A 72,089-nucleotide genomic window follows, 5' to 3' on the forward strand; every position below is an offset into this window, starting at 1 on the left:
AAGTGTAGTAGCATTGGATTGGTGAAGGTATAGGTTATTGAGTGAGTTTCCATACTAATCAATTCCTGTCAAATCCTGTCCATGAAGGGAAGTGATCAAGCACACACTTTGGGAGAAAGGAGAGATGAAGATTGAGGTATGTAGACTGACCCAAACTTAAGGAAAGCTTTGACTATGTCCAGACTCAGTGAGCATAGCCTTGCTATTGAGAAAGGCTGCCGTAGGCAGACCTCAAATGAAATGAAATTGTTTTAGTTTCAAGCCCCTAACTAATAATGTAGTTAAAACAAATATGGATAAGAAGTAATTAAAGAGCAACAGTAAAATAACAATAGCAGGACTATATACAGGTCAGTACCTGGCTCTCCAGAGAAGATAGGCTATGTGCACACAACCCACAAAATTAGGTGGAAACTGAGATGCACTTCCTAACCTCCTGCCAAATGTATGACCAGTTAATTCATACTGTATGTTGTAGTTTGTCCAAGAGGGGAATCACACAGACTGATCTCAGTTAATTCATACTGTATGTTGTAGCCTGTCCAAGAGGGGAATCACACAGACTGATCTCAGTTAATTCATACTGTATGTTGTAGTCTGTCTAATAATTAAATCACACAAGACTGACAGCCTGTAATTTTATTAAAAACATTCAGTTGATTACATGGCAGTTTAGAGAGCAACATCAAAACAATAATCTACTTCATAATCAATAATCAATATCATAACATTTATAATCAATAACATTATCGCTATACTACTAACAACATAACACTAATCTACATAATAATCAATATCATAACGTTTATAATCAATAACATCATGAGAGGTAAACAACAACAACAAACCCCTTTATTAAATTTTTTTTTTAAATACAAAGAATGAACAGATGATTATAATAATACCTGGACTAATAATGGAGACACTTCCAGATAAAGAATCTAAGAGACACTAAATAAGATAAAGAATCTAAGAGACTAAATAAGATAAAGAATCTAAGAGACAATAAATAAGATAAAGAATCTAAGAGACAGTAAATAAGATAAAGAATCTAAGAGACACTAAATAAGATAAAGAATCTAAGAGACAATAAATAAGATAAAGAATCTAAGAGACAGTAAATAAGATAAAGAATCTAAGAGACACTAAATAAGATAAAGAATCTAAGAGACAATAAATAAGATAAAGAATCTAAGAGACAATAAATAAGATAAAGAATCTAAGAGACACTAAATAAGATAAAGAATCTAAGAGACTAAATAAGACAAAGACAAAATCAATATATTCTGGAACACAAAACAGACGTAATTGAGCTAAAATAATTAAAACCACTTTTTTTACTAGGCAAGTCAGTTAAGAACAAATTCTTATTTTCAATGACGGCCTAGGAACACTGGGTTAACTGCCTGTTCAGGGGCAGAACGACACATTTGTACCTTGTCAGCTCGGGGATTTGAACTTGCAACCTTTCGGTTACTAGTCCAATGCTCTAACCACTAACCACCCTGCCGCCCCACATGTTACCAAAACCCCATGTTACCAAAAGCCCATGTTACCAAAACCCCATGTTACCCAAAACCCCAAGTTACCAAAACCCCATGTTACCCAAAACCCCATGTTACCAAAACTCCATGTTACCCCAATCCCCATGTTACCCAGAACCCCATGTTACCCAGAACCCCATGTTACCAAAACTCCATGTTACCCAAAACCCCATGTTACCCAAAACCCCATGTTACCCAGAACCCCATGTTACCCAGAACCCCATGTTACCCAGAACCCCATGTTACCCAGAACCCCATGTTACCCAGAACCCCATGTTACCCAAAACACCATGTTACCCAGAACCCCATGTTTCTCTGGTGGTAAAAACCTAACTAAATGAATAATGGTGGTTGCAGTCACTCCTTTTAGATTTCTTCCAAGGTTCTAGAAAGATAAACTAATTCTGAACTTGTTATTAAAATTAGAACCACTTCAGGTTTGTCACCACATTTTAAACATCAGTCCACTGCTGACCTTCGATTTAAAACACAAAACTGACCTAAGATCAGCATGTAGGGTCAGCTTCATTCTACTCCTACTCCGTCCCCTGGGCTGCTCTCTCCTCTCCCGGTCCAGCTTCAGCTCTGGAGCTCAGAGAGACCATCTCCATGGCATTGACATAAACATCCATGCTGCTCACCCTGTTCACTCTCTTCTGCCTCCTGGTGGGCTAGGGAGACACAGCACCAACAGTCAGACATTTACTCTCTAGTATCTCCATTCTCTCTCCCTCTAGTTTAAATGACTTGTAACGTCTGAGTAAATGTCTTTACCTTGTAGTACAGGTAGGAGGTGGTGATGGCTGTCAGTAGGATCAGCAGCACTACAACGTGTCTGATGATGAAGGCTGGCAGAGGAGAGGCTGCAAACAGAAACACCTTTGATGAGGGGACTGATCATCATCACATAGATCTGTGGGAAATCTGTCAATGACAAAGTTATAAGTCTGGTTCATGTTCAGTTACCTGTGATGGTGAGGGAGAGGAGCTCGCTTTCAGAGGAGAAGTTATGAGAGAAAACATAATTGTCATAAACACAGCTGTAGTTCCCTTGGTGGGAGTCATCTGCAGCAGGGAAGAGGAAGGCAGCAGAGTGATTGACAGCTGGCTGGGTCTGGGTTCTGTTGGAGCCGGTGAACTTGAGGAGGAAGGAGCCTCCTGGGTACTGTGGCTGAGTGGAGCAGGTGATGGTGAAGTTGTAGCCCCTGAACATCTCGGGCCCCTGGTGGCTCCTGGAGACCCCTCCCATTGGGTCAGTCAGGAAGATATCAGGCTGGAGCAGGTGATCTGTAACAAATCAAATCAGAGTTTATTTGTCACGTGCACCGTGAAATGCTGAATACAGCAGCTATAGACCTGACAGTGAAATGCTGAATACAGCAGCTATAGACCTGACAGTGAAATGCTGAATACAGCAGCTGTAGACCTGACAGTGAAATGCTGAATACAGCAGCTATAGACCTGACAGTGAAATGCTGAATACAGCAGCTATAGACCTGACAGTGAAATGCTGAATACAGCAGCTATAGACCTGACAGTGAAATGCTGAATACAGCAGCTGTAGACCTGACAGTGAAATGCTGAATACAGCAGATGTAGACCTGACAGTGAAATGCTTACCTACAGGCCCTAACCAACAGTGCAATTTTTAAGTAAAAAATATATATCATGTGAGCAACAGATTAGTAAAAACAACAGTAAAAAGACAGTGAATATAACCTGTATATAACCTCTCTACTGTATATAACCTCTCTACTGTATATAACCTCTCTACTGTATATAACCTCTCTACTGTATATAACCTCTCTACTGTATATAGCCTATCTACTGTATATAACCTCTCTACTATATATAACCTCTCTACTGTATATAACCTCTCTACTGTATATAACCTCTCTACTGTATATAGCCTCTCTACTGTATATAACCTCTCTACTATATATATAACCTCTCTACTGTATATAGCCTCTCTACTGTATATAGCCTCTCTACTGTATATAACCTCTCTACTATATATAGCCCCACTACTGTATATAGCCACTCTACTGTATTTTGCCTCTCTACTGTATATAACCTCTCTACTGTATATAACCTCTCTACTGTATTTTACCTCACTACATACAGTGATCACTCACCTCGGATTAGACAAAGATCTTCTGGATATCAGGACAGCGATCACTCACCTCGGATTAGACAAAGAGTTTCTGGATATCAGGACAGCGATCACTCACCTCGGATTAGACAAAGATCTTCTTTAGTCTAGTAAAACTGCTGCCATTTCTTCAAGCGCCATTATATTGTATGACAATAAAAGAGAACAAGAAAAACCTCTTCAACTAGTTTCCTATAGATATGACAATAACATCAGCATGTAACAGTGCCAGCCACCCTCCCTCACAGGGCAACATGAGTAGTGGGCCTACAGTCACTGAGACAACATATGTTGATATCAGGCTTAAGCAGGACATCTGGAACAAGAGGAGAGAAAAAGAAAACGTAGCTCCTCAACTACTTTCCTCATTTAGATATGACAATAATATGACATGTGACAGTGGTAGTGAGTAGAGACGTTCACTGAGATAACACTCAAATACAAAAGCATTCTGGGATATTTAAGTTGTATTTGATTCCTACTTGACTGAGGGATCTATTTAGTAAAGCAGACTGACAAGCTAAACAGTCATCATGAGAGGTGCAGAGGAAGTTGTATGAATGAAGGAAATCAGTTGAATATAATGATAACATGTTGATATTACCTGAGCAGATCACTGTGAGTCCAGGAAGGAGATAATAACTTCTGGAACACTCCCTCAGTGAAGACTCAGACCCAGAACAGAAAACTCCAAACCCTCTATTGGTGTTTCCAGGTAGTGCTGAAACAGTGGAGCTACAACCCAGCTGTCTACACACTACTGCAGCTACAGCCTCCTGGTTCCAGTTATCAGCTCCCACAGTCCTCCACTCTCCCTGGTCGGACCACTCCACTCCACCAGCACAGCGACTGCCTTCTCCCACCAGCCTCACATTATCAGGCTCTGAGAAAAGAGAGAGACAGTAATCTTACTATTTTCTCACTAAAACACACCTATATTGTCTCTCATATTCTTCACTCCAGGTGAGAAACAATGTTGACTGAGTGACAAACTGTTTCTTACCTGAGCAGGTGAGTCCAACAGCATTACCAGGTGGGCAGGTGTTGTTCTCTCTGTCTGAGGTGTCACAGTCCAGGAGAAGGGACTCATTGCCTTTACACTGGAACTCTTTATCCCAGGTCTGACCCTCACCTTCTCCATAGAGCCCCCCCTGTAGAGCTGCAGGAGCACCACAGCCAACATCCCTACAGACTACCTCTGCATCCTGCCGGTCAAAGTCAGCTTCACACACTGAGGCCCAGGACTGATTGGACTTCACCTCCACTCTCCCAGAGCAGAGACCAGCTCCATCCACAAGCCGCACAGACTCTGGAGAAAAAGAGTTGGTTGACCATTCAATCAGTTTTGTTGATGACACTGTCAAGGACTAAACACAAATATGTTGGATAAAAGATTGTAGTTTACTATGTTTGATACTGTAAGAGGTAGAAATGGGTTCTAGGTCACTCAGGATCGGGTTGGGAATAATGCAGGCAGGAGACAGGAATAAGTTCACTTCACTTTATAGAAAATAAACAGCTGGACATCCATCAGGCAGCTTCACTTCAGTACCATCTGAACTACAATGATCTGCCCATGAACATCTCCCATAAACCAATATGACAAACACAAATCTAATGTTTAAATACATCTGACATCTCTCCCTCTATTTAAATGAAATAAAAACACATAAAACATGATACATGGTAATATTGTATAATGTATAAATAAATCTCTCAATATGACCAGTCTCTTACCTGAACAGGTCACATGACGATAATATTTACCATCACAGACACCAGGTCCTCCTCTTCTGATGCCACACTGTCTAATAGAAGACTCATTTCCCCTGCAAGTACTAATTTGCATGACTCCTCCTCTTCCCTCTTCAATCAGACCTCCTCTAGATTCAGCTACAGGATTCCCACAGTCCAGCTCTCTACACACAACCTTAACCTCTCCGATCATTCTCCACCAACTAGAACATAGACTCAACCACTCTCCTCTGTAGAAGGCTTCCGCTGTCCCAGAACAGGAAGTGGTCCCATTCACCAGTCTGACTGAGAGTTCAGCTGTAAACAGCAGAGAGGAAAACACAGTGGTGAGGACAGATGATGACAGTGATTCTGTTATTCTAACAGCAGTAATGCTTTGTGGTTGACAAGTATTAGTAGTTCCATAAAACACTACTTGTTATTGGGGTTTAGAATGGTTTGTATGGACACATGAATTTCTCCATGTGGGATAATAAAGTTGACTAATATTGAACTGCTATAATCACTGTAGATTTATACTCTACTTACCTGGTGGACTGACGCTTTGAGCCTGGAGATCTGAGGAGAAAGAGAGAGACAGAGGAGAAAGAGAGAGAAAGAGACAGAGAGAAAGAGAGAAACAAATGAGAAAGGGAGGAGTCAGAGGAAGAGAGAGGCAGAGGTTAAATGAACATCAACATGACCTTTCATGATGTGATGGGGAAGACAGGCTTATCGTTGGTATGGTGCAACAACACCCATGTGTACATACACTATATATACAAAAGTATGTGGACACCCCTTCTGTAAAGTTTGGTGGAGGAGGAATAATGGTCTGGGGTTGTTTTTAATGGATCGTGTTAGGCCCCTTAGTTTCATTGAAGGGAAATGTAATCGCTACAGCATACAATGACATTCTAGACTATTCTGTGCTTCCAACTTTGTGGCAACAGTTTGGGGAAGGCCCTTTCCTGTTTCAGCATGACAATGCCCCTGTACACAAAGCGAGGTCCATACAGAAATAGTTTGTTGAGATCGATGTGGAAGAACTTTACTGGCCTTCACAGAGCCCTGACCTAAACCCCATTGAATACCTTTAGGGATGAATTGAAACGTCGACTGAGCCAGGCCTAATCGCCCAACCTCACTAATGCTGTTGTGGCTGAATGGAAGCAAGTCCCTGCAGCAATGTTCCATCTTCTAGTGGAAAGCCTTCCCAGAATACTGGAGGCTGTTATAGCAGCAATGGGGCACCAACTCCATATTAATGCCCATGATTTTGGAATGAGATGTTAGATGAGCAGGTGTCCACATACTTTTGGTCATGTAGTGTAAATTCCCCTTCCATGCAAATGTGTAACTTTCTTTGCAGATGAGAATAAATCTAATTTAAAAAATATATATATATATCATTTTTTAAATCATTAATTTCAGGGGTCAGGGGTCAAGCTGAGCCGGACCAAGTGTGGAAAAGGTTGCTGGTTATGATGACATCACTGGTGAGAAGTCAGTAAAGACAAGATATTCAGTTGGCTGCATGTTAGTCTGTCAGCCCTATCTCTGTTGACATCTCACTTTCTCTCCACGCCTTCTCTCTCTCTCTCTCTCTGCTCCTCTCTCTCTCTTCCTGACAGATAGCATCAGACCTGTTGCCTTGGTAACAGACCTCTATCATCTACACCCCCCTTCTCCTACTCTAACATCAGACCAATATAATATATAATGTGTCAAGTATAAGTAGTTCCATAAAACACTACTTGTTATTGGGGTTTAGAATGGTTTGTATGGACACATGACTTTCTCCATGTGGGATAATAAAGTTTACTAATATTGAACTGCTATAATCACTGTAGATTTATACTCTACCTACCTGGTGGAATGACACTTTGAGTCTGGATAACTGAGGAGAAAGAGAGAGAGGAGAAAGAGAGAGACAGAGACAGAGAGAAACAAAGGAGAAAGGGAGGAGTCAGAGGAAGAGAGAGACAGAGGTTAAATCAACATAACATGACCTTTCCTGATGTGATGGGGAAGACAGGCTTATCGTTGGTATGGTGCAACAACACCTATGTGTAAACACATTCCTCCTCTCTGCTCTACCCTTCCCTCCCTCCTACCCTCCTCTCCCCTACCCACCTTTCTCCTCAAATCTCTCTCCACTACCCTCCTCTCTTCACACTCCCCTTCCCTCCTCTACCTTCCTCTCTGTCCCCTACCCTCTATCCCCAACCCTCCAATCTCCTCTCCTCTCTCCTCTACAATTCTCTCTCCTGCCCTCCTCTCCCCTACCCTCCTTTCTCCTTCACAAATCGCTCTCTCCCCTACTCTTCACTATACTCTTCCATCCTCTCTCTCTCCTCCTCTACCCTCCTCTCTCCTCCACCCTTCTCTCTCCTCCACCCTTCTCTCTCCTCCACCCTCCTCTCTCCTCCACCCTCCTCTCTCCTCCACCCTTCTCTCTCCTCTACCCTCCACCCTCCCCTCCCCTCCTCTCTCCCCTCCCCTCCTCTCTCCCCCACCCTTCTCTCTCCTCCACCCTCCACCCTCCCCTCCTCTCTCCCCTCCCCTCCTCTCTCCCCAACCCTTCTCTCTCCTCTACCATCCACCCTCCCCTACCCTTCTCTCTCCTCGACCCTCCCCTCCTCTCTCCTCCACTCTTCTCTCTCCTCCACCCTTCTCTCTCCTCTACCCTCCACCCCCCACCCTCCTCTTTCCTCCACCCTTCTCTCTCCTCTACCCTCCACTCTCCCCTACCCTCCTCTCTCTCCTCCCAATCTCTCACCCCTACCATCTGTCCCCTACCCTCCTCTCTCCTCGACATATCTCTCTCACCCCCACCCTCATCTCATACCTACCCTCCTATTTCCAATACCCTTCTCTCTCTCCTCCCCTTCTCTCACCCCTACCATCTGTCCCCTACCCTCCTCTCTCCTCAACATATCTCTCTCACCCCCACCCTCATCTCTCACCTACCCTCCTATTTCCAATACCCTACTCTCTCCCCTACCCTCCTCTCTCCCCTCCTCTCTCCTATATCATTATCTCTCCTATACCCTTCTCTCTCCCCTCCCCTCCTCTCTCCCCTCCCCTCTCCTATATCATTCTCTCTCCTATACCCTTCTCTCTCCCCTCCCCTTCTCTCTCCCCTCCCCTTCTCTCTCCCCTAACCTCCTCTCTCCTATACCCTTCTCTCTCCCCTAACCTCCTCTCTCCTATACCCTTCTCTCTCCACTCCCCTTCTCTCTCCCCTAACCTCCTCTCTCCCCTAACCTCCTCTCCCCTAACCTCCTCTCTCCCCTAACCTCCTCTCTCCCCTACCCTTCTCTCTCCCCTAACCTCCTCTCTCCTATACCCTCCTCTCTCCCCTACCCTCCTCTCTCCCCTAACCTCCTCTCTCCCATAACCTCCTCTCTCCCCTACCCTCCTCTCTCCCCTACCCTCCTCTCTCCTATACCCTCCTCTCTCCTATACCCTCCTCTCTCCACTCCCCTTCTCTCTCCCCTACCCTCCTCTCATCCCTCCCCTTCTCTCTCCTCTACCCTCCTCTCTCCCCTAACCTCCTCTCTCCCCTCCCCTTCTCTCTCCCCTAACCTCCTCTCTCCCCTACCCTCCTCTCTCCTATACCCTCCTCTCTCCCCTCCCCTCCTCTCTCCCCTACCCTCCTCTCTCCCCTCCCCTTCTCTCTCCCCTACCCTCCTCTCTCCCCTCCCCTGCTCTCTCCCCTACCCTTCTCTCTCCCTACCCTCCTCTCTCCCCTCGCCTCCCCTCCTCTCTCCCCTCCCCCCTTCTCTCTCCCCTACCCTCCTCTCTCTTCTACCCTCCTTTCTCCCCTCCCATCCTCTCTCCTCAAACGTTTTCTCTCTGTCCTATCTTGCTCTATGCCCTCCCCTCCCATCTCTCCTCCCATTCTCTCTCCCCTCCCCTCCCCCCTCCCCTCCCATTCTCTCTCCCCACCCCTCCTCTCTATTCCATCTCTCTCTCGTTCACTCTCACTTCCTGACATATAGTGTTGGACCTGTTGATCTTGACTCAGCTCATAGACCTCTATCATCTACACCCCTCCCTTCTCCTACTCTAACATAACACCAATATAATATATAATACATAATATATACTCTCATTCATTTACATAGAGACAGATACAATCAATCATTGACACACTGAATATACAACAGTCAGATGCATGACACCATCACAACTTAACTGACATTAGTGCCTGTCCCCAGATGGACAGTTAGACTACAGTAAAGTACATTTACAGGTGATCACATCATTGTCCTGCTTTGAGACACATTTTTACTGTCTGCTTCCAGTTGCATGTTATTTTACTAACCCTGCAAATTATAATATATCTTACAATATTAAATCATATCTCAGTAACTGTCACAAGTGTAAATCAGTATAACAGCATCCTACCTGTGCTCCTCAACAGGATCATCGGTACCACTGCAGGTATCATATCTGTCTCTAACTGGGGTTACTGTCATGAAGAGAGGACTGATGTGTGGAAAATACTGCTAGGCTATATGACTTCTCTCTCATTACGTCCTAACTTCAATGATGTGAGATTAACTTCTTAACAACTTATCTTGGATCAGTGGTTGAACACACTACAGCAAACTGATATGTTAAAAAAACTCCACAGGAAACTGCTGACAGAGCAGCAAAGTTTCACATAGTGTGTCCTATAATATCACCTCTAACTTTCTACTGCTTGAGTTCACCTCTTATAGAATATTGGCTTAATCTTCCAGCACCTAAATAGAAACAGTACCAGCGCCCCAAATGAGTACTGATGAGGTCTCCTGTTAGAGCAGGAGAAGGCGGGATGTGTTGTAGAAGCTAGAGGTCTGTTACCCAAGTCAACTCAACAGGCCTGATGCTGTATGTCAGGGTCAGGCTGGGCTGGGCAAAGAGAGGAACAGGTTACTGGTCATGATGACATCACTGGTGAGAAGTCAGTGATACAAATATATTCAGTTGATTTAAATGTTTGTCTCTCTCTCTATCCTCCCCTGTCTTCTTCTACCAACCCAGTCTGTTAGTAAGAACTATCTCTCTCTCCTATCTCTCTCTCTCTCCCTTCTCCCCTGTCTTCTCCTCAGTCTGTCAGTGAGTAGGAACTATCTCTCTCTCCTATCTCTCTCTCTCCCTCCTCTCCTGTCTCCTGCTCAGTCTGTCAGTGAGTAGGAACTATCTCTCTATCCCATCTCTCTCTCTCCCTTCTCCCCTGTCTCCTCCTCAGTCTGTCAGTGAGTAAGAACTATTTCTCTCTCTCTCTCTCCTCCCCTATCTCCTCCTCAGTCTGTCAGTGAGTAAGAACTATCTCTCTCTCCTATCTCTCTCTCTCCCTCCTCCCCTGTCTCCTCCTCAGTCTGTCAGTGAATAAGAACTATCTCTCTCTCCTATCTCTCTCTCTCCCTCCTCCCCTGTCTCCTCCTCAGTCTGTCAGTGAGTAAGAACTATCTCTCTCTCTCTCTCTCCTCCCCTGTCTCCTCCTCAGTCTGTCAGTGAGTAAGAACTATCTCTCTCTCCTATCTCTCTATCTCTCCCTTCTCCCCTGTCTCCTCCTCAGTCTGTCAGTGAATAAGAACTATCTATCTCTCCTGTCTCTCTCTCTCCCTCCTCCCCTGTCTCCGCCTCAGTCTGTCAGTGAATACGAACTATCTATCTCTCCTATCTCTCTCTCCCACACCCCTTGTCTCCTCCTCAGTATGTCAGTGAGTAAGAACTATCTCTCTCTCTCTCCCCCTCCTCCCCTGACTCCTCCTCAGTCTGTCAGTGAGCAAGAACTATCTCTCTCTCCTATCTCACTCTCTCTCCCTCCTCCCCTGTCTCCTCCTCAGGCTGTCAGTGAGTAAGAACTATCTCTCTCCTATCTCTCTCTCTCTCCCTCCTCCCCTGTCTCCTCCTCAGTCTGTCAGTGAGTAATATCTATCTCTCTCTCCTATCTCACTCTCTCTCCCTCCTCCCCTGTCTCCTCCTCAGGCTGTCAGTGAGTAAGAACTATCTCTCTCCTATCTCTCTCTCTCTCCCTCCTCCCCTGTCTCCTCAGTCCGTCAGTGAGTAATATCTATCTCTCTCTCCTATCTCTCTCTCTCCCTCCTCCCCTGTCTCCTCCTCAGTCTGTCAGTGAGTAAATCTCTCTCTCTCTCCCTCCTCCCCTGTCTCCTCCTCAGTCTGTCAGTGAGTAAGAACTATCTCTCTCTCCCTTCTCCCCTGTCTCCTCCTACCAACCCTCTCTCAGTAAGAACTATCTCTCTCTCCTATCTCTCTCTCTCTCCCTCCTCCCCTGTCTCCTCCTCAGGCTGTCAGTGAGTAATAACTATCTCTCTCCTATCTCTCTCTCTCTCCCTCCTCCCCTGTCTCCTCCTCAGTCTGTCAGTGAGTAAGAACTATCTCTCTCTCCTATCTCACTCTCTCTCCCTCCTCCCGTGTCTCCTCCTCAGGCTGTCAGTGAGTAAGAACTATCTCTCTCCTATCTCTCTCTCTCTCCCTCCTCCCCTGTCTCCTCAGTCCGTCAGTGAGTAATATCTATCTCTCTCTCCTATCTCTCTCTCTCCCTCCTCCCCTGTCTCCTCCTCAGTCTGTCAGTGAGTAAATCTCTCTCTCTCTCCCTCCTCCCCTGTCTCCTCCTCAGTCTGTCAGTGAGTAAGAACTATCTCTCTCTCCCTTCTCCCCTGTCTCCTCCTACCAACCCTCTCTCAGTAAGAACTATCTCTCTCTCCTATCTCTCTCTCTCTCCCTCCTCCCCTGTCTCCTCCTCAGGCTGTCAGTGAGTAATAACTATCTCTCTCCTATCTCTCTCTCTCTCCCTCCTCCCCTGTCTCCTCCTCAGTCTGTCAGTGAGTAAGAACTATCTCTCTCTCCTATCTCACTCTCTCTCCCTCCTCCCGTGTCTCCTCCTCAGGCTGTCAGTGAGTAAGAACTATCTCTCTCCTATCTCTCTCTCTCTCCCTCCCCCCCTGTCTCCTCCTCAGTCTGTCAGTGAGTAATATCTATCTCTCTCTCCTATCTCTCTCTCTCCCTCCTCCCCTGTCTCCTCCTCAGTCTGTCAGTGAGTAAATCTCTCTCTCTCTCTCTCCTCCCCTGTCTCCTCCTCAGTCTGTCAGTGAGTAAGAACTATCTCTCTCTCCCTTCTCCCCTGTCTCCTCCTACCAACCCTCTCTCAGAAAGAACTATCTCTCTCTCCTATCTCTCTCTCTCTCCCTCCTCCCCTGTCTCCTCCTCAGGCTGTCAGTGAGTAATAACTATCTCTCTCCTATCTCTCTCTCTCTCTCCCTACTCCCCTGTCTCCTCCTCAGTCTGTCAGTGAGTAAGAACTATCTCTCTCTCTCTCCCTCCTCCCCTGTCTCCCCTCAGTCCGTCAGTGAGTAATATCTATCTCTCTCTCCTATCTCTCTCTCTCCCTCCTCCCCTGTCTCCTCCTCAGTCTGTCAGTGAGTAAGAACTATCTCTCTCTCCTATCTCACTCTCTCTCCCTCCTCCCCTGTCTCCTCCTCAGGCTGTCAGTGAGTAAGAACTATCTCTCTCCTATCTCTCTCTCTTTCCCTCCTCCCCTGTCTCTGCCTCAGGCTGTCAGTGAGTGAGAACTATCTCTCTCTCTCTCCCTCTTCCCCTGTTTCTTCCTCAGGCTGTCAGTGAGTAAGAACTAGCTCTCTCCTATATCTCTCTCTCCCTCCTCTCCTGTCTCCTCCTCAGTCTGTCAGTAAGTAAGAACTATCTCTCTCCCCCAGCCTTGTGGTTGATAAAAAAAATGAGCACACCGCCATGCAATCTCCATAGACAAACATTGGCAGTAGAATGGCCTTACTGAAGAACTCAGTGACAATCAACACGTCACCATCATAGTTTGCTACCTTTCCAACAAGTCTGTTGGTCTAATTTCTACCCTGCTTTAGCTGCCCCGGTCAACTGTAAGTGCTGTTATTGTGACGTGGAAACGTCTAGGAGCAGCAGTGGCTTAGGCTTGAAGTGTTAGCTCACACAAGCTCACAGAACGGGACCACGAGTGCTGAAGTTTGTTGCGTGTAAAAATCATCTGTCCTCGGTTGCAACACTCACTTCCGAATTCCAAACTTCCTCACTAATGCTGTTGTGGCTGAATGGAAGCAAGTCCTCACAGCAATGTTCCATCTTCTAGTGGACAGCCTTCCCAGAAGAGTGGAGGCTGTTATAGCAGCAATGGGGCACCAACTCCATATTAATGCAGCAAACTGATATGTTAAAAAAACTCCACAGGAAACTGCTGATAGAGCAGCAAAGTTACACATAGTGTGTCCTATAATATCACCTCTAACTTTCTACTGCTTGAGTTCACCTCTTATAGAATATTGGCTTAATGTTCGAGCACCTAAATATAAACAGTACCAGCACCCAAAATGAGTACTGATGAGGTCTCATGTTAGAGCAGGAGAAGGGGGGATGTGGTGTAGAAGCTAGAGGTCTGTTACCCAAGTCAACTCAACAGGCCTGATGCTATATGTCAGGGTCAGGCTGGGCTGGGCCAAGAGAGGAACATGTTACTGGTTATGATGACATCACTGGTGAGAAGTCAGTGACAAAAAAGATGAAGAGGAGACGAGAGAAGAGGAGAGGAGACAAGAGAAGAGGCGAGGGGGGAGAGGAGGAGAGGAGAGGGGGAGAAGAGGAGAGGGAGAGGGGAGAGAAGAGGAGAGTGAGAGGGGAGAAGAGAAGAGGAGAGGAGAGGAAAGGGGGGACAAGGGGAGACTCGAGAAGAGTAGAGGGGGGAGAAGAGGAGAGGGAGAGGGGAGAAGAGGAGAGGGGGGAGAAGAGGAGAGGGAGAGGGGAGAAGAGGAGAGGGGAGAGAAGAGGAGAGGGAGAGGGGAGAAGAGGAGAGGAGAGGGGGGAGAAGAGGAGAGGGAGAGGGGGGAGAAGAGGAGAGTGAGAGGGGAGAAGAGGAGAGGGGGGAGAAGAGGAGAGGGAGAGGGGAGAAGAGGAGTGGGGAGAGAAGAGGAGAGGGAGAGGGGAGAAGAGGAGAGGAGGTACTGTTTGTCACACCGTTCCACTCAGAGGACTCTACCTTTTGTTATCAAGTGGGGTTTTCCACTATATTTAGTAAACCAGTCATTTCAGTGAAGGGAACAAGTGCACACTTTAGGATAAAGGAGAATAATTGGGACAATGCTTCTTTCTAGTCTACAGTCCTGTGTCTGTGACACCAGATTACCACCTAGTGGCCATAAGAGGAACTGTCCTGTCAGTGTGTTTTTACTGCTGGCTCAAAACAACACATGACCTGCAAACAGGATATGATTCATGTGTGAGCACTAAAAGCATATGAATATAGTATATTATAGTATATTTATTATATATGTGGGTCTGATAAATAAACACTCTTAATGTTTGCTGTTTTATCACTCAGAAGAACAATGTGTCAGGACATACGCCAGAGATGAGAAGCAGGTACGTGGAATCAACATTTAATCAGGAACAGACAAAGACAAGAACAGCGTCAGCACACGGGTACAAAACCACAAACCACAATTAATGCTGAAGCAGAGAACAGATCAGGAACCAGACAGATGTAGGGAAGGTAATGACAGAGGTGACTGAGTCCAGGTCCAATAATCGTTGATGCGCGTGACGGGGGGAGCAGGTGTGTGTAATGATGGTGCAGGATGGAGAGTAATGCTGTTGAGCCTGACGTCTTTGGGCTCCAGGGAGGGGGAGGGGGAGGGGGGGGGGGGGGAGCAGGTGTGTGTAATGATGGTGCAGGATGGAGAGTAATGCTGGTGAGCCTGGGGCCTTTGGGCTCCGGGGGGGGGGGGGGGGGGGCAGGTGTGTGTAATGATGGTGAGCCTGGCGCCTTCGGGCTCCAGGGAGGGGGAGGGGGAGGGGGGGGGAGGCAGGTGTGTGTAATGATGGTGCAGGATGGAGAGTAATGCTGGTGAGCCTGGCGCCTTCTGGCTCCAGGGGGAGCGGGGGGGGGGGGGGGGGGGGCAGGTGTGTGTAATGATGGTGAGCCTGGCGCCTTCGGGCTCCAGGGAGGGGGAGGGGGAGGGGGGGGGAGGCAGGTGTGTGTAATGATGGTGCAGGATGGAGAGTAATGCTGGTGAGCCTGGCGCCTTCGGGCTCCAGGGAGGGGGAGGGGGAGGGGGGGGAAGGCAGGTGTGTGTAATGATGGTGCAGGATGGAGAGTAATGCTGGTGAGCCTGGCGCCTTCTGGCTCCAGGGAGGGGGAGGGGGGAGCAGGTGTGTGTAATGATGGTGAGCCTGGGGCCTTCGGGCTCCAGGGAGGGGGAGGGGGGGGGGGGGGCAGGTGTGTGTAATGATGGTGCAGGATGGAGAGTAATGCTGGTGAGCCTGGCGCCTTCTGGCTCCAGGGAGGGGGAGGGGGGAGCAGGTGTGACACATTGGGCACTATGTAACCAAACACATGTGAAACCTCATGATATGAGTGATAAGAAGTGTTTAAAAAGGTGAGTTCTGAACCCTGTAGACTACTGCACTACTTCTGAAGAAGACCAGAGTCATTTCAGAATGAAGACTGCTATAGTTCTGACGGTGTTGCTGTTCTGTCTGTCTGGGGCCTGGACTCAGGGAGAGAGAGTGGAGGGGTAACTAGTAGGTAGGTAGGTAGGTCTGTCTGTCTGTCTGTCTGTCTGTCATAATATACTATATTGTTAGGTACAGAATAGAGGTAGGTATGTGGGGGAAGTTGCACCTAGATGCTGATCTTGGGTCAGTTTAGCTTTTTCTCAACAAGTGGTTGAGGACAGGATTGGGGTTGGGTCATGGCTAAAAGGGATCCAACTTTTCTCAGATAAACGTCCTTTTTGACTTTTCTTAGCAGGTTAGGAGAATTAGGTTAAGGTTAGGAAAAGGGTTAGGATTAGCTCAAATGTTAAAAAATATCAACTTTTGATGTTAATTTGACAAAAGCTGGATCCCTTCTTGCCATGACCTTGAGGTTGGGGAAGCTGATCCTGATCTGTACCTAGGGAAAACCCTGGAGCTTAGTCCACAGTAAGACAGTTTGGTTTGTTTTTCATGGTTGTTAATGCTACAGCTTACTGTTCAGTCGTGTGGTCAGGTGCCACAAATGACTCAGGAAAATTGCAATTGGCTAAGAACAGAGCAGCACGGCTGGCCCTTGGACAGCTAATTCATATATGTTGTAGTCCGTCCAAATGGATAATCACACAGACTGATCTCAGTTAATTCATACTGTATGTTGTAGTCTGTCTAATAATTAAATCACACAGACTGATCTCAGTTAATTCATACTGTATGTTGTAGTCTGTCCAAGAGGGGAATCACACAGACTGATCTCAGTTAATTCATACTGTATGTTGTAGTCTGTCCAAGAGGGGAATCACACAGACTGATCTCAGTTAATTCATACTGTATGTTGTAGTCTGTCCAAGAGGGGAATCACACAGACTGATTTCAGTTAATTCATAGTGTATGTTGTAGTCTGTCCAAGAGGGGAATCACACAGACTGATCTCAGTTAATTCATACTGTATGTTGTAGTCTGTCCAAGAGGGGAATCACACAGACTGATCTCAGTTAATTCATACTGTATGTTGTAGTCTGTCCAAGAGGGGAATCACACAGACTGATTTCAGTTAATTCATAGTGTATGTTGTAGTCTGTCCAAGAGGGGAATCACACAGACTGGTCTCAGTTAATTCATACTGTATGTTGTAGTCTGTCCAAGAGGGGAATCACACAAGATTGACAGCCTGTAATTTTATTAAAATTGTTCAGTTGATTACATGACAGTTTAGAGAGCAACATCATAACAATAATCTACATCATAACCAATATCCTAACATTTATAATCAATAACAAAATGAAGTAAACAACATCATAAAAACAAACCCCAACAACAAACCACGATAAAGACATAAAGACAAAAGCAAAAAGCAACACATTCTGGACACAAACAGATGAAATGTAGCTACTATCTATCAATAATAAAACCACCATGTTACCAAAACCCATGTTAGCCAGAACCCCATGTTACCCCATGTTACCAAAACCCATGTTACCCCATGTTACCCAAACCCCATGTTACCCAAACCCCATGTTACCCCATGTTACCCAAACCCCATGTTACCCCATGTTACCCAAAACCCCATGTTACCCCATGTTACCCCATGTTACCAAAACCCCATGTTATCCAAACCCATTGTACCCCATGTTACCCCATGTTACCAAAACCCATGTTACCCCATGTTACCCAGAACCACATGTTACCCCATGTTACCCCATGTTACCAAAACCCCATGTTACCCCATGTTACCAAAACCCATGTTACCCCATGTTACCAAAACCCCATGTTACCAAAACCCATGTTACCAAAACCCCATGTTACCCCATGTTACCAAAACCCCATGTTACCCCATGTTACCAAAACCCCATGTTACCCAAAACCCCATGTTACCCCATGTTACCAAACCCTCATGTTACCAAACCCCCATGTTACCCCATGTTACCCAGAATCCCATGTTACCCCATGTTACCAAAACCCCATGTTACCCCATGTTACCAAAACCCATGTTACCCCATGTTACCAAAACCCATGTTACCCCATGTTACCAAAACCCCATGTTACCCCATGTTACCAAAACCCATGTTACCCCATGTTACCAAAACCCATGTTACCAAAACCCCATGTTACCCCATGTTACCAAAACCCCATGTTACCCCATGTTACCAAAACCCATGTTACCAAAACCCCATGTTACCAAAACCCCATGTTACCCCATGTTACCAAAACCCCATGTTACCCAAAACCCCATGTTACCCCATGTTACCAAACCCCCATGTTACCCAGAACCCCATGTTACCCCATGTTACCAAACCCCCATGTTACCAAACCCCCATGTTACCCAAAACCCCATGTTACCCCATGTTACCCAAAACCCCATGTTACCCCATGTTACCAAAACCCCATGTTACCCAAAACCCCATGTTACCCCATGTTACCAAACCCCCATGTTACCAAACCCCCATGTTACCCAAAACCCCATGTTACCCCATGTTACCCAAAACCCCATGTTACCCAAACCCCCATGTTACCAAACCCCCCATGTTACCCAAACCCCATGTTACCAAAACCCCATGTTACCCAAAACCCCATGTTACCCAAACCCCCATGTTACCCAAAACCCCATGTTACCCAAACCCCCATGTTACCCAAACCCCCATGTTACCAAACCCCCATGTTACCCAAACCCCCATGTTACCCAAACCCCATGTTACCCCATGTTACCCAAAACCCCATGTTACCCCATGTTACCCAGTACCCCATGTTACCAAACCCCCATGTTACCAAACCCCCATGTTACCCAAACCCCATGTTACCCAAACCCCATGTTACCCAAAACCCCATGTTGCCAAAACCCCATGTTGCCAAAACCCCATGTTACCAAAACCCCATGTTACCCAGAACCCCATGTTTTTCTGGTGGTAAAAACCAAACTAAATGAATAATGGTGGTTGCAGTCACTCCTTTTAGATTTCTTCCAAGGTTCTAGAAAGAGAAACTAATTCTGAACTTGTTATTAAAATTAGAACCACTTCAGGTTTGTCACCACATTTTAAACACCAGTCCACTGCTGACCTTCGATTTAAAACACAAAACTGACCTAAAATCAGCATGTAGGGTCAGATTAATTCTACTCCTACTCCGTCCCCTGGGCTGCTCTCTCCTCTCCCGGTCCAGCTTCAGCTCTGGAGCTCAGAGAGACCATCTCCATGGCATTGACATAAAGATCCATGCTGCTCACCCTGTTCACTCTCTTCTGTCTCCTGGTGGGCTAGGGAGACACAGCACCAACAGTCAGACATTTACTCTCTAGTATCTCCATTCACTCCCCCCCTCACCCTCTCCCTCTAGTTTAAATGACTTGTAACATCTGAGTAAATGTCTTTACCTTGTAGTACAGGTAAGAGGTGGTGATGGCTGTCAGTAGGATCAGCAGCACTACAACGTGTCTGATGATGAAGGCTGGCAGAGGAGAGGCTGCAAACAGAAACACCTTTGATGAGGGGACTGATCATCATCACATAGATCTGTGGGAAATCTGTCAATGACAAAGTTATAAGTCTGGTTCATGTTCAGTTACCTGTGATGGCGAGGGAGAGGAGCTCACTCTCAGAGGAGAAGTTATGAGAGAAAACATAATTGTCATAAACACAGCTGTAGTTCCCTTGGTGGGAGTCATCTGCAGCAGGGAAGAGGAAGGCAGCAGAGTGATTGACAGCTTGCTGGATCTGGGTTCTGTTGGAGCCGGTGAACGTGAGGAGGAAGAAGCCTCCTGGGTACTGTGGCTGAGTGGAGCAGGTGATGGTGAAGTTGTAGCCCCTGAACATCTCGGGCCCCTGGTGGCCCCTGGAGACCCCTCCCATTGAGTCAGTCAGGAAGATATCAGGCTGGACCAGGAGATCTGTAACAATAAAAGAGAACAAGACAAACCTCTTCAACAAGTTTCCTATAGATATGACAATAACATCAGCATGTAACAGTGCCAGCCACCCTCCCTCACAGGGCAACATGAGTAGTGGGCCTACAGTCACTGAGACAACATATGTTGATATCAGGCTGAAGCAGGACATCTGGAACAAGAGGAGAGAAAAAGAAAACGTAGCTCCTCAACTACTTTCCTCATTTAGATGTGACAATAACATGACATGTGACAGTGGTAGTGAGTAGAGACGTTCACTGAGATAACACTCACATACAAAAGCATTCTGGGATATTTAAGTTGTATTTGATTCCTACTTGACTGAGTGATCTATTTAGTAAAGCAGACTGACAAGTTAAACAGTCATCATGAGAGGTGCAGAGGAAGTTGTATGAATGAAGGAAATCAGTTGAATATAATTATAATATGTTGTTATTACCTGAGCAGATCACTGTGAGTCCAGGAAGGAGATCATCTGATCTTCCACACTCCCTCAGTGAAGACTCAGACCCAGAACAGGAAACTCTAATCCCTATAGTGGTGTTTCCAGGTAGTACTGAAACAGCGGAGCCACAACCCAGCTGTCTACACACTACTGCAGCTACATCCCTCTGGTTCCTGTCGTCAGCTCCCACAGTCCTCCACTCTCCCTGGTCGTACCACTCCACTCCACCAGCACAGCGACTGTCTCCTCCCACCAGCCTCACATCATCAGGCTCTGAGAAAAGAAAAGAGAGAGACAGTAATCTTACTATTTTCTCACTAAAACACACCTATATTGTCTCTCATATTCTTCACTCCAGGTGAGAAACAATGTTGACTGAGTGACAAACTGTTTCTTACCTGAGCAGGTGAGTCCAACAGCATTACCAGGTAGGCAGGTGTTGTTCTCTCTGTCTGAGGTGTCACAGTCCAGGAGAAGGGACTCATTGCCTTTACACTGGAACTCTTTATCCCAGGTCTGACCCTCACCTTCTCCATAGAGCCCCCCCTGTAGAGCTGCAGGAGCCCCACAGCCAACATCCCTACAGACTACCTCTGCATCCTGCCGGTCAAAGTCAGCTTCACACACTGAGGCCCAGGACTGATTGGACTTCACCTCCACTCTCCCAGAGCAGAGACCAGCTCCATCCACAAGCCGCACAGAGTCTGGAGAAAAAGAGTTGGTTGAACATTCAATCAGTTTTGTTGATGACACTGTCAAGGACTAAACACAAATATGTTGGATAAAAGATTGTAGTTTGCTATGTTTGATACTGTAAGAGGTAGAAATGGGTTCTTAGTCACTCAGGATCAGGTTGGGAATAATGCAGGCAGGAGACAGGAATAAGTTCACTTCACTTTATAGAAAATAAACAGCTGGACATCCATCAGGCAGCTTCACTTCAGTACCATCTGAACTACAATGATCTGCCCATGAACATCTCCCATAAACCAATATGACAAACACAAATATAATGTTTAAATACATCTGACATCTCTCCCTCTATTTAAATGAAATAAAAACACATAAAACATGATACATGGTAATATTGTATAATGTATAAATAAATCTCTCAATATGACCAGTCTCTTACCTGAACAGGTCACATGATGATAATATCCACCATCACAGACACCAGGTCCTCCTCCTCTTCTGATGCCACACCATCTAATAGAAGACTCATCTCCCCTGCAACCACCCAGTCTGACTCCTCTTCTTCCATCTTCAATCAGAACTCCAGATTCAGCTACAGGATTCCCACAGTCCAGCTCTCTACACACAACCTTGGCCTCTTTCATTCTCCACCACCCAGGACATAGACTCAACCACTTTCCTCTGTAGAAGACTTCCACTGTCCCAGAACAGGAAGTGGTCCCATCCACCAGTCTGACTGATTGTTCAGCTGTAAACAGCAGAGAGGAAAACACAGTGGTGAGGACAAATGATGACAGTAATTATGTTATTCTAACAGCAGTAAAGTTTTGTGGTTGACAAGTATTAGTAGTTCCATAAAACACTACTTGTTATTGGGGTTTAGAATGGTTTGTATGGACACGTGAATTTCTCCATGTGGGATAATAAAGTTGACTAATATTGAACTGCTATAATCACTGTAGATTTATACTCTACCTACCTGGTGGACTGACGCTTTGAGCCTGGAGATCTGAGGAGAAAGAGAGAGACAGAGAGATAGAGAGAGACAGAGACCGAGAGAAACCAAGGAGAAAGGGAGGAGTCAGAGGAAGAGAGAGACAGAGGTTAAATGAACATCAACATGACCTTTCATGATGTGATGGGGAAGACAGGCTTATCGTTGGTATGGTGCAACAACACCCATGTGTACATACACTATAAATACAAAAGTATGTGGACACCCCTTCAAATTAGTGGATTCTATTTCAGCCACACCCCTTCTAACAGATGTATAAAATCAAGCACTCAGCCATGCAATCTCCATAGACAAACATTGTCAGTAGAATTGAGTTAATGAACTCCTCCCCTCTCCTCCCACCTCTACTCTTCTCCCCATCTCCCCCTCTCTTCCCCTCTTCTCCCCCTCTCTTCCCCTCTTCTCCCCTCTCTTCTCCCCCTTCTCCCCCTCTCTTCTCCCCCTTCTCCCCCCTCTCCTCTGCTCCCCCTTCTCCCCCTCTCTCTTCATCTTCTCCCCCTTCTCACCCTCTTTTCTCCCCCTTCTCCCCCCTCTCCTCTTCTCTCCCTTCTCCCCCTCTCTTTTCATCTTCTCCCCCTCTCCCCTTCTCCCCCTTCTCCCCCCTCCTCCTTTTCACCACCTCTCTTCTCCCTTCTCTCCCTCTCTTCTCCTCAACTCCCCCCTCTACTCTTCTCCCACTCTCCTCTTCTCCCCCTCTACTCTTCTCTCCCTATCTTCTCTTTTTCTCCCCCTCTCCTCTTCTGACCCTCTATTCTCCTCTACTCATTTACCAGTCTCTCTTCTCCTACCCCTCCCCTCTTCTCCCCCTCCCCTCTCCTTTTCTCCCAGTCTCTCTTCTCCTCTTCTCCCCCTCTCTTCTTCTTCCCCTCCCTCCTCTCCTCCCCCTTCTCCCCCTCTCCTCTTCTTCCCCTGCCATCCCCCTGTCCTCTTCTCCCCCTTTCCGCTTCTCTCCCTTTCCTCTTCTTCCCTTCTCCCTCTCTGTTCTCCTCTTCTCCCCCTCTCTTCTCCTCTTCTCCACCTTCTCCCTTTCTCCTCTCCTCCCCCTCTCCTCTTCTTCCCCTCCCCTCCCTTCCCCTCCCCTCTCTCTTCTCCTCTTCTCCCCTCTCTTCTCCTCTTCTCCCCATCTCTTCTCCTCTTCTCCCCTTCTCCTCTTCTCTTCTCCCTCTCTCGTCTTCTCCACTCCCCCTTCTCCTCTTCTCCTCTTCTCTTCTCCCTCTCTCGTCTTCTCCCCTCCCCTCTCTTCTCGTCTTCTCCCCTCCCCTCTCTTCTCGTCTTCTCCCCTCCCCTCTTCTCCCTCTCTTCTCCTCTTCTCCCCCTCCCCCTCCTCTCCCCTCTCTCCTCTTCTCCCCCTCTCTCTTCTTCCCCTCCCCTCCCCTCTCTTCTCCTCTTCTCCCCCTTTCCTGTTTCCCCCCTTCTCCCCCTCTCTTGTCCTCTTCTCCCCTCTCTTCTCCTCTTCTCCCCCTCTCTTCTCCTCTTCTCCCCCTCTCTTCTCCTCTTCTCCCCCTCTCTTTTCCCCCTCTCCCCCTCTCTTGTCCTCTTCTCCCCTCTCTTCTCCTCTTCTCCCCCTCTCTTGTCCTCTTCTCCCCTCTCTTCTCCTCTTCTCCCCCTCTCTTCTCCTCTTCTCCCCCTCTCTTCTCCTCTTCTCCCCCTCTCTTTTCCCCCTCTCCCCCTCTCTTGTCCTCTTCTCCCCTCTCTTCTCCTCTTCTCCCCCTCTCTTCTCCTCTTCTCCCCCTCTCTTCTCCTCTTCTCCCCCTCTCTTTTCCCCCTCTCCCCCTCTCTTGTCCTCTTCTCCCCTCTCTTCTCTTCTCCCCCTCTCTTGTCCTCTTCTCCCCTCTCTTCTCCTCTTCTCCCCCTCTCTTCTCCTCTTCTCCCCCTCTCTTCTCCTCTTCTCCCCCTCTCTTTTCCCCCTCTCCCCCTCTCTTCTCCTCTTCTCCCCTCTCTTCTCCTCTTCTCCCCCTCTCTTGTCCTATTCTGCCTATCATCTACTCTTCTGCCCCTATCTTCCCCCTCATCTCCCCCTCTCCTCTTCTCCCCCCTCTTATCCCCCTCTGCCCTTCTCCCCTTCTCTTCTCCTCTCCTCCAATTCTCCTCTCCTCTACTCCCCCCCACTTCTCCTCTCCTCCCCTTCTCCTCTCCTCTACTCCCCCCCACTTCTCCTCTCCTCCCCTTCTCCTCTCCTCTACTCCCCCTCTCCTCTCCTCCCCTCCCCTCTCCATTTCATTCTGTACTCCAACATCTGCCTGGTATTCAAGATAACACACAACATTGCTGCACCAAATTTGTTTTCATCAACCTCAGACTTAAATATCAGTGTTCCAAGAACCTCCACCAGGGGAACTGTAGACTCCTCAAACGGTCCACCACCTTCTCCCAAACTGCCTTCTCACACAAACCAATAAAGACATGGAATGGTCTCACCTCAACATGGATCTAGTCCAATCAGACATGTCTCACCTCAACATGGATCTAGTCCAATCAGACATGTCTCACCTCAACATGGATCTAGTCCAATCAGACGTGTCTCACCTCAACATGGATCTAGTCCACTCAGACATGTCTCACCTCAACATGGATCTAGTCCAATCAGACGTGCCTCACCTCAACATGGATGTAGTCCAATCAGACGTGTCTCACCTCAACATGGATCTAGTCCAATCAGACGTGTCTCACCTCAACATGGATCTAGTCCAATCAGACGTGTCTCACCTCAACATGGATCTAGTCCAATCAGACGTGTCTCACCTCAACATGGATCTAGTCCAATCAGACGTGTCTCACCGCAACATGGATCTAGTCCAATCAGATGTGTTCACACTGATATTGCCTGCTGCTACCTGCTGCCTCTCATATCCAGTGCGATAGAGTCAATGCACAGGGCTTCTTCACAAAATTGGATCTCAGGAGCGCTTACAACCTGGTGCGTATCTGGGAGGGGGACGAGTGGAAGACGTCATTTAGTACCACCTCAGGGCACTATGAGTACCTCGTCATGCCGTACGGGTTGATGTCTTCCAGGCCTTTGTAGACGAGATTTTCCGGGACCTGCACGGGCAGGGTGTAGTGGTGTATATATCGACCACATTCTGATGTACTACGCTACACGCGCCAAGTGTGTGTCCCTGGTGCACATGGTACTTGGTCGACTGTTGGAGCCTGACCTGTACGTCAAGGCTGAGAAATGTCTGTTCTTCTAACAGTCTGTCTCCTGGAGAGTGACTGCATTTCCACTTCAGGGGTGGAGATGGAGAGTGACTGCATTTCAGCTGTGCGTAATTGGCCGACTCCCACGAAGGTAAAGGAGGTGCAGCGGTTTCTATGGTTTGCCAACTACTACCGGAGGTTTATTCGGGGCTTTGGTCAGGTAGCCAACTACTACCGGAGGTTTATCCAGGGCTTTGGTCAGGTAGCCAACTACTACCGGAGGTTTATCCGGTGCTTTGGTCAGGTAGCCAACTACTACCGGAGGTTTATCCAGGGCTTTGGTCAGGTAGCCAACTACTACCGGAGGTTTATCCAGGGCTTTGGTCAGGTAGCCAACTACTACCGGAGGTTTATCCAGGGCTTTGGTCAGGTAGCCAACTACTACCGGAGGTTTATCCGGGGCTTTGGTCAGGTTGCCAACTACTACCGGAGGTTTATCCGGGGCTTTGGTCAGGTAGCCAACTACTACCGGAGGTTTATCCGGGCTTTGGTCAGGTAGCCAACTACTACCGGAGGTTTATCCAGGGCTTTGGTCAGGTAGCGACTCCCATTACCTCACTGCTGAAGGGGGGACCGGTGCGACTGCAGTGGACGGCTGAGGCGGACAGGGCTTTTGGTCACCTGAGGGCTCTGTTGACCTCGGCTCCCCTGCTGGCTCATCCGGATCTGGGAAAGGAGCCGTGCTCCCTCAGCGCTCGGGTACGCCACTAAAGCTCCGCCCCTGTACTTTCTTTTCGAAGAAGCTCAGTCCGGCGGAGCGAAACTATGATGTGGGGGACCGGGAGCTGTTGGCTGTTGTCAAGGCTCTGAAGGTGTGGAGGCATTGGCTTGAGGGGGCTAAACACCCTTTTCTCATCTGGACTGACCACCGCAATCTGGAGTACATCCGGGCAGCGAGGAGACGGAGCGGTCCATAGATCACTGATCATAGATCAGAGGAGCGGTCCATAGATCACACTCCCGAACTTCCGGCCTCTTGCCTGGTGGCACCGGTAGTGTGGGAGCTGGACGTGGACATTGAGGGGGCGTTACGTACAGAGCCCACAGTCCTTAGCCATTCCTCAATGACCGTGGTCTCACCTGTCTGTGGACTTCCTCACGGATCTTCCTCCCTCACGGTCCTGGTCGTTGTGGATCAGTTCTCTAAGTCCTGCCGTCTCCATCCTTTTCCCAGTCTCCCTACGGCCCTACAGACTGAGGAGGCCCTGTTTACACACGTCTTCCGGCACTATGGGGTGCCAGAGGATGTAGTGTCTGATCGAGGTCCCCAGTTCACGTCAAGGGTCTGGAGGGCGTTTATGGAACGTCTGGGGGTCTCGGTCAGCCATACCTCTGGTTTTCACCTCCGCCATCGGGTTTTCACTGGTCTGGCTCTTGACCCGAAACCTGCCCCTCTGCCTGCCCTGCCGGAAGCTGGGCCCGCGGTTCAAAGTCCTGAGGAGACTGAATGAGGTTTGCTACAGGTTACAGCTTCCCTCCGATTACCGTATTAACCCCTCGTTTAATGTGTCTCTCCTCAGGCCGGTGGTGGCTGGTCCACTCCAGGAGTCTGTGGTGCAGGTGGTTCCTCCACCCCCTCTGGACATCGAGGGGGCCCCGGCGTATGCTGTTTGAGCCATAATGGACTCGAGGCATCGGGCGAAAGGCCTTCAGTACCTCGTGGAGTGGGAGGGGTACGGTCCGGAGGAGAGATGCTGGGTGTCGGTGGAGGACGTTTTGGACCCTTCGTTGCTGCGGGAGTTCCACCGTCTCCATCCGGATCGCCCTGCGCGTCAAGGGGGGGTACTGTTACAACTTCCACAGAAGTCGGTCCCGCTCCTTGTTCGGGCAGCGACGTCACCGGCCTTCTAGCCATCGCTGATCCACTTTTCATTTTCCATTTGTTTTGTCTTTGTTTTACACGCCTGGTTCCAATTCCAAATGACATGTTCATTATTAAACCCTCTGTTTTCCCCATGGTTTTTGTGCGGGATTGTTTTATGTATGTTTGGTCTGTTACTGTGGGCTCGGTATTTACGACACGTTATTGGAATATTTGAGTAAAGTTACATGTGTTACTCATCTCTACTGTCCTGACTCCTCTGCATCAGCTACACCCAGAACATTACAGTAGGACTGTGAACAAAGTAGCTGAATCGTCAAAGACTGAGGTCACCCAAAGAAAAGTAATCCAGAACTTTCTCTTGTAAAGAATTACAAATCTACCACTTTCATATAAACACCTCGATACACAGCAGAACATCTACACTGAATCCATCCAACAAACATGCTGATTTGTTTTAATGAACACTTTTAATAAGGTCTGTAACAAGATGGAACATCGTTGAGGAAATCTGTTGCAGCTCAAGTCGACTACAACATCCACAATGCAATGCTCTCTGTGTGGGCGGGCTGGCTGGCTACCTGGCTAGCTAAGTGTATCTACACACAATAATACCAAAGACAATATCAGCATGTGAGGTAGCTGTTAAATCACCTAAACAAACTGTACTATCAATTTAGGAGTCTACAATCTCACCATATTCAACCTTCAGATCGATGTGTCTCCCAGAGTGGAATCTAACATTCACAACTTCAGAAATACTGTTGAGGAGATGGGAAACGTTGCCCTTGCTACCTCAATAGGCGGTGCGGTGAATTCTGGGTGATTCTGGGACAAGGAGAGCGCTCTTTTAAGGCTTGAATGGGTCTATTGGGCTCTAGATCAAAAACACAACATTATCATGAGTTTTGTCAACAAGAAGTACAACATTCCAGATATTTTCGGAGATGTGAGATAATGAACTTGCTGTCTGTAGTATCGTATAGCTTTGGAATCGTGACAGAACGTACTTTTGATGAAAACAGGCAGTTTCTCGACATGAAGTACACTGACTTTGAGAAGGGATTTCGTGGTGATTGGTTTAGCAACCGCGTGACGCAGCATGACAACGTGAACGTGATTGGTCGACAAACCACTACCCTCTCCTCTGTCCCCTCCTCTACTCCCTTTCTCCACTACTCTCTCCTCTGTCCCTCCTCTCCTCTCTCTCTCCACTACTCTCTCTTCTGTCCCATCCCCTCCTCTCTTTCTCCACTACTCTCTCCTCTGCCCTCCCCTCCTCTCTCTCTCCACTACTCTCTCCTCTGTCCCTCCTCTCCTCTCTCTCTCCACTACTCTCTCCTCTGGCCTCCCCTCCTCTCTCTCTCCACTACTCTCTCCTCTGTCCCCTCCCCTCCTCTCTCTCTCCACTACTCTCTCCTCTGTCCCTCCTCTCCTCTCTCTCTCCACTACTCTCTCTTCTGTCCCATCCCCTCCTCTCTTTCTCCACTACTCTCTCCTCTCCTCCCCTCCTCTCTCTCTCCACTACTCTCTCATCTGTCCCCTCCCCTCCTCTCTCTCTCCACTACTCTCTCCTCTGTCCCCTCCCCTCCTCTCTCTCTCCACTACCCCCTCCCCTCTCTCTCTCTCTCTCTCGTTCTCTCTCTCTTCCTGACATATAGCATCAGGCCTGTTGAGTTTGACTCAGGTCACATCTATGACGTGACAAACTTTTAGGCAGATAAGATCAGTTAAACCCACATAACAACAGGAAACACTGACATTAGAAAAACTCCACAGGAAACTGCTGGCAGAGCAGCAAAGTTACACATATAGTGTGTGCTATAATATCACCTCTAACTTTCTACTGCTTGAGTTCACCTCTTATAAGGGTTTACTGGACAACTTGAATAAGGTCTGGATGTCTTATATTGAAAACAGTACAACAAAAGGAGTCTGTATTGAAAAGATGCCCACTTCCTGTTTTCAATAGCTGCTGGGTTGTTCAGTCCTGCCCTGGGGGTCTGCTGTCCTGTGGGTTGTCACTCTGGCCTTGACCTAATACACCTGAAACCAATAATTAATGTTTCACTCACACCCTAAAGCTGAGTGGGATGTGTTGGGTTGGGGCTCTGCAGGGCAGTGGACACATAGGGACAGAACAGGGAGACCCAGCTATATTGTGTGGATGTTAAAGAGCTCTACAGTTCTACCAGGTCATATGAGATGAATTATATGGAGGATGTAATGTAGTGTATATTGTGTGGATGTTAAAGAGCTCTACAGTTCTACTAGGTCATATGAGATGAATTATATGGAGGATGTAATGTAGTGTATATTGTGTGGATGTTAAACAGCTCTACAGTTCTACTAGGTCATATGAGATGAATTATATGGAGGATGTAATGTAGTGTATATTGTGTGGATGTTAAACAGCTCTACAGTTCTACTAGGTCATATGAGATGAATTGTGCTGTTTCTATGTTAATGTATGTGCAGGTGTTTCCAAACCTTTCCCTTGGGATGAAAACAAACAAAAGGTAGGAATGAAATTGTGTTGGAGAGAGTTGAGTTATGTACTAGACTGGTGGGGGTCAGGGAGAGAGTTGAGTTATGTACTAGACTGGTGGGGGTCAGGGAGAGAGTTGAGTTATGTACTAGACTGGTGGGGACTGTAGAGAGAGTTGAGTTATGTACTAGACTGGTGGGGGTCAGGGAGAGAGTTGAGTTATGTACTAGACTGGTGGGGACTGGAGAGAGAGTTGAGTTATGTACTAGACTGGTGGGGGTCAGGGAGAGAGTTGAGTTATGTACTAGACTGGTGGGGGTCAGGGAGAGAGTTGAGTTATGTACTAGACTGGTGGGGGTCAGGGAGAGAGTTGAGTTATGTACTAGACTGGTGGGGGTCAGGGAGAGAGTTGAGTTATGTACTAGACTGGTGGGGGTCAGAGAGAGAGTTGAGTTATGCACTAGACTGGTGGGGGTCAGGGAGAGAGTTGAGTTATGTACTAGACTGGTAGGGGTCAGGGAGAGAGTTGAGTTAAGTACCAGACTGGTGGGGGTCAGGGAGAGAGTTGAGTTATGTACTAGACTGGCGGGGGTCAGGGAGAGAGTTGAGTTATGTACTAGACTGGTAGGGGTCAGGGAGAGAGTTGAGTTATGTACCAGACTAGTGGGGGTAAGGGAGAGAGTTGAGTTATGTACTAGACTGGTGGGGGTCAGGGAGAGAGTTGAGTGATGTACTAGACTGGTGGGGGTCAGGGAGAGAGTTGAGATATGTACTAGACTGGTGGGTGTCAGGGAGAGAGTTGAGTGATGTACTAGACTGGTGGGGGTCAGGGAGAGAGTTGAGTTATGTACTAGACTGGTGAGGGTCAGGGAGAGAGTTGAGTTATGTACTAGACTGGTGGGGGTCAGAGAGAGAGTTGAGTTATGTACCAGACTGGTGGGGGTCAGGGAGAGAGTTGAGTTGTGTACCAGACTGGGGGGGGGGGTCAGGGAGAGAGTTGAGTTATGTACTAGACTGGTGGGGGTCAGGGAGAGAGTTGAGTTATGTACCAGACTGGTGGGGGTCAGGGAGAGAGTTGAGTTATGTACTAGACTGGTGGGGGTCAGGGAGAGAGTTGAGTGATGTACTAGACTGGTGGGGGTCAGGGAGAGAGTTGAGTGATGTACTAGACTGGTGGGGGTCAGGGAGAGAGTTGAGTTATGTACTAGACTGGTGAGGGTCAGGGAGAGAGTTGAGTTATGTACTAGACTGGTGGGGGTCAGGGAGAGAGTTGAGTTATGTACTAGACTGTTGGGGGTCAGGCAGAGAGTTGAGTTATGTACTAGACTGATGGGGGTCAGGGAGAGAATTGAGTTATGTACTAGACTGGTGGGGGTCAGGGAGAGAGTTGAGTTATGTACTAGACTGGTGGGGGTCAGGGAGAGAGTTGAGTTATGTACTAGACTGGTGGGGGTCAGGGAGAGAGTTGAGTCATGTACTAGACTGGTGGGGGTCAGGCAGAGAGTTGAGTTATGTACTAGACTGGTGGGGGTCGGGGAGAGAGTTGAGTTATGTACTAGACTGGTGGGGGTCAGGGAGAGAGTTGAGTTATTTATGTACTATCTGCATAAACATTCTTAGAGTACAAAGAAAAAGGCCCAAATAATGTAGGACAGAATTAGACCAATATCCATCACTAATTAATATCCATCACTAATTAATATCCATCACTAATTAATATCCATCACTAATTAATATCCATCACTAATTAACATCCATCACTAATTAATATCCATCACTAATTAATATCCATCACTAATTAATACCCATCACTAATTAATATCAATCACTAATTAACATCCATCACTAATTAATATCCAGAAACAAGTCTTCAATGTCTATAACCACATAAAAACAAGAGAGCAGCACTGAAATACCAAGAGATGAACATAGAGAAAAGTCCCTTCATCCAGCTGGTCCTGAAGCTTAGTTCACAAACCACTACTAACCCAACAAAGCCTCAGGACAGAACTCAGACAGTCTGGCCCAAACAAATTATAACCAAACATAGATAAACGATGGCAAACTATCTGACCACCGTGACTGAGAAAAAACGGGAAAAAAAATGGACAATTGACAGACTCAGTGAGCATAGCCTTGCTATTGAGAGAGGTAGGCAGAGAGAAGACAGGCTATGTGCCCACTGCCCACAAAATGAGTTGGATACTGAGCTGTTCTTCCTAACCTCCTGACAAATGTACAACGATATAAGAGACACATATTTCCCTCAGATTACAAAGACCCCAAAATAATTTGAAAACAAATATAATCTTGACAAGCTCCTGTATCTGTTAGGTAAAATACCACAGTGTGTAATCATGTCAGCAGAATGTGTGACCTGTTGTGAAGAGAACAGGGTAACCAGTGGAGAACAAATCCCACAGTAAATAAAACCTAGGACTAGATTTATCACTTTAGTTCATTTCCCTTGACATTTGTACTTCTACTTTTTGTCCACACAGCTCACGCGCTCCTACACACACCAGCTGACTGAGAGGACCTTAGTGGAGACAGCTGGTTGAGAGGGCCCTAGTGGAGCCGGCTGGTTGAGGGGGACCTAGTGGAGCCGGCTGGTTGAGAGGGCCCTAGAGGAGCTGGCCGGTTGAGAGGGCCCTAGTGGGAGCCGGCTGGTTGAGAGGGCCTTAGTGGAGCCGGCTGGTTGAGAGGGCCCTAGTGGAGCCGGCTGGTTGAGGGGGACCTAGTGGAGCCGGCTGGTTGAGAGGGCCCTAGAGGAGCTGGCCGGTTGAGAGGGCCCTAGTGGGAGCCGGCTGGTTGAGAGGGCCCTAGTGGAGCCGGCTGGTTGAGAGGGCCCTAGTGGAGCCAGCTGCTTGAGAGGGCCCTAGTGGTGCCGGCTGGTTGAGAGGGCCCTAGTGGAGCAAGCTGGTTGAGAGGGCCCTAGTGGAGCCAGATGACTGAGAGGGCCCTAGTGGAGCCGGCTGACTGAGAGGGCCTTAGTGGAGCCGGCTGGTTGAGAGGGCCTTAGTGGAGCCGGCTGGTTGAGAGGGCCTTAGTGGAGCCAGCTGACTGAGAGGGCCCTAGTGGAGCCGGCTGGTTGAGAGGGCCCTAGTGGAGCCAGATGGTTGAGAGGGCCCTAGTGGAGCCGGGCTGGTTGAGAGGGCCCTAGTGGAGCCAGATGGTTGAGAGGGCCTTCGTGGAGCCGACTGACTGAGAGGGCCTTAGTGGAGCCGGCTGATTGAGAGGGCCTTAGTGGAGCCGGGTGGTTGAGAGGGCCTTAGTGGAGCCGGCTGACTGAGAGGGCCTTAGTGGAGCCGGCTGACTGACAGGGCCTTAGTGGAGCCGGCTGTATGAGAGGAACTTAGTGGAGTCAGCTGGCTGAGAGGGCCCTGGTGGAGCCAGGTGGTTGAGAGGGCCCTAGTGGAGCCAGGTGGTTGAGAGGGCCTTAGTGGAGCCAGCTGGTTGAGAGGGCCCTAGTGGAGCCAGCTGGCTGAGAGGTCCCTAGTGGAGCCATATGGTTGAGAGGGCCCTAGTGGAGCCAGCTGGTTGAGAGGGCCTTAGTGGAGCCAGCTGGCTGAGAGGTCCTTAGTGGAGCCGGCTGACTGAGAGGGCCTTAGTGGAGCCGGCTGACTGAGAGGGCCTTAGTGGAGCCGGCTGGTTGAGAGGGCCTTAGTGGAGCCAGCTTGCTGAGAGGGCCCTAGTGGAGACAGCTGTTTGAGAGGGCCCTATTGGAGCTGGCTTGTTGAGAGGGCCTTAGTGGAGCCAGCTGACTGAGAGGGCCTTAGTGGAGCCGGCTGACTGAGAGGGCCTTAGTGGAACTGCCTGACTGAGAGGTTCTAAGTGGAGCCAGCTGACTGAGAGGGCCTTAGTGGAGCCGGCTGACTGAGAGGGCCTTAGTGGAGCCGGCTGGCTGAGAGGGCCTTAGTGGAGCCAGCTGGCTAAGAGTTCCCTAGTGGATCCAGCTGGTTGAGAGGGCCCTATAGGAGCCAGCTGGTTGAGAGGGCCCTAGTGGAACCAGCTGGTTCAGAGGGCCTTAGTGGAGCCAGCTGGTTGAGAGGGCCCTAGTGGAGCCAGCTGGTTGAGAGGGCCCGATAGGAGCCAGCTGGTTGAGAGGGCCCTAGTGGAGCCGGCTGGCTGAGAGGGCCCTAGTGGAGTCAGCTGGCTGAGAAGGTCTTAGTGTTGCCCTTGATTGACACTTTCTCTCTCCTCCACAAATATCCCCTCCCCTTCTCTCTCATTCTCTCTCCTCCACAAATCTCTCTCCACTCCCCTTTTCTCACCCATACCCCCTCTCTCCCCTCCCCTCCTCTGTCCCCTCCCCTCCTCTGTCCCCTCCACTTCTCTCTCCTCTGCTCACCTCATTCCTCCCCTCTCCTCTCTCTCACGCTGCTCATCTCTCTTTCTTTCTCTCGCGCATATTCTATTTCGTTCTCTCTCTCTCTCATAGTGTTGGACCTGTTGATCTTGACTCAGCTAATAGACCTCTAGCATCTACACCCCTCCCTTCTCCTACTCTAACATAACACCAATATAATATATAATACATAATATATACTCTCATTCATTTACATAGAGACAGATACAATCAATCATCGACACACTGAATATACAACAGTCAGATACATGACACCATCACAAGTTAACTGACATTAGTGCCTGTCCCAAGATGGACAGTTAGACTACAGTAAAGTACATTTACAGGTGATCACATCATTGTCCTGCTTTGAGACAGATATTTACTGTCTGCTTCCAGTTGCATGTTATTTTACTAACCCTGCAAATTATAATATATCTTACAATATCAAATCATATCTCAGTAACTGTCACAAGTGTATATCATTATAACAGCATCCTACCTCTGCTCCACAACAGGGTCATCAGTACCACTGCAGGTATCATATCTGTCTCTAACTGGGGCTCCACTGAGCGAAACAAGTCTACTGTCATGAAGAGAGGACTGAAGAGTGAGAAATACTGCTAGACTATATGACTTCTAGCTCATTACTTCCTTACTTATATGTGACCCACTTTTAAGCAGACAAGATCAGTGGTTAAACCCACCTAGCTACAGGAAACACTGACATTAGAAAAACTCCACAGGAAACTGCTGATAGAGCAGCAAAGTTACACATAGTGTGTCCTATAATATCACCTCTAACTTTCTACTGCTTGAGTTCACCTCTTATAGAATATTGGCTTAATGTTCCAGCACCTAAATATAAACAGTACCAGCACCCAAAATGAGTACTGATGAGGTCTCATGTTAGAGCAGGAGAAGGGGGGATGTGGTGTAGAAGCTAGAGGTCTTTTACCCAAGTCAACTCAACAGGCCTGATGCTGTATGTCAGGGTCAGGCTGAACTGGGCCAAGAGAGGAACAGGTTACTGGTCATGATGACATCACTGGTGAGAAGTCAGTGACAAAAAAGATGAAGAGGAGACGAGAGAAGAGGAGAGGGGGGAGAAGAGGAGAGGAGAGGAGAGAGGAGAGGAGAGGAGAGGAGAGGAGAGGAGAGGAGAGGAGGAGAGGGGGGAGAAGAGGAGAGGGGGGATAAGAGGAGAGGGAGAGGAGATGAGAGGAGAGGAGAGAAGAGGAGAGGGAGAAGAGGAGAGGAGAGGAGAGGAGAGGAGAGGAGAGGAGAGGAGAGGAGAGGAGAGGAGGGAGAAGAGGAGAGGGGGGAGAAGAGGAGAGGGGGGAGAAGAGGAGAGGGGGGAGAAGAGGAGAGGGAGAGGAGAGGAGAGGAGAGGAGAGGAGAGGAGAGGAGAGGAGAGGAGAGGAGAGGAGAGGGGGAGAAGAGGAGAGGAGAGGAGAGGAGAGGAGAGGAGAGGAGAGGAGAGGAGAGGAGAGGAGAGGGGGGAGAAGAGGAGAGGAGAGGAGAGGAGGTACTGTTTGTCACACCGTTCCACTCAGAGGACACCTTTTGTTATCAAGTGGGGTTTTCCACTATATTTAGTAAACCAGTCATTTCAGTGAAGGGAAGTGAACAAGTGCACACTTCAGGAGAAAAGAGATAAAATTGGGACAATGATTCTTTCTAGTCTACAGTCCTGCGTCTGTGACACCAGATTACCACCTAGTGGCCATAAGAGGAACTGTCCTGTCAGTGTGTTTTTACTGCTGGCTCAAAACAACACATGACCTGCAAACAGGATATGATTCATGTGTGAGTACTAAAAGCATATGAATATAGTATATTATAGTATATTTGATATATATGTGGGTCTGATAAGTAAACACTCTTAATGTTTGTGCGTCTGTCTGTCTGTCTGTCTGTCTGTCTGTCTGTCTGTCTGTCTGTCTGTCTGTCTGTCTATAATAATATGCTATGTTGTTAGGTACAGAATAGAGGTAGATATGTGGGGGAAGTTGCACCTAGATGCTGATCTTGGGTCAGTTTTGCTTTTTCTCAACAAGTGGTTGAGGACAGGATTGGGGTTGGGTCATGGCTAAAAGGGATCCATCTTTTCTCAGATAAACGTCCTTTTTGACTTTTCTTAGCAGGTTAGGAGAATTAGGTTAAGGTTAGGAAAAGGGTTAGGATTAGCTCAAATGTTAAAAAATATCACCTTTTGATGTTAATTTGACAAAGGCTGGATCCCTTCTTGCCATGACCTTGAGGTTGGGGAAGCTGATCCTGATCTGTACCTAGGGAAAACCCTGGAGCTTCGACCACAGTAAGACAGTCCATTTCCAGTACCCACATCCCACCCCTAGGGGGCAGTGCCTGGAGTACCAGCATGGTTAATAGTTGTTAACATGGTGATGTTTCCCCTATGAACTCTGGTAACCCCAACTCTAACCCTGCTAAATAGTCATAAGACTGATAAATAGTTAATTAATGTTTACCTGTACTATCTGCACTGACCCTACATACACTCACAATACTAAATACACACTATATACACACTATATACACAATACTATCTGCACTGACCCTACATACACTCACAATACTATATACACACTATATACACAACACTATCTGCACTGACCCTACATACACTCACAATACTATATACACACTATATATACAATACTATCTGCACTGACCCTACATACACTCACAATACTATATACACACTATATACACAATACTATCTGCACTGACCCTACATACACTCACAATACTATATACACACTATATACACAACACTATATATTCACACTATATATACACTATATATACAATACTATCAATACACACTATATACACACTATATACACAACACTATATATTCACACTATATATACAATACTATCTGCACTGACCCTACATACACTCACAATACTATATACACACTATATATACAATACTATCTGCACTGACCCTACATACACTCACAATACTATATACACACTATATACACAACACTATATATTCACACTATATACACACTATATATACAATACTATCTGCACTGACCCTACATACACTCAGAATACTATATACACACTATATATACAATACTATCTGCACTGACCCTACATACACTCAGAATACTATATACACACTATATATACAATACTATCTGCACTGATCCTACATACACTCACAATACTATATACACACTATATACACAATACTATCTGCACTGACCCTACATACACTCACAATACTATATACACACTATATACACACTATATACACAACACTATATATACAATACTATCTGCACTGACCCTACATACACTCACAATACTATATACACACTATATACACACTATATACACAACACTATATATACAATACTATCTGCACTGACCCTACATACACTCACAATACTATATACACACTATATACACACTATATACACAACACTATATATACAATACTATCTGCACTGACCCTACATACACTCACAATACTATATACACACTATATATACAATACTATCTGCACTGACCCTACATACACTCACAATACTATATACACACTATATACACACTATATACACAACACTATATATACAATACTATCTGCACTGATCCTACATACACTCAGAATACTATATACACACTATATATAAATTACTATATATTAAATACTATCTGCACTGACCCTACATACACTCACAATACTATATACACACTATATACACAATACTATATATACAATACTATCTGCACTGACCCCACATACACTCACAATACTATATACACACTATATACACAACACTATATATACAATACTGTCTGCACTGACCCTACATACACTCACAATACTATATACACACTATATATAAAATACTATCTGCACTGACCCTACATACACTCACAATACTATATACACACTATATACACAACACTATATATACAATACTATCTGCACTGACCCTACATACACTCACAATACTATATACACACTATATACACAATACTATATACACAATACTATATACACACTATATATACAATACTATATATACAATACTATCTGCACTGACCCTACATACACTCACAATACTATATACACACTATATACACAACACTATCTGCACTGACCCTACATACACTCAGAATACTATATACACACTATATACACAACACTATATACACAACACTATCTGCACTGACCCTACATACACTCAGAATACTATATACACACTATATACACAACACTATATACACAACACTATCTGCACTGACCCTACTTACACTCACAATACTATATACACACTATATACACAACACTATATATACAATACTATCTGCACTGACCCTACATACACTCACAATACTATATACACACTATATATACAATACTATCTGCACTGACCCTACATACACTCACAATACTAAATACACACTATATATACAATACTATATATTCACACTATATACACACTATATATACAATACTATCTACACTGACCCTACATACACTCACAATACTATATACACACTATATATACAATACTATCTGCACTGACCCTACATACACTCACAATACTATATACACACTATATACACAATACTATCTGCACTGACCCTACATACACTCACAATACTATATACACACTATATATACAATACTATCTGCACTGACCCTACATACACTCACAATACTATATACACACTATATATACAATACTATATATTCACACTATATACACACTATATATACAATACTATCAATACACACTATATACACAACACTATATATTCACACTATATACACACTATATACACACTATATATACAATACTATCTGCACTGACCCTACATACACTCACAATACTATATACACACTATATATACAACACTATCTGCACTGACCCTACATACACTCACAATACTATATACACACTATATATACAACACTATCTGCACTGATCCTACATACACTCACAATACTATATACACACTATATATACAATACTATCTGCACTGACCCTACATACACTCACAATACTATATACACACTATATACACAACACTATATATTCACACTATATATACACTATATATACAATACTATCTGCACTGACCCTACATACACTCACAATACTATATACACACTATATACACAACACTATATATACAATACTATCTGCACTGACCCTACATACACTCAGAATACTATATACACACTATATACACAACACTATATATACAATACTATCTGCACTGACCCTACATACACTCACAATACTATATACACACTATATATACAATACTATCTGCACTGACCCTACATACACTCACAATACTATATACACACTATATACACAACACTATATATACAATACTATCTGCACTGACCCTACATATACTCAGAATACTATATACACACTATATATACAATACTATCTGCACTGACCATACATACACTCACAATACTATATACACACTATATATACAATACTATATATTCACACTATATACACACTATATATACAATACTATATATTCACACTATATACACACTATATATACAATACTATATATACAATACTATCTGCACTGACCCGACATACACTCACAATACTATATACACACTATATACACAACACTATATATTCACACTATATACACACTATATATACAATACTATCAATACACACTATATACACATTATATATACAATACTATCTGCACTGACCCTACATACACTCACAATACTATATACACACTATATACACAACACTATATATACAATACTATCTGCACTGACCCTACATACACTCACAATACTATATACACACTATATACACAACACTATATATACAATACTATCTGCACTGACCCTACATACACTCAGAATACTATATACACACTATATACACAATACTATCTGCACTGACCCTACATACACTCACAATACTATATACACACTATATACACAACACTATATATACAATACTATCTGCACTGACCCTACATACACTCAGAATGCTATATACACACTATATACACAATACTATCTGCACTGACCCTACATACACTCACAATACTATATACACACTATATACACAACACTATATATACAATACTATCTGCACTGATCCTACATACAATCACAATATTATATACACACTATATATACAATACTATCTGCACTGACCCTACATACACTCACAATACTATATACACACTATATACACAACACTATATATTCACACTATATACACACTATATATACAATACTATCAATACACACTATATACACACTATATACACAACACTATATATTCACACTATATACACACTATATATACAATACTATCAATACACACTATATATACAATACTATCTGCACTGACCCTACATACACTCAGAATACTATATACACACTATATACACAACACTATATATACAATACTATCTGCACTGATCCTACATACACTCACAATACTATATACACACTATATACACAACACTATATATTCACACTATATACACACTATATATACAATACTATCAATACACACTATATACACATTATATATACAATACTATCTGCACTGACCCTACATACACTCACAATACTATATACACACTATATACACAACACTATATATACAATACTATCTGCACTGACCCTACATACACTCACAATACTATATACACACTATATACACAACACTATATATACAATACTATCTGCACTGACCCTACATACACTCAGAATACTATATACACACTATATACACAATACTATCTGCACTGACCCTACATACACTCACAATACTATATACACACTATATACACAACACTATATATACAATACTATCTGCACTGACCCTACATACACTCAGAATGCTATATACACACTATATACACAATACTATCTGCACTGACCCTACATACACTCACAATACTATATACACACTATATACACAACACTATATATACAATACTATCTGCACTGATCCTACATACAATCACAATATTATATACACACTATATATACAATACTATCTGCACTGACCCTACATACACTCACAATACTATATACACACTATATACACAACACTATATATTCACACTATATACACACTATATATACAATACTATCAATACACACTATATACACACTATATACACAACACTATATATTCACACTATATACACACTATATATACAATACTATCAATACACACTATATATACAATACTATCTGCACTGACCCTACATACACTCAGAATACTATATACACACTATATACACAACACTATATATACAATACTATCTGCACTGATCCTACATACACTCACAATACTATATACACACTATATACACAACACTATATATACAATACTATCTGCACTGACCCTACATACACTCACAATACTATATACACACTATATATACAATACTATCTGCACTGACCCTACATACACTCACAATACTATATACACACTATATATACAATACTATCTGCACTGACCCTACATACACTCACAATACTATATACACACTATATATACAATACTATCTGCACTGACCCTACATACACTCACAATACTATATACACACTATATACACAACACTATCTGCACTGACCCTACATACACTCACAATACTATATACACACTATATACACAACACTATATATTCACACTATATATACAATACTATCTGCACTGACCCTACATACACTCACAATACTATATACACACTATATATACAATACTATCTGCACTGACCCTACATACACTCACAATACTAAATACACACTATATATACAATACTATCTGCACTGACCCTACATACACTCACAATACTATATACACACTATATATACAATACTATATATTCACACTATATACACACTATATATACAATACTATCAATACACACTATATACACACTATATACACAACACTATATATTCACACTATATTCACACTATATATACAATACTATCAATACACACTATATATACAATACTATATATACACACTATATATACAATACTATATATTCACACTATAAACACACTATATATACAATACTATCAATACACACTATATATACAATACTATATATACACACTATATACACAACACTATATATTCACACTAAATATACACACAATATACACAATATATATACAATACTATATATTCACACTATATACACACTATATATACAACACTATATATTCACACTATATATACAATACTATCAATACACACTATATATACAATACTATATATACACAGTATATATACAATACTATATATTCACACTATAAACACACTATATATACAATACTATCAATACACACTATATATACAATACTATATATACACACTATATACACAACACTATATATTCACACTATATATACACACAATATACACAATATATATACAATACTATATATTCACACTATATACACACTATATACACATCACTATATATTCACACTATATATACACACAATATACACAATATATATACAATACTATATATTCACACTATATATACAACACTATATATTCACACTATATATACAATACTATATATTCACACTATAAACACACTATATAAACAGTTAGAGCTGATTGGACATATTAGTATAAAGACAGAACATACAGAACTCCATGTACGTTTGTGTAAATGTATTAAATATGAAGGTATATGATGAAAGATTTGGTACCTTTTATTGATTTATATTTACCTGATTGAGATGTTTTCATTTGTTCTTAGTGTCTCGTAGTTTTTGGCCCCTCCTCTTGCCCATTCATTGTACTGTGGTGAGTGTGTTAGGATGAAGGCAGGAAGTTGGGCCTTCAGGGGAGGAGTCCTGGCTAATCTTTTGACCAGACAGACATACAGGTCATATCATGTATTTTCCATGTCAGGTAATCTCTGTTTTACGTTGATCGGAGAATATATATTTTTTGTCAGATATCAGAAGAATAAACCTTTTTGTTGCACCAGGATCCCTGGATCTCATTGAATGTTTTGGCCGTTTGGAAACCTTGAATGTGGACTGTATGCGTCTGAAACAACCCCGGCTTTAGGCTCGGGCCGTGGCTATGGTCAAGAGGAAAGGAAGCCACTACAGTCAGTCATAAAACAACTACCTACTATCCAACCAACAGACATCAGTCTCACTCTGAAAGATCCCCTTCTTTCAGTCAATCACAAAACAACTACCTTGACCACAACGTTGTGTTCAATAGAGACAACGGTTGTTCATCAATTAAACAGAAGCTTCTACAGTCGTCTGGTTGAAGTGTGTTAAACACAGAGTCACTTTAGGCATCAACACACATCCTACACTACACATGTACTGGAGTGGACACACATCCTACACTACACATGTACTGGAGTGGACACACATCCTACACTACACATGTACTGGAGTACACAGACACACATCCTACACTACACATGTACTGGAGTGGACACACATCCTACACTACACATGTACTGGAGTGGACACACATCCTACACTACACATGTACTGGAGTGGACACACATCCCCAACTCAGATTACTATACTATAAAACACACATCCCCAACTCAGATTACTATACAACACACATCCCCAACTCAGATTACTATACAACACACATCCCCAACTCAGATTACTATACAACACACATCCCCAACTCAGATTACTATACTATACAACACACATCCCCAACTCAGATTACTCTACAACACACATCCCCAACTCAGATTACTACACTATACAACACACATCCCCAACTCAGCTTACTATACAACACACATCCCCAACTCAGATTACTATACAACACACATCCCCAACTCAGATTACTATATTATACAACACACATCCCCAACTCAGATTACTATACTATACAACACACATCCCCAACTCAGATTACTATACTATACAACACACATCCCCAACTCAGATTACTATACAACACAGATCCCCAACTCAGATTACTATACTATACAACACACATCCCCATCTCAGATTACTATACAACACACATCCCCAACTCAGATTACTATACTATACAACACACATCCCCAACTCAGATTACTATACTATACAACACACATCCCCAACTCAGATTACAATACAACACACATCCCCAACTCAGATTACTATACAACACACATCCCCAACTCAGGTTACTATACTATACAACACACATCCCCAACTCAGATTACTATACTATACAACACACATCCCCAACTCAGATTACTATACTATACAACACACATCCCACACTCAGATTACTATACTATACAACACACATCCCCAACTCAGATTACTATACTATACAACACACATCCCCAACTCAGATTACTATACTATACAACACACATCCCCAACTCAGATTACTATACAACACACATCCTCAACTCAGATTACTATACAACACACATCCCCAACTCAGATTACTATACAACACACATCCCCAACTCAGATTACTATACTATACAACACACATCCCCAACTCAGATTACTCTACAACACACATCCCCAACTCAGATTACTACACTATACAACACACATCCCCAACTCAGCTTACTATACAACACACATCCCCAACTCAGATTACTATACAACACACATCCCCAACTCAGATTACTATACAACACACATCCCCAACTCAGATTACTATACTATACAACACACATCCCCAACTCAGATTACTATACTATACAACACACATCCCCAACTCAGATTACTACACTATACAACACACATCCCCAACTCAGCTTACTATACTATACAAAACACATCCCCAACTCAGATTACTATACAACACACATCCCCAACTCAGATTACTATACTATACAACACACATCCCCAACTCAGATTACTATACAACACACATCCCCAACTCAGATTACTATACAACACACATCCCCAACTCAGATTACTATACTATACAACACACATCCCCAACTCAGATTACTCTACAACACACATCCCCAACTCAGATTACTACACTATACAACACACATCCCCAACTCAGATTACTATACTATACAACACACATCCCCAACTCAGATTACTATGCTATACAACACACATCCCCAACTCAGATTACTATACTATACAACACACATCCCCAACTCAGATTACTATACTATACAACACACATCCCCAACTCAGATTACTACACTATACAACACACATCCCCAACTCAGCTTACTATACTATACAAAACACATCCCCAACTCAGATTACTATACAACACACATCCCCAACTCAGATTACTATACTATACAACACACATCCCACACTCAGATTACTATACAACACACATCCCCAACTCAGATTACTATACAACACACATCCCCAACTCAGATTACTATACTATACAACACACATCCCCAACTCAGATTACTCTACAACACACATCCCCAACTCAGATTATTACACTATACAACACACATCCCCAACTCAGATTACTACACTATACAACACACATCCCCAACTCAGCTTACTATACTATACAACACACATCCCCAACTCAGATTACTATACTATACAACACACATCCCCAACTCAGATTACTACACTATACAACACACATCCCCAACTCAGCTTACTATACTATACAAAACACATCCCCAACTCAGATTACTATACAACACACATCCCCAACTCAGATTACTATACTATACAACACACATCCCACACTCAGATTACTATACAACACACATCCCCAACTCAGATTACTATACAACACACATCCCCAACTCAGATTACTATACTATACAACACACATCCCCAACTCAGATTACTATACTATACAACACACATCCCCAACTCAGATTACTATGCTATACAACACACATCCCCAACTCAGATTACTATACTATAAAACACACATCCCCAACTCAGATAACTATACAACACACATCCCCAACTCAGATTACTATACAACACACATCCCCAACTCAGATTACTATACTATACAACACACATCCCCAACTCAGATTACTCTACAACACACATCCCCAACTCAGATTACTATACTATACAACACACATCCCCAACTCAGATTACCATACTATACAACACACATCCCCAACTCAGATTACTATACAACACACATCCCCAACTCAGATTACTATATTATACAACACACATCCCCAACTCAGATTACTATACTATACAACACACATCCCCAACTCAGATTACTATACAACACAGATCCCCAACTCAGATTACTATACTATACAACACACATCCCCAACTCAGATTACTATACTATACAACACACATCCCCAACTCAGATTACTATACTATACAACACACATCCCCAACTCAGATTACAATACAACACACATCCCCAACTCAGATTACTATACAACACACATCCCCAACTCAGGTTACTATACTATACAACACACATCCCCAACTCAGATTACTATACTATACAACACACATCCCCAACTCAGATTACTATACTATACAACACACATCCCACACTCAGATTACTATACTATACAACACACATCCCCAACTCAGATTACTATACTATACAACACACATCCCCAACTCAGATTACTATACTATACAACACACATCCCCAACTCAGATTACTATACAACACACATCCCCAACTCAGATTACTATACAACACACATCCCCAACTCAGATTACTCTACAACACACATCCCCAACTCAGATTACTACACTATACAACACACATCCCCAACTCAGCTTACTATACAACACACATCCCCAACTCAGATTACTATACAACACACATCCCCAACTCAGATTACTATACAACACACATCCCCAACTCAGATTACTATACTATACAACACACATCCCCAACTCAGATTACTATACAACACAGATCCCCAACTCAGATTACTATACTATACAACACACATCCCCAACTCAGATTACTATACTATACAACACACATCCCCAACTCAGATTACTATACTATACAACACACATCCCCAACTCAGATTACAATACAACACACATCCCCAACTCAGATTACTATACAACACACATCCCCAACTCAGGTTACTATACTATACAACACACATCCCCAACTCAGATTACTATACAACACACATCCCCAACTCAGATTACTATACTATACAACACACATCCCCAACTCAGATTACTATACTATACAACACACATCCCACACTCAGATTACTATACTATACAACACACATCCCCAACTCAGATTACTATACTATACAACACACATCCCCAACTCAGATTACTATACTATACAACACACATCCCCAACTCAGATTACTATACAACACACATCCCCAACTCAGATTACTCTACAACACACATCCCCAACTCAGATTACTACACTATACAACACACATCCCCAACTCAGCTTACTATACAACACACATCCCCAACTCAGCTTACTATACAACACACATCCCCAACTCAGATTACTATACAACACACATCCCCAACTCAGATTACTATACAACACACATCCCCAACTCAGATTACTATACAACACACATCCCCAACTCAGATTACTATACAACACACATCCCCAACTCAGATTACTATACAACACACATCCCCAACTCAGATTACTATACAACACACATCCCCAACTCAGATTAGTATACTATACACATCCCCAACTCAGATTACTATATTATACAACACACATCCCCAACTCAGATTACTATACTATACAACACACATCCCCAACTCAGATTACTATACTATACAACACACATCCCACACTCAGATTACTATACTATACAACACACATCCCCAACTCAGATTACTATACTATACAACACACATCCCCAACTCAGATTACTATACTATACAACACACATCCCCAACTCAGATTACTATACTATACAACACACATCCCCAACTCAGATTACTATACAACACACATCCCCAACTCAGATTACTATACTATAAAACACACATCCCCAACTCAGATTACTATACAACACACATCCCCAACTCAGATTACTATACAACACACATCCCCAACTCAGATTACTATACAACACACATCCCCAACTCAGATTACTATACTATACAACACACATCCCCAACTCAGTTTACTATACAACACACATCCCCAACTCAGATTACTATACAACACACATCCCCAACTCAGCTTACTATACAACACACATCCCCAACTCAGATTACTATACAACACACATCCCCAACTCAGTTTACTATACAACACACATCCCCAACTCAGATTACTATACAACACACATCCCCAACTCAGATTACTATACAACACACATCCCCAACTCAGATTACTATACAACACACATCCCCAACTCAGATTACTATACAACACACATCCCCAACTCAGATTACTATACAACACACATCCCCAACTCAGATTACTATACAACACACATCCCCAACTCAGATTAGTATACTATACACATCCCCAACTCAGATTACTATATTATACAACACACATCCCCAACTCAGATTACTATACTATACAACACACATCCCCAACTCAGATTACTATACAACACAGATCCCCAACTCAGATTACTATACTATACAACACACATCCCCAACTCAGATTACTATACTATACAACACACATCCCCAACTCAGATTACTATACAACACACATCCCCATCTCAGATTACTATACAACACACATCCCCAACTCAGATTACTATACTATACAACACACATCCCCAACTCAGATTACTATACAACACACATCCCCAACTCAGATTACTATACAACACACATCCCCAACTCAGGTTACTATACTATACAACACACATCCCCAACTCAGATTACTATACAACACACATCCCCAACTCAGATTACTATACTATACAACACACATCCCCAACTCAGATTACTATACTATACAACACACATCCCACACTCAGATTACTATACTATACAACACACATCCCCAACTCAGATTACTATACTATACAACACACATCCCCAACTCAGATTACTATACAACACACATCCCCAACTCAGATTACTATACTATACAACACACATCCCCAACTCAGATTACTATACAACACACATCCTCAACTCAGATTACTATACAACACACATCCCCAACTCAGATTACTATACTATACAACACACATCCCCAACTCAGATTACTCTACAACACACATCCCCAACTCAGATTACTACACTATACAACACACATCCCCAACTCAGTTTACTATACAACACACATCCCCAACTCAGATTACTATACAACACACATCCCCAACTCAGATTACTATACAACACACATCCCCAACTCAGATTACTATACTATACAACACACATCCCCAACTCAGATTACTGTACTATACAACACACATCCCCAACTCAGATTACTATACTATACAACACACATCCCCAACTCAGATTACTATACTATACAACACACATCCCCAACTCAGATTACAATACAACACACATCCCCAACTCAGATTACTATACTATACAACACACATCCCCAACTCAGATTACTATACTATACAACACACATCCCCAACTCAGATTACTACACTATACAACACACATCCCCAACTCAGCTTACTATACTATACAAAACACATCCCCAACTCAGATTACTATACAACACACATCCCCAACTCAGATTACTATACTATACAACACACATCCCCAACTCAGATTACTATACAACACACATCCCCAACTCAGATTACTATACTATACAACACACATCCCCAACTCAGATTACTCTACTATACAACACACATCCCCAACTCAGATTACTCTACAACACACATCCCCAACTCAGATTACTACACTATACAACACACATCCCCAACTCAGATTACTATACTATACAACACACATCCCCAACTCAGATTACTATGCTATACAACACACATCCCCAACTCAGATTACTATACTATAAAACACACATCCCCAACTCAGATTACTATACAACACACATCCCCAACTCAGATTACTATACTATACAACACACATCCCCAACTCAGATTACCATACTATACAACACACATCCCCAACTCAGATTACTATACAACACACATCCCCAACTCAGATTACTATATTATACAACACACATCCCCAACTCAGATTACTATACTATACAACACACATCCCCAACTCAGATTACAATACTATACAACACACATCCCCAACTCAGATTACTATACAACACAGATCCCCAACTCAGATTACTATACTATACAACACACATCCCCATCTCAGATTACTATACAACACACATCCCCAACTCAGATTACTATACTATACAACACACATCCCCAACTCAGATTACTATACAACACACATCCCCAACTCAGATTACAATACAACACACATCCCCAACTCAGATTACTATACAACACACATCCCCAACTCAGGTTACTATACTATACAACACACATCCCCAACTCAGATTACTATACTATACAACACACATCCCACACTCAGATTACTATACTATACAACACACATCCCCAACTCAGATTACTATACTATACAACACACATCCCCAACTCAGATTACTATACTATACAACACACATCCCCAACTCAGATTACTATACAACACACATCCTCAACTCAGATTACTATACAACACACATCCCCAACTCAGATTACTATACAACACACATCCCCAACTCAGATTACTATACTATACAACACACATCCCCAACTCAGATTACTCTACAACACACATCCCCAACTCAGATTACTACACTATACAACACACATCCCCAACTCAGCTTACTATACAACACATATCCCCAACTCTGATTACTATACAACACACATCCCCAACTCAGATTACTATACAACACACATCCCCAACTCAGATTACTATACAACACACATCCCCAACTCAGATTACTATACTATACAACACACATCCCCAACTCAGATTACTATACTATACAACACACATCCCCAACTCAGATTACTACACTATACAACACACATCCCCAACTCAGCTTACTATACTATACAAAACACATCCCCAACTCAGATTACTATACAACACACATCCCCAACTCAGATTACTATACTATACAACACACATCCCCAACTCAGATTACTATACAACACACATCCCCAACTCAGATTACTATACAACACACATCCCCAACTCAGATTACTATACTATACAACACACATCCCCAACTCAGATTACTCTACAACACACATCCCCAACTCAGATTACTACACTATACAACACACATCCCCAACTCAGATTACTATACTATACAACACACATCCCCAACTCAGATTACTATGCTATACAACACACATCCCCAACTCAGATTACTATACTATACAACACACATCCCCAACTCAGATTACTATACTATACAACACACATCCCCAACTCAGATTACTACACTATACAACACACATCCCCAACTCAGCTTACTATACTATACAAAACACATCCCCAACTCAGATTACTATACAACACACATCCCCAACTCAGATTACTATACTATACAACACACATCCCCAACTCAGATTACTATACAACACACATCCCCAACTCAGATTACTATACAACACACATCCCCAACTCAGATTACTATACTATACAACACACATCCCCAACTCAGATTACTCTACAACACACATCCCCAACTCAGATTACTACACTATACTGTCATGTACTGTCATGTTGTCTTGTCTCTGTCCTTTCCCTTCACCCTGTCTCCCTCTGCTGGTCGTGTTAGGTTACCTTTTCTCCCCCGCTTTCCCCCAGCTGTCCCTTGTCTCCTCTAACTACCCATTCACCCCGTTCCCCACCTGTTCCCTTTTTCCCTCTGATTAGGTCCCTATATCTCTCTCTGTTTCTGCTCCTGTCCTTGTCGGATTCTTGTTTGTTTGTGTCATTCATGCCTGAACCAGACTGTCGTCATGTTTGCTGTAACCTTGTCCTGTCCTGTCGGAATCTGCCGGTCCATCTGAGCCTACCTATGTTTGGTAATTAAAGAAGCTCTGTTTAAGTTGATTCGCTTTTGGGTCCTCATTCACGCACCGTAACATATACAACACACATCCCCAACTCAGATTACTATACTATACAACACACATCCCCAACTCAGATTACTATGCTATACAACACACATCCCCAACTCAGATTACTATACTATAAAACACACATCCCCAACTCAGATTACTATACTATAAAACACACATCCCCAACTCAGATTACTATACAACACACATCCCCAACTCAGATTACTATACTATACAACACACATCCCCAACTCAGATTACTCTACAACACACATCCCCAACTCAGATTACTATACTATACAACACACATCCCCAACTCAGATTACCATACTATACAACACACATACCCAACTCAGATTACTATACAACACACATCCCCAACTCAGATTACTATATTATACAACACACATCCCCAACTCAGATTACTATACTATACAACACACATCCCCAACTCAGATTACTATACTATACAACACACATCCCCAACTCAGATTACTATACTATACAACACACATCCCCAACTCAGATTACAATACAACACACATCCCCAACTCAGATTACTATACAACACACATCCCCAACTCAGATTACTATACTATACAACACACATCCCCAACTCAGATTACTATACAACACACATCCCCAACTCAGATTACTATACAACACACATCCCCAACTCAGATTACTCTACAACACACATCCCCAACTCAGATTACTACACTATACAACACACATCCCCAACTCAGTTTACTATACAACACACATCCCCAACTCAGATTACTATACAACACACATCCCCAACTCAGATTACTATACAACACACATCCCCAACTCAGATTACTATACTATACAACACACATCCCCAACTCAGATTACTATACTATACAACACACATCCCCAACTCAGATTACTACACTATACAACACACATCCCCAACTCAGCTTACTATACTATACAAAACACATCCCCAACTCAGATTACTATACAACACACATCCCCAACTCAGATTACTATACTATACAACACACATCCCCAACTCAGATTACTATACAACACACATCCCCAACTCAGATTACTATACAACACACATCCCCAACTCAGATTACTATACTATACAACACACATCCCCAACTCAGATTACTCTACAACACACATCCCCAACTCAGATTACTACACTATACAACACACATCCCCAACTCAGATTACTATACTATACAACACACATCCCCAACTCAGATTACTACGCTATACAACACACATCCCCAACTCAGATTACTATACTATAAAACACACATCCCCAACTCAGATTACTATACAACACACATCCCCAACTCAGATTACTATACTATACAACACACATCCACAACTCAGATTACTCTACAACACACATCCCCAACTCAGATTACTGTACTATACAACACACATCCCCAACTCAGATTACTATACAACACACATCCCCAACTCAGATTACTATACTATACAACACACATCCCCAACTCAGATTACTATACAACACACATCCCCAACTCAGATTACTATACAACACACATCCCCAACTCAGATTACTATACTATACTTGACCAACATATGTTATATTGTAACAATTTAAATTACTTAGGATAAAAGCAGACAATATTGCCACTCCTATTTGACACATTTTCAATTTAAGCCTACTAGATCTACATCATAATCAATATCATAATCAATATCATAACATTTATAATCAATAACATCATTATCTATATACTACTAACAACATAACACTAATCTACATCATAATCAATATCATAACATTTATAATCAATAGCATCATTATCTCTATACTACTAACAACATAACACTAATCTACATCATAATCAATATCATAACGTTTATAATCAATAACATCATGAAGTAAACAACATCATAACAACAAACCCCAACAACAAACCACGATAAAGACATAAAGACAAAAGCAAAAAGCAACACATTCTGGACACAAACAGACGAAATGTAGCTACTATCTATCAATAATAAAACCAACATGTTACCAAAACCACCATGTTACCCAAAACCCCATGTTATCAAAACCCATGTTATCAAAACCCATGTTACCCAAAACCCCATGTTACCCAAAACCCCATGTTATCAAAACCCATGTTACCAAAACCCATGTTACCCAAAACCCCATGTTACCAAAACCCCATGTTACCAAAACCCCATGTTACCAAAACACATGTTACCCAAAACCCCATGTTACCAAAACCCCAAGTTACCCAAAACCCCATGTTACCCAAAACCCCATGTTACCCCAAATCCCATGTTACCCAAAACCCCATGTTACCCAAAACCCCATGTTACCCAAAACCCCATGTTACCCAAAACCCCATGTTACCCAAAACCCCATGTTACCCCATGTTACCCAAAACCCCATGTTACCCAAAACCCCATGTTACCCAAAACCCCATGTTACCAAAAAACCCCATGTTACCCAAAACCCCATGTTACCCCATGTTACCAAAACCCCATGTTACCCAAAACCCCATGTTACCCCATGTTACCCAAAACCCCATGTTACCCAAAACCCATGTTACCCAAAACCCCATGTTACCCTAAACCCCATGTTACCCTAAACCCCATGGCCCCCATGTTACCCCATGTTACCAAAACCCCATGTTACCCAAAACCCCATGTTACCCCATGTTACCCAAAACCCCATGTTACCCAAAACCCATGTTACCCAAAACCCCATGTTACCCAAAACCCCATGTTACCCTAAACCCCATGTTACCCTAAACCCCATGGCCCCCATGTTACCCCATGTTACCCAAAACCCCATGTTACCCCATGTTACCCAAAACACCATGTTACCCAAAACCCCATGTTACCCCATGTTACCCAAAACCCAATGTTACCCAAAACCCCATGTTACCCCATGTTACCCAAAACCCAATGTTACCCAAAACCCCATGTTACCCAAAACACCATGTTACCCAAAACCCCATGTTACTCAAACCCCATGTTACCCAAACCTCATGTTACCCAGAACCCCATGTTATCCAAAAAACCCATGTTACCCAAAACCCCATGTTACCCAGAACCCCATGTTACCCAGAACCCCATGTTACCCAAAACCCCATGTTACCCAAAACCCATGTTATCCAAAACCCCATGTTACCCAAACCCCATGTTACCCAAAACCCCATGTTACCCAAAACCCATGTTATCCAAAACCCCATGTTAACCAAAACCCCATGTTACCCAAAACCCCATGTTACCCAAAACCCATGTTATCCAAAACCCCATGTTACCCAAACCCCATGTTACCCGGAACCCCATGTTACCCAAAACCCCATGTTTCTCTGGTGGTAAAAACCAAACTAAATGAATAATGGTGGTTGCAGTCACTCCTTTTAGATTTCTTCCAAGGTTCTAGAAAGATAAACTAATTCTGAACTTGTTGTTAAAATTAGAATCACTTCAGGTTTGTCACCACATTTTAAACACCAGTCCACTGCTGACCATCGATTTAAAACACAAAACTGTCCTAAGATCAGCATGTAGGGTCAGATTCATTCTACTCCTACTCCGTCCCCTGGGCTGCTCTCTCCTCTCCCGGTCCAGCTTCAGCTCTGGAGCTCAGAGAGACCATCTCCATGGCATTGACATCAAGATCCATGCTGCTCACCCTGTTCACTCTCTTCTGCCTCCAGGTGGGCTAGGGAGACACTGCACCAACAGTCAGACATTTACTCTCTGGTATCTCCATTCTCTCTCTCCCCCTCACCCTCTCCCTCTCACCCTCCCCCTCTAGTTTAAATGACTTGTAACGTCTGAGTAAATGTCTTTACCTTGTAGTACAGGTAGGAGGTGGTGATGGCTGTCAGTAGGATCAGCAGCACTAAAACGTGTCTGATGATGAAGGCTGGCAGAGGAGAGGCTGCAAACAGAAACACCTTTGATGAGGGGACTGATCATCATCACATAGATCTGTGGAAAATCTGTCAATGACAAAGTTATAAGTCTGGTTCATGTTCAGTTACCTGTGATGGTGAGGGAGAGGAGCTCACTCTCAGAGGAGAAGTTATGAGAGAAAACATAATTGTCATAAACACAGCTGTAGTTCCCTTGGTGGGAGTCATCTGCAGCAGGGAAGAGGAAGGCAGCAGAGTGATTGACAGCTGGCTGGGTTCTGTTGGAGCCTGTGAACGTGAGGAGGAAGGAGCCTCCTGGGTACTGTGGCTGAGTGGAGCAGGTGATGGTGAAGTTGTAGCCCCTGAACATCTCAGGCCCCTGGTGGCCCCTGGAGACCCCTCCCATTGGGTCAGTCAGGAAGATATCAGGCTGGACCAGGAGATCTGTAACAATAAAAGAGAACAAGACAAACCTCTTCAACTAGTTTCCTATAAATATGACAATAACATCAGCATGTAACAGTGCCAGCCACCCTCCCTCACAGGGCAACATGAGTAGTGGGCCTACAGTCACTGAGACAACATATGTTGATATCAGGCTTAAGCAGGACATCTGGAACAAGAGGAGAGAAAAAGAAAACGTAGCTCCTCAACTACTTTCCTCATTTAGATGTGACAATAACATGACATGTGACAGTGGTAGTGAGTAGAGACGTTCACTGAGATAACACTCACATACAAAAGCATTCTGGGATATTTAAGTTGTATTTGATTCCTACTTGACTGAGTGATCTATTTAGTAAAGCAGACTGACAAGTTAAACAGTCATCATGAGAGGTGCAGAGGAAGTTGTATGAATGAAGGAAATCAGTTGAATATAATTATAATATGTTGTTATTACCTGAGCAGATCACTGTGAGTCCAGGAAGGAGATCATCTGATCTTCCACACTCCCTCAGTGAAGACTCAGACCCAGAACAGGAAACTCTAATCCCTATAGTGGTGTTTCCAGGTAGTACTGAAACAGCGGAGCCACAACCCAGCTGTCTACACACTACTGCAGCTACATCCCTCTGGTTCCTGTCGTCAGCTCCCACAGTCCTCCACTCTCCCTGGTCGTACCACTCCACTCCACCAGCACAGCGACTGCCTCCTCCCACCAGCCTCACATCATCAGGCTCTGAGAAAAGAAAAGAGAGAGACAGTAATCTTACTATTTTCTCACTAAAACACACCTATATTGTCTCTCATATTCTTCACTCCAGGTGAGAAACAATGTTGACTGAGTGACAAACTGTTTCTTACCTGAGCAGGTGAGTCCAACAGCATTACCAGGTAGGCAGGTGTTGTTCTCTCTGTCTGAGGTGTCACAGTCCAGGAGAAGGGACTCGTTACCTTTACACTGGAACTCTTTATCCCAGGTCTGACCCTCACCTTCTCCATAGAGCCCCCCCTGTAGAGCTGCAGGAGCCCCACAGCCAACATCCCTACAGACTACCTCTGCATCCTGCCGGTCAAAGTCAGCTTCACACACTGAGGCCCAGGACTGATTGGACTTCACCTCCACTCTCCCAGAGCAGAGACCAGCTCCATCCACAAGCCGCACAGACTCTGGAGAAAAAGAGTTGGTTGAACATTCAATCAGTTTTGTTGATGACACTGACAAGGACTAAACACAAATATGTTGGATAAAAGATTGTAGTTTGCTATGTTTGATACTGTAAGAGGTAGAAATGGGTTCTTAGTCACTCAGGATCGGGTTGGGAATAATGCAGGCAGGAGACAGGAATAAGTTCACTTCACTTTCTAGAAAATAAACAGCTGGACATCCATCAGGCAGCTTCACTTCAGTACCATCTGATCTACAAGGTCTGATGCTGTATGTCAGGGTCAGGATGGGCCAAGAGTAGAAAAGGTTACTGGTTATGATGACATCACTGGTGAGAACTCAGTGATAAAAATATATTTGATCTCTCCCTCTTCCTCTCCTCCTCCCTTATTCTCTCTTTGTGACAGTGGTAGTGAGTAGAGACGTTCACTGAGATAACACTCAAATGCAAAAGCATTCTGGGATATTTAAGGTGTATTTGATTCCTACTTGACTAAGTGACATTTTTTGCGAAGCAGATTTACAAGTTAAACAGTCATCATTAGAGATGCAGAGGAAGTTGTATGAATGAAGGAAATCAGTTGAATATAATTATAATATGTTGATATTTCCTGAGCAGATCACTGTGAGTCCAGGAAGGGGATATAATACATGGACTAAAGTATGTGGAACTCAGCAGTGAGTTTTTCATTCGAGGACAGACAATTCTTACACTCCAAGCACTTCAACACTCGGAGGTCCGTTCTGTGAGATTGTTTGACCTTCCACTTCACGGCTGAGCCGTTGTTGCTCCTAGATGTGCCACTTTGAAAGTCACTGAGATCTTCATTAAGGACATTTTACTGACTGTGTTTGTCTATGTGTTTGTATATGCAGATTGCAATTGCATGGTTGTGTGCTTGATTTTATACACCTGTGGCTGAAATAGCCAAATCAACTAATGTCCACTTACTTTTGGCCATATAGTGTATCTTGTTAATACCTGAGCAGATCACTGTGAGTCCAGGAAGGAGATCATAACTTCTGGAACACTCCCTCAGTGAAGACTCAGACCCAGAACAGAAAACTCCAATCCCTCTAGTGGTGTTTCCAGGTGGTACTGAAACAGTGGAGCCACAACCCATCTGTCTACACACTACTGCAGCTACATTCTCCTTGTTCCAGTCAGCTCCCACAATCCTCCACTCTCCCTGGTCGTACCACTCCACTCCACCAGCACAGCGACTGCCTCCTCCCACCAGCCTCACATCATCAGGCTCTGAGAAAAGAAAAGAGAGAGACAGTAATCTTACTATTTTCTCACTAAAACACACCTATATTGTCTCTCATATTCTTCACTCCAGGTGAGAAACAATGTTGATTGAGTGACAAACTGTTTCTTACCTGAGCAGGTGAGTCCAACAGCATTACCAGGTGGGCAGGTGTTGTGTTTTCTGTCTGAGGTGTCACAGTCCAGGAGAAGGGACTCTTTGCCTTTACACTGGAACTCTTTATCCCAGGTCTGACCCTCACCTCCTCCATAGAGCCCCCCCTGTAGAGCTGCAGGAGCCCCACAGCCAACATCCCTACAGACTACCTCTGCATCCTGCCGGTCAAAGTCAGCTTCACACACTGAGGCCCAGGACTGATTGGACTTCACCTCCACTCTCCCAGAGCAGAGACCAGCTCCATCCACAAGCCGCACAGACTCTGGAGAAAAAGAGTTGGTTGAACATTCAATCAGTTTTGTTGATGACACTGTCAAGGACTAAACACAAATATGTTGGATAAAAGATAGTAGTTTGCTATGTTTGATACTGTAAGAGGTAGAAATGGGTTCTTAGTCACTCAGGATCAGGTTGGGAATAATGCAGGCAGGAGACAGGAATAAGTTCACTTCACTTTATAGAAAATAAACAGCTGGATATCCATCAGGCAGCTTCACTTCAGTACCATCTGAACTACAATGATCTGCCCATGAACATCTCCCATAAACCAATATGACAAACACAAATATAATGTTTAAATACATCTGACATCTCTCCCTCTATTTAAGTGAAATAAAAACACATAAAACATGATACATGGTAATATTGTATAATGTATAAATAAATCTCTCAATATGACCAGTCTCTTACCTGAACAGGTCACATGATGATAATATCCACCATCACAGACACCACGTCCACCTATGATGTCACACTGTCTAATAGAAGACTCATTTCCATAGCAACTACTATATAGTGTGACTCCTCTTCTTCCATCTTCAAACAGAGGTCCTCTAGATTCAGCTACAGGATTCCCACAACTCAGGTCTCTACACACAACATTAACATCTTTCATGTCCCACAACCTAGAACATAGACCTGACCACTCTCCTTCATTGAAGACTTCCACTGTCCCAGAACAGGAAGTGGTCCCATTCACCAGTCTGACTGAGAGTTCAGCTGTAAACAGCAGAGAGGAAAACACAGTGGTGAGGACAGATGATGACAGTAATTCTGTTATTCTAACAGCAGTAGTTTTGTGGTTGACAAGTATTAGTAGTTCCATAAAACACTACTTGTTATTGGGGTTTAGAATGGTTTGTATGGACACATGAATTTCTCCATGTGGGATAATAAAGTTGACTAATATTGAACTGCTATAATCACTGTAGATTTATACTCTACCTACCTGGTGGACTGACGCGTTGAGCCTGGAGATCTGAGGAGAAAGAGAGAGACAGAGGAGAAAGAGAGAGAAAGAGACAGAGAGAGAGAGAGAAACAAAGGAGGAAGAGAGGAGTCAGAGGAAGAGAGAGACAGAGGTTAAATGAACATCAACATGACCTTTCATGATGTGATGGGGAAGACAGGCTTATCGTTGGTATGGTGCAACAACACCCATGTGTACATACACTATATATACAAAAGTATGTGGACACCCCTTCAAATTAGTGGATACTATTTCAACCACACCCCTTCCTGCCAGATGCATAAAATCAAGCACTCAGCCATGCAATCTCCATAGACAAACATTGTCAGTAAAATGGCCTTAATGAAGAGCTCAGTGACTTTCAACATGGCAACATCATAGGATGCCACCTTTCCAAGTCAGATGGTCAAATGTCTCCCCTGATAGATTTGCCCCGGTTAGCTGTAAGTGCTGTTATTGTGAAGTGGAAACGTCTAGGAGCAACACCGGCTTTCCTCTGTTGCAACACTCACTAACGAGTTTCAAAACTGCCTCTGGAAGCAACGCCAGCACAAGAACTGTTCATTGGGAGCTTCATGAAATGGGTTTCCATGGCCGACCAGCCTCACACAAGCCTTAGATACAAATGGGAAACGCCAAGCGTCAGTTGGAGTGGTGTAAAGATCTCCGACATTGGACTCCGGAGCTTTGACCACATGTTCTCTGGAGTGATGAATCATGCTTCACCATCTGGCAGTCTGACAGACAAATCTGGGTTTGGCTAATGCCACGAGAAAACTACCTGCCCGAATGCGTAGTGCCAACTGTAAAGTTTGGTGGAGGACGAATCATGGTTTGGGGATGTTTTTCATGGTTCTTAACGCTACAGCAAACAATTTGATAAAAAATATATATTTTTAGTACTCACACATGAATCATATCCTGTTTTCAGGTCATGTGTTGTTTTAAGCCAGCAGTAAAAACACACTGACAGGACAGTTCCTCTTATGGCCACTAGGTGGTAATCTGGTGTCACAGACGCAGGACTGTAGACCAGAAAGAAGCGTTGTCCCAATTATCTCTCCTTTCTCCTAATGTGTGCACTTGGTCCCTTCACTGAAATGACTGGTAAACTAAATATGGTAGAAACACATAATTGAACCGCTCTCCTTGAAGTTCTTGATGATCTGATAAATGATTTCTTTAGGTGCAATCTTACTGGCAGCAATATCTTGCCTCTTTTTCTGCAAAGCAACGATGACGGCACGTGTTTCCTTTTAGGTAAGCATGGTTGACAGAGGAAGAACAATGATTCCAAGCACCACCCTCCTTTTGAAGCTTCCAGTCTGTTATTTGAACTCAATCAGCATGACAGAGTGATCTCCAGCCTTGTCCTCATCAAGACACACCTGTGTTAACGAGAGAATCACTGACATGATGTCAGCTGGTCCTTTTGTGGCAGGGCTGAAATGCAGTGGAAATGTTGTTTTGGGATTCATTTGCATGGCAAAGAGGGAATTTAATTAATTGGAAAGCATCTGGTCACGCTTCATAACATTCTGGAGTATATGCAAATTGCCATCATACAAACTGAGGCAGCAGACTTTGTGAAAATTCATATTTGTGTCATTCTCAAAACTTTTTTTAGTTAATTACATATACATGATTAGCTCAATCAGGTGATATTAATTACGGATAAATTATTTCATAGAATAGCATGTCATAGCAATTATTCCGGCATAGCCAAAGACACGACAACACACACACACACACACACACACACACACACACACACACACACACACACACACACACACACACACACACACACACACACACACACACACACACACACACACACACACTTTTACATTGACAATTGACTTATTCTGCTCTGTTCTTCATGTACATATCTACCTCAAATACCTTATTATTATCTATCCTGATGTCTAGTCACTTTACCCTGCCTTCATGTACACGTGCATTCAGACCCTTTGTCTTACAGCCTTATTCTAAAATTAATTATATCAAGCTACACACAATACCCCATAATGACAAACAAAATTGTATTTAGATTTTTTTGCTAATTTATTAAATGTAAAAAAACAGAAATATCTTATTAACATAAGTATTCAGACCCTTTGCTATGAGACTCGAAATTGAGCTCAGATGCATCTTGTTTCCATTGATCATCCATGATTTGGAAAGGCACACACCTGTCTATATAAGGTCCCACAGTTCACAGTGCATGTCAGAGTAAAAATCAAGCCATGAGGTTGAAGGAATTGTCCGTAGAGCTCTGAGAAAGGATTGTGTTGAGACACGGATCTGGGGAAGGGAACCAAAAAATGTCTGCAGCATTGAAAAGTCCCCATTTAAGTGACTCCATCATTGTTAAATGGAAGTAGTGTGGAACCACCAAGACTCTTCCTAGAGCTGGCCGCCGGCCAAACTGAGCAATCGGGGGAGAAGGGCCCTGGTCAGTGAGATGACCAAGAACCCGATTGTCACCCTGACAGAGCTCCAGTGTTCCTCTGTGGAGATGTGAGATCCTTCCAGAAGGACAATCATCTTTGCAGCACTCCACCAATTAGGTCATTATGGTAGAGTGGCCAGATGGAAGCCACACCTCAGTAAAAGCCACATGGCAGCCGCTTGGAGTTTGACAAAAGGCACATAAAGAATCTCAGACCATGAGAACTGAACTGAATGATGAGCATCATGTCTGGAGGAAGCCTGGCAAGTCAAGTATTATATATCTGTTGTTTATTTTTAATACATTTGCAAACATTTCTAAAAATCATTTTTTTGTTTGTTATTATGGGGAATAGTGATGTCGGTGATGGAGCATAGGGGCGGCAGGTTAGACTAATGGTTAGAGCGTTGGACTAGTAACCAGAAGGTTGCAAGTTCAAATCCCAGAGCTGACAAGGTACAAATCTGTTGTTCTGCCCCTGAACAGGCTGCAACAGAATAAACACTAAAAAACACATCACATTTAAATAGCTGTAATAACTTATCTCTCTGTACACTATTCTGATTAGATGCTATTTAATGCTGAGTTTGGACACAGGTTTCTATAGGAACACTAAGGCACCTGGACCACATATTGAGATGTGCCTTTTGTTAAGTATATCAGTTGTCACATAATGTGACAGTTGTAAGACTGTTAACAAAGTAGCTGAATTGTCAAAGACCGTAGCCCGAGGTCACCCAAAGATAAGTAATCCAGAACTTTCTCTTGTAAAGAATTACAAATCTACCACTTTCATATAAACCCCTCGATACACAGCAGAACACCTACACTGAATCCATCCAACAAACATCCTGATTTGTTTTAATGAACACTTTTTATGACACTAAAAGAACCTTCAACTACAGTATATATGAAGGGATTGTTGTCATTGTTACATTATATAGGCTACAGGAAGTTATATTCTTCCATTTTAAATAATTTGAATCCATCCTCCTTTTATGAAAGAAGAACCCTGTTGGAAACCCTTTTTTCTAAGAGTGACATCACAATACCCCATAATGACATCACAATACCCCATAATGACATCACAATACCCCATAACAGCTGAATAACCCTGTCGGAAACCCTTTTTTCTAAGAGTGAATTCAACAAGTTCAACCTGTTCAGGTTCCACCATTTCATTCTGAACTCCAACATGACGTGACATTTTCTAAATTGTTTTCATATTTAAATTAAATATCCTGATTTGTTTAAACTAACACTTTTTATGACACTAAAATAACCTTAAACTACAGTATATATATATGAAGGAATTATTGTCTGTTGTGACGTTGTATTAGTTAATGTGGCGACTGCTGCTCATCGAATGATTAACAGGTTATAATTGCGTGATTAAATTAATCAGGAAAGGATTAACTCATTAACCTGTGGCACCATGGGAAAATCGTTTTTATTGAGTTTCTATTTCCCAAATGAACTCAAAGAATATCAGAATATCGATTTTACAACAGTCGCTGAACAATCAATTTCCTCTACAGTCTCATTCTGAACGTCGCATAATTCGGGAATCTGCACAAACCCGGGTCTCACCAATGAGTCTGGACCAATTTTAGTTGATTATTTATTTACTAGCAAGCTAAAATGATAATATTGTCAAGATCGTCGTATGAGTGAGACCAAGGCGCAGCATGGGAGGCGTACATTCTCTTTTAATGAATGAAACACTTAACAGAAACAACAAAACCAACAAAACGTGAAGCTATACAAAATAGTGCAGACAGGCATCTAAACATAGTCAAGATCCCACAAAAAACAAAATGGAAATGGCTGCCTAAATATGATCCCCAATCAGGGACAATGATAAACAGCTGTCTCTGATTGGTAACCATATCAGGCCAACATAGAAATACAAAACCCTAGATGAACAAAACTAACCCTAGATGAACAAAACTAGAATACCCACTCTCGTCACACCCTGACCGAACCAAAATATTTAGAAAAAACAGAGCTCAGGGCGTGACAGTACCCCTCCTCCAAAGGTGTGGACCCCCCACCGCAAACCTGAACCTATAGCGGGAGGGTCCGGGTTGGCATCTACCCTCGGTGGTGGCTCCGGTTCGGGTGTAGCCCCCGCTCCCTACGCTGATCCCTCCGCTTCTGTTGAACTGGACCGTGGATCATCGCCATTGGCTCTGAACTAGGAACCACCGCTGGAAACTGTCGCCGGAAGCTCTGGACTGGGAACTGTCGCCGTAAACTCCTCTATTTGGCATGGTATGCTTTCGCCGTAAAGCCTTTTTGAAATCTGACACTGTGTTTGGATTAACCTTTCTGATCTCCCCATCCCGGATCCGGGATCGTGAATACAGACTCAAGCTCATTACCATAACGCAACGTTAAAACCTCTTACTTCTACCCCCTCCTTTTTCGAACATTCTGTTAAAAATCGCGCAACTTTTCAGCGTCCTGCTACTCATGCCAGGAATATAGTATATGCATATGATTAGTATGTGTGGATAGAAAACACTCTGAAGTTTCTAAAACTGGTTAAATCACGGCTGTGACTATAACAGATCGTGTGTTTCATTGAAAAACGCAAGAAAAACTGCTCCCTGAAAGCTAAAAATAATTTCCATAAGTCACTTCCATGAGTTGTTAAAAGAGGACAAAATTTAATATCGACCTGCATGCAATTCATACAAATTCCACACGATGTCGCCATTGTCGTCATTTTCAATTGAATTATTTGTTAGAAAATCCATCTATCTGGCTTCCGTTCCTTCCAGTCTTCACCCGGATGTTGTTAATGTGGACATTGGCAGCCATTGATTTGCAAACGAGGAGCTATTGAATATACATCGCCCTGTAATCATTTTGATAGATTATAAACGTTTACTAATACCTAAAGTTGGATTACAAAAGGATTTCGAAGTGTTTTGTGAAAGTTTATCGTCGACTTTTTTAATTTAAAAAAATTACACAGCGTTTAAAAACAATGTTTTTTTCTGAATGACACAGCTTCCATAGAAAGCTATTTTGGGTATATATGGACCGATTTAAACGAAAAAAAGACCCAATAGTGATGTTTATGGGGCATATAGGAGTGCCAAGAAAGAAGCTTGTCAAAGGTAATGAATGTTTTATATTTTATTTCTGCGTTTTGTGCTGCGTCGGATAAGCAGAGTCTTTGTTTACGTCGCATTCAGGCATTTTCAGGTGGTGCATGCTATCAGATAATACCTTCTCATGCTTTCGCCGAAAAGCATTTTAAAAATCTGACTTGTTGGCTAGGTTCACAACGAGTGTAGCTTTAATTCAATACCCTGCTTGTGAATTTTGATCAAGGTTTGAGTTGTAACGAGTACATTTAGCATTTAGCGTAGCGCATTTGCATTTCCAGGTGTCTACTTGAGACATCTGCGTCTCAAGTATAGTTAAGAAGTTTTAACTATTCATGAAAATCGCAAATGAAATGAAATAAATATGCCATTTCTCAAGCTTAGCCTTTTGTAAACAACACTGTCATCTCAGATTTTCAAAATATGCTTCTCAACCATAGGAAAACAATCATTTGTGTAAAAGTAGCTAGCTAGCGTAGCATTTAGCGTTAGCATTAGCGTTAGCATCCAGCACGCAACATTTCAACAAAAACATAAAAGCCTTCAAATAAAATAATTTACCTTTGAAGAACTTCAGATGTTTTCAATGAGGAGACTCTCAGTTAGATAGCAGATGCTCAGTTTTTCCAAAAAGATTCTTTGTGTATTAGAAATAGCTCCGTTTTGTACATCACATTTGGCTACCAAAAAAAAACGAAAATTCAGTCCTCAAAACGCAAACTTTTTTCCAAATTAACTCCATAATATCGACTGAAAACATGGCAAACGTTGTTTAGAATCAATCCTCAAGGTGTTTTTCACATATCTCTTCGATGATACATCGTTTGTGGAAGCATGGTTTCCCCTCTCAATCAAATGGAAAAATACTTGCACATGGCTTTGCGCACCAGTTTCGACGCAGGACACCAGGCGGACACTTGGAAAATGTAGTCTCTTATGGTCAATCTTCCAATGATATGCCTACAAATACGTCACAATGCTGCCGACATCTTGGGGAAACGGCAGAAGGTCTAAGCTTATTCCTGTCGCATTCACAGCCATATAAGGAGACATTAGAAAACAGAGCTTCAGAAATTCTGCTCATTTCCTGTTTGACGTATCATCTTGGTTTCGCCTGTAGAATGAGTTCTGGGGCACTTACAGACAAAATCTTTGCAGATTCTGAAACTTCAGAGTGTTTTCTTTCCAAAACTGTCAAGAATATGCATAGTCGAGCATCTTTTCGTGATGACAAAATATTGCGCTTAAAACGGGAACGTTTTTTATCCAAAAATGAAATAGCGCCCCTAGAGATGCAACTGGTTAACAAGAAGTTCATCTTAAACCGATGTATAACACTTGTATGTTATTCATTTTTATGATGAGTATTTCTGTTTTTGAATTTGGCGCTCTGCAATTTCACTGGATGATGGCCAGGTGGGACGGTTGCGTCCCACACCCCTTAGAGAGGTTAAACGTAAAACACGTAGTTACATTCTAGCTGCGGGTCCAGTTCCAACACTATGTGTAGGCCTAGCTGAGGTGACCCCGAATCCCAAGTTTCGGCTCGATAGGTCATTCGAAGCCTGAGCAGCGACCTTAATTGGTGCTGAAAATCCACTTTTTCCGGGCTTTGCTACGGTCCGTCTGTATGGGCCGAGGTGGGTTCAATGCACCTAGTCCTGTGACTCTGGGACTTTTGTAAATGTTGTCATTTTCGCATTGGTCAAAATGATTTGAAGTTATTGCAAATGTACAAGGCTGTGTCTCGGTCTGAGAACCTAATAGAGCCACATAACTCACAGTGCACTATCGACTTAAGCTCTAGAAAAGGGTTCTAAGGTTTCAGAGCTCTAGGTCTGACGGTTCTTTGATAGTTCAAACGAAGATAACTATTGCAGGCTCTGTGTGTCTCTAAGCCCCTCACTGTCACACCATCCTTGCTGTGTGTGTGTGTGAGTTTTTCTTGGAAATTTGATGGGAGAAATGACTGATTTACAGTTCATGAGGGTTGCCTAATCACACAATTGAAGTTTTGGAAAGATGTGACTTTTTGAACCCTTCAAAACAGCCCCTATGACCCCAATTTAAGGCACTTACGGTTGGCACAGGAAGCTTAAAGTAAACACATATCCTCGTTGGCGTAGGCTTTTATAGAATCGTGAGTTTTAAGTCTTTACGTTAAGAACTGACTGATTTACAGAGGGTTGAATGCAGTGTTTTCACAAATTGCAGGATGGGTATATCAAAACACCTTTAGGGTGAATTTAACCACTTCCAGTTGCTCCAGGAAGCTTAGAATCAACACAGGTAGACCTCATAGTGGCCTGATGGATGGTCATCGAAAACAGGTTCATTAGGCAATGATAACCCACATAGGCTTCAGGTTGAATTTAGGGGAGCAGGCAATGTATTCCAATGGGGAGAAAAGTCATTGCAAACTGTTTGATGTAAACACCCTGTTTTCACTGTTAAGGGTTAATGCCACACGGTTAAGGTTAGGCTTGCACAGATCGGGAAGACCTTAGGAACGTTCCTGAGGTTGACTTGTGCTTCTAACCCTAACGGTTCTACCACTGTCACCCAAAAGCACCTGACATTTAGGCCAGGCTTCATTTTGGGCCTTCTTTTTGCACGGTCGCTGCGGTCAGACTGAGTGAGCTATGGTCAAATGGGGCGTCTCATTGAACTCGGCACGGCCTAGAGACTATGGTGATGCCATTTGTTTCCCTTTCTATGATGATTTAAGCTTCTCCATTTGGGGATTTCAGCACTATTTGATGGTAAAGTTCACATTTCCCCTTTGGGATATGAAGGTGACAATAACATTTTCATGTTGATATCTGTAGAGGCACATGTGACCCTGAATACATGGCAAAAGGAATTTTGAAAATGGCCTGCACAAAAGCAGAGTTAGAGGATAACCTGTACACCCATGTTATCCTTAGGGATAAACTTGGATGTGTCAGGCTACATAAACCGGTGCACGCAGCCAGAATAACTCTGTGGCTAGTCCACCCCAACCTCCCCCCGATAAGCCCATTGAAAACGGCGTGTCTCTGTGTAACCCAGATGCCACAATATGTCCAAAACATCATTAAATCCCTACTAGTCAGGCTTCATTCCGGGCCTGTTATTTGCACGGTCGCTACGGTCAGACGGAGCGAGCTACGGTCAAATGGGGCGTCTCCTTGAACGGCACGGCCTAGAGACTACGGTGATGCCATTTTCCAAAACTTTTAGTGTTGACTTCAGTCTGTAATTTTGATGATGGTTGTTCACTGTTTAAACTTATTGCAAATACACAAAAGTCAGCCAGCAAGTCAGCGTCCATCAGTCAATAAGATATCATTCTGACACCAAACTGATACAAACTGACACCAATCCCACTTTGTCCAACTCGTTTAAAAGCCAACTATCACATATTTCAGAGCAGGCCCAAAATTCACAGCGCCTTCTGTTTAAACCATAATAAAAAAATAGAACAATTAGTTACATTCTAGTTGCGGGTCCAGTTCTGACATTATGTTTAGGCGTAGCTGAGGCGACCCCGAATTCCAGGTTTCGGCTTGATAAGTCATTCGGAGCCCGAGCAGTGACATTAATTGGTGCTGAAAATCCACTTTTTCCAGGATTTGCTACGGGGTCCTTGAATGAGATATCGGACAGAAACGTTAGAGTCCATCTCTATGGGCCGAGGCGGTTTCAATGCACCTAGTCCTGTGACTCTGGGGCATTTGTAAATGTTGTCATTTTTGCGATGGTCAAAATGAATTGAAGTCATTGCAAATGTGCAAGGCTGGTTCTCGGGCCCGAGAACCTTCTAGAGCCACATAACTCACCGTGCACGATCGACTTAAGCTCTAGAACATGCATTTAAAGATTCAGAGCTCTAGGTCTGATGGTTCTTTGTGGTTCGAATGCAGGAAACTATTGCAGGCTCTGTCTGTCTGTCAGCCCCACACTGTGTCACTTCCCATTGACTGTGTGTGATTTCAGAAAATCACAGAAAGTCACAGAAATCACGTAGAGCTCCGAAACCCGCCTTAACGGATTAGTCTGAAACCCGCCTTAACGGATTAGTCTGAAACCCGCCTTAACGGATTAGTCTGAAACCCGCCTTAACGGATTAGTCTGAAACCCGCCTTAACGGATTAGTCTGAAACCCGCCTTAACGGATTAGTCTGAAACCCGCCTTAACGGATTAGTCTGAAACCCGCCTTAACGGATTAGTCTGAACAGGCCTTAACGGATTAGTCTGAAACCCGCCTTAACGGATTAGTCTGAAACCCGCCTTAACGGATTAGTCTGAAACCCGCCTTAACGGATTAGTCTGAAACCCGCCTTAACGGATTAGTCTGAAACCCGCCTTAACGGATTAGTCTGAAACCCGCCTTAACGGATTAGTCTGAAACCCGCCTTAACGGATTAGTCTGAAACCCGCCTTAACGGATTAGTCTGAAACCCGCCTTAACGGATTAGTCTGAAACCCGCCTTAACGGATTAGTCTGAAACCCGCCTTAACGGATTAGTCTGAAACCCGCCTTAACGGATTAGTCTGAACAGGCCTTAACGGATTAGTCTGAAACCCGCCTTAACGGATTAGTCTGAAACCCGCCTTAACGGATTAGTCTGAAACCCGCCTTAACGGATTAGTCTGAACCCCGCCTTAACGGATTAGTCTGAAACCCGCCTTAACGGATTAGTCTGAAACCCGCCTTAACGGATTAGTCTGAAACCCGCCTTAACGGATTAGTCTGAAACCCGCCTTAACGGATTAGTCTGAAACCCGCCTTAACGGATTAGTCTGAAACCCGCCTTAACGGATTAGTCTGAAACCCGCCTTAACGGATTAGTCTGAAACCCGCCTTAACGGATTAGTCTGAAACCCGCCTTAACGGATTAGTCTGAAACCCGCCTTAACGGATTAGTCTGAAACCCGCCTTAACGGATTAGTCTGAACAGGCCGCAACAGGATCTGTCACTTTTTTAAAGAAAGAAAATACAGTTCTTTAACCATAATCAATTGTACATTGTGCGATGTCTCGTAAATTACGATAGATAAATGGCTTGTTGTCTTTTTCCTAACACCATAGGGTCATGTACTTTGACGTGAAGCGGTCAAATGAGCGCTGTTTTTTACCTTTAATCCCAGAAAATGGGCCATAACTCAAAAAGCGATGAGGCCTCGACGCCATCTTGTTTCTGGGCTCATAGACCAATTGGCCAAACCCGTGCATACCGAGTTTAATCTTCAAAGTCTTTACCATTTAGGAGAAATGGCCATGTCAAATTGGTGATGTTTTGTACATTTGCAATAAGCAGCCAGTCTCCATCTGGTGGAATTTTCCGGAACAGCGGAACTCGTGGACGTCCAGTAAGGGACAGTACATTTGCAACATGGTCATCCTCATTGATCATATGGCAAATGCTGAAAAGTGCCCTTCATGTTGGAAAGGAAGCATTCTGTGAATACTGAAGCATTGCATCAACAAGGTGGCTCTGATAATACTGAAACGTTGTTTAAACGAACAAGGCGGCCCGGAGAAACTGAAACACTTTGTATCAACAAGACAACTCACATTGCAACATAGTAGTCAACACAGAGGCAGCACACATTTTTTTCCCCCCCGGGCCAGCAGGTCTGTCTGATATTATTGTGTTGAATATGCAGTAACTGGGTGCTCATTATACTCTAAAAACAGCCCTACATCCACACTATAGATAAATAATTTAGCAATATTTAATGACGTTATGCCAGCATTATTTATCTTGTCATCTGTTAATTCAGGAAGGTGGACAAGCAACACTGATGGAGTGAGAGGTAGAAATGCATTATACCAGAGGTAGGTAGACTACAGGAAGGGATTAGGATGCAGACAGAGCAACACTGATGGAGTGAGAGGTAGAAATGCATTATACCAGAGGTAGGTAGACTACAGGTAGGGATTAGGATGCAGACAGAGCAACACTGATGGAGTGAGAGGTAGAAATGCATTATACCAGAGGTAGGTAGACTACAGGAAGGGATTAGGATGCAGACAGAGCAACACTGATGGAGTGAGAGGTAGAAATGCATTATACCAGAGGTAGGTAGACTACAGGAAGGGATTAGGATGCAGACAGAGCAACACTGATGGAGTGAGAGGTAGAAATGCATTATACCAGAGGTAGGTAGACTACAGGTAGGGATTAGGATGCAGACAGAGCAACACTGATGGAGTGAGAGGTGGAAATGCATTATACCAGAGGTAGGTAGACTACAGGTAGGGATTAGGATGACAGAGGATGATGATGTAGGCCCAGAGCAAGAAGTTTATTTTGGGCTCGCTACAGAAGGGTATATCAAACCACTGATACAGTCCTGGACTACTAGGGGGGGAAATGGTTTTCCAAAAAGTAAAAAACAAAAACGTTTTTGTA

The 72,089-nt window shown here is 43.6% G+C and overlaps 2 long non-coding RNA genes and 1 pseudogene across 2 annotated transcripts; all 3 read right to left on the minus strand.

The window, feature by feature from the left end:
- Nucleotides 1–1,975: 1,975 nt before the first annotated feature.
- LOC118941403 lies at nt 1,976–2,368 on the minus strand. Its single transcript, XR_005037620.1, has 2 exons — nt 2,319–2,368; nt 1,976–2,215 (listed from the first exon to the last, which is right to left on the minus strand). It is a non-coding gene; the product is annotated as an uncharacterized LOC118941403 (long non-coding RNA).
- A 16,702-nt stretch (nt 2,369–19,070) lies between these two features.
- Nucleotides 19,071–56,381, minus strand: LOC110518314 (annotated as a pseudogene).
- A 2,695-nt stretch (nt 56,382–59,076) lies between these two features.
- On the minus strand, nt 59,077–60,123 carry LOC118941406. The gene is made up of 3 exons (XR_005037623.1): nt 60,093–60,123; nt 59,555–59,863; nt 59,077–59,126 (listed from the first exon to the last, which is right to left on the minus strand). It is a non-coding gene; the product is annotated as an uncharacterized LOC118941406 (long non-coding RNA).
- Between the last annotated feature and the right edge of the window lie 11,966 nt (nt 60,124–72,089).

The sequence above is a fragment of the Oncorhynchus mykiss genome, chromosome 19, assembly GCF_013265735.2.
Source record: "Oncorhynchus mykiss isolate Arlee chromosome 19, USDA_OmykA_1.1, whole genome shotgun sequence".
NCBI classification, from domain to species: domain Eukaryota; kingdom Metazoa; phylum Chordata; class Actinopteri; order Salmoniformes; family Salmonidae; genus Oncorhynchus; species Oncorhynchus mykiss.